This window comes from Dipodomys spectabilis, unplaced genomic scaffold (genome assembly GCF_019054845.1).
Source record: "Dipodomys spectabilis isolate Male_0828 unplaced genomic scaffold, ASM1905484v1 ptg000081l, whole genome shotgun sequence".
Classification (NCBI taxonomy): Eukaryota; Metazoa; Chordata; class Mammalia; order Rodentia; family Heteromyidae; genus Dipodomys; species Dipodomys spectabilis.
Genome location: NW_024870758.1, coordinates 8,517,430 through 8,589,518, shown reverse-complemented (window position 1 = coordinate 8,589,518; position 72,089 = coordinate 8,517,430). Strand labels below are relative to the sequence as shown.

General features: G+C 35.7%; 1 long non-coding RNA gene across 1 annotated transcript; it reads right to left on the bottom strand.

Annotated features, from left to right (window-relative positions):
* Positions 1 to 23,581: 23,581 nt before the first annotated feature.
* On the bottom strand, positions 23,582 to 52,452 carry LOC122110836. The gene is made up of 3 exons (XR_006147919.1): positions 52,347 to 52,452; positions 28,940 to 28,943; positions 23,582 to 23,592 (listed from the first exon to the last, which is right to left on the bottom strand). It is a non-coding gene; the product is annotated as an uncharacterized LOC122110836 (long non-coding RNA).
* Positions 52,453 to 72,089: the final 19,637 nt, after the last annotated feature.

Below are 72,089 nucleotides of genomic sequence, written 5' to 3'. Positions count from 1 at the left end.
ACGAGCACTTAGATTCAGCCAGCCTGAGGAACAAGGGACCATAGGGAAGAGTAAGAGGAGCTGATGTCACATCAGCCACTTTGTGTCTGCCCTTTCAAAATTAACCAGAGCCAGGAGGTCAATAGAGGTAAGAAGCCTGCCCATCTAATGTCCATACCTGTCTACCTTTTAACTGGACAGGAATTTATATTCTTGCCTTTGTTACCTGACTTCTCCTCTACCTAGTCACCAGATGTCAGAAGTAGCTAGGGATATATCTACCAACATTTTCAGCCCCAAGTCTTTCCTCTTGGCATTTATTTGCTCTTTAGTATTTTTTTTTTCAGTCTGTTAATGCCTCATGAGATTTCTCCAGACTTCATCCAGGAGACTTACCTCCTCCAGACGTCATCTAAGGATTCACACCCACCAAGTGACAGCTGCTGCCTACTGCCTTCTCCCAGAGGGGACCACATCTCAGCCTTTTACCCCTACTGTTGACACCCCTTGCAAGAAGGAAGTAGCCAGACAGAATATCTGCCCTTTTTCATAATTATCAAAAAGCTGGAATGTAAGGTCTGCACAGGGACACCTCCCTCCCTCTTGGCTAAGTTTCTTCCCAGAATCTGTTATCTAGGTAACTGGCAGACCTGGAAGCAGTCACCTTCCCCTCCTGCTAGGTCACATCCTGGGCCACCTCTGGTCACATGCCTCCTATCTGTCCTTAAGAAGGTCCCAGACTCTGAGGTCGTGTCTGGATCCAGTCTGGCCACACCTCTTCCTGTCCCTGGCCACACCTCTTCCTGTCCCTGGCCACACCTCTTCCTGTCCCTTGCCTAGATAAATTCTGGCCCAGGGGTGGGTTGTCCCCTTTTTCCTTTTTCAGCCATGCCTCTCTACCAGGCATGGCGGGGGAAGCAGTTGGGTAAATAAACTTCTTTTCCTGCCTGAAAAACAAAACAAAACAAAACAAAAACTTACGGTTAAATGGCTTATTTAACTATTCAAACAATATATTTATATTTTATTAATTAATAGAAAAAGAACAGCAAAATTAATTTGCAGTATTTTAAAGTGACAGATGATTACTTTTTAAATTAAAACATCACTACTAAGACCAACAGGACTGCTGAATACTGACTGTAATGTCATCCAGGTATACTGAGCTATTTATTGCCTAATTCCCTCACTATTTTCTTCATTGCAGCTTCCTCCATCAATTTCCTTATGCTTGGAAGAATTGGCATTTGATCTTACATTTTGCAAATTCTATTTCTTTTTTCCTAATTATAACAATTAATGGGAGGCTATTGATTGCTAATATAATTTTCATAATTGCAACTATAAATACTGAAAGGTACCCAAGGCAGTAAACCTTTAAGTAATTAAAGGACACTGATTAAGGCATCACATAAACTGACATGCCAAATTGAAAGAAAAACTTTAAAAAATGTTATAATGGAATGATATAATTAATGTATAAGACTTTACCTTACAAAATTCTTAGATTCAAGTTTAAGGCAAATAATGTATATGTAACTTTTGGTGGTATAAAACAAGTAGCTAGAGTGTGGCAATTTAGATCAGTACTGAGGGTTCAGGTGAGCCACACACACATAAGTCATTTTTACTTGAGGAATACATCCTAAAATATTTTTTTTTTCTGATTGAATTTCAGGCAAACCAGTTGTTCTTTGTTGCTTACTGGAGGGAGAAAAATAACACTCACTATGACTTTTCACTTATATTTTTTAATGAGCAGTTCCTCAGACTGACTATCAGGAGAATAAGGGCCTTTTATATTTTGCCTCTCAAGAACTTGTTTTATATTGAAGATGATCTGTTGTTTAGCTATATAATTTTCACTCACATTGGGAGATAAGCATGATTATGGAAACAAGAGAAAGAAAAATTTACTCTTACACTTAGCACCACATACCTCAAATATATAGGAATCTTCAAGTATTTACAACAGTCAAGTAAAGAATGATTATCAATAACGTAGCATGTTACAATTATGAACTGAAGCTTCCTAACATATATGTTGAAGTACTTATCTCAATGTGAATGCACTTTCACAGTATTTATATAGGTAATTAGTGTTAAATGAGTTCATAACTGTGGGTCTTTAATAAGAAATAACTGATATCCTAAGAAGAGAAGACATATCCGATCACTATTTGCCAAACACACACACACACACACACACACACACACACACACACACACACACACACAAAAGGCCAAGTAAAGATAGATGCATTGCCAAAGAGACCACTTGAAAGGCAGGAAGAAGACCCTCAACAGAAATCACATTTGCTACTATTTTGATCATAGACTTCTAGTTCCCAAACTGAATATATATGTATATATATATATACTATATATGTATATATACTATACATATGTATATGCAATCCACCCATTCTCTGATATTTTCTTATGTCACTCTGTGTTGACCAGTAATACACATAGCAAAGTTTGATTCATCTGTATTGTCCCAGATAATTGAGCTATTCTGTATTTTGCCATCTCTCTCTACTTACAACTGTGATACCAGTTATCTGAGAGTTTAGTGAGGCATAGTCAAATCATTCATTCTATTTTGCTTAGCATAGGAAAAGATTGGGGGCTTATCCCAGATTTTAAAGGACATAATTTCGCATCACCAAATCTCTTATCACCACTGGCTCTAATTAGTCTTCTTCCGTGATATAAGCCTAACTGAGACTGAATGTCAAACAAAACAGAACAAACTGTCTCTTCCTAAAAGTTAGTTATGATGGATATGTCTTCCCTTAGAAGTCAATGGGAAGTTGTGTTTTTCTATGTTGATTTTTTTAACCAATTTGCATATTTCATTTTCCTGGTGCCATGAAATATTCTACGATGTCACAAAGGTTAAAACAAAATGGCAGCTTGTGAATTTGAAACAGTGAAACACAGTTGTACCTTGAAAACAATTCTAACCATTTTCAATGTTAGAAATAATGTATGCAATGCCTAGTTCTTATATCCCTGAATGCTTTTAAAAACTTAATAAATGGCCTTAATTTAATGTAAAGGATGGAATAAAATAACTCCGATACCCATAAACCATTAAAAATTCCAATCATTTGATCATCAGATGAGTCTCTTTCTTTCATTAACTTACTTAGCACTCTTACTTGTCCTTTGAATTTGCAAAGTGCTTATTAGGCTTATTGGTTAACTCCTCTAATATGCCTGTGAAGTAGATGGTTGATGAACATTAGTGTGACACATTAGAGAATACTTTTGAGAGATTCCATCTATGAAGCAATAGGGCTAAAGGATACCTATGTGATTGTCCATCAAGTTTGAAGAGAAATATATTGGTATAATTTTCCTTGGGGGGGGGGGGAACAAGGATAAAACTAAAAAAAGGATAATCCACAAAAACCTAAAGAATGTTCTTCTTTAAAAATGAAATCCCTAAGATGTGTTTCCTTAGGGTCCTGAAAATCTATCCATTGAATTAGTGTATTAGATATATATTTCTTTGTCACTTCCCCATTTAAGATGGGATCATCTTAAAAGGCTATGACATAAATTGTTGTGGAACAGATCGATTAGTTTAAAAGCTTTTTCCTTTTAACAGATCAGATAGTCATTATATTTCACTCTTTTGTGTGTGATTTTCATTGGGCTATTTTAATCATTTATTCATTTGAAAAAATCTCACCAAAACCAGGAGGCTCTACAAATCTATTTATCAGGTCTAGCTTTCCTTACTAATAACTACATTTGAACTTCTGGGAATTAAAGACGACTCCTCACTCAGGAATCTATATCTTCGGAAACATTTTTTAAAAAGAGCTGTTCAATTCTCTTCATAGGTCAAGCTTACTATCTCATTTATAATTCCTTACCTCATTTGTGAACATCATCAGGGAATGTTTATGAGACATCAAAAAAGGATATATTTTTAAGTTGGGGTATGGAGAAACGTACTATACTAAAATGATGGAAAGAAGCAGAAATGATATTTTTTCAAATAATCATATTTTAGTTTCTTCTCTATCCCTGTGTTATGCTCCCTTCATTATTTTGTAACTCCATGACAATTTTATTTAGAAATGTATGTAAGAACATTGCATTCAGTGTATTTTCATTTATTTCAGGGCAAATATATTGTGTCATTACCTTTTTTACAATAAAAAACTGATGGAGCTTTAAGTTAAAATTGTTAAAAATTTAAATTTACTGATACGAATGATTCAATTATAGTGAACCCAAACATGGGGAATCTAGAATAGTGAAATACTATCATAAAGTGATGACTGGTGTTATGGTAAATATTTGAATGTTTTAAAGTATTCTTCCATTCAAAGTTTGACAATTATTGTTTGAGAAACTGGCATTATGTGTTATTATTTTTATTTGGCAACAAACGAGATAAAACCCAGAAGACTTGAGACTCTTTAAAATAATGAATGCATATATGACACAACCCAGATCCAGAACATGAAATATTTGATAATATAACCAAAAAATTCTCCTTATAATTTCCTCTTAGTGTTTTGTATTGTTGTTCTAATATTAAAGCCTATCCAGAAATATGTCTTGAACAATATATAATATCTGCTGCTTCACCTAAAATAATAAATGAAGGGGGCTGGGAAGATGGCTCAGTGGTAGAGTGCTTGCCTTGCATGCCTCAGGCCCTGGGTTCGATTCCTCAGCACCACATAAGCAAAAAAGAAAAAAGCCGAAAGTGGCAGTGTGGCTCAAGTGGTAGAGTGCTAGCCTTGAGCTGAAGAGCTGAGGGACAGCGCCCAGGCCCAGAGTTCAGGCCCCACGACCGGACCCAAAATAATAATAATAATAATAATAAATAAAGAAGTCATGATTGAAACAATATCAATTCAATATTGGAAAACACTTCTTATATTAATCTCAAAGGAAAGACAAAACATCTGTCATATTAAACATGCCATTAATGTTTTATGGTAATCCTTACCTATTTTTAAACACATGTGATTTTGAAATAAAAACAGAACCCAAAGTGGCCCCTATAGTTATTGCATTGGGTATAAAAATTACTCTTAAAATCCCCATCCAATGTTACAAATTTGAGTGCAAATTGAGTACCTATCCACATGTCCAGTTACCTTGAAACCCTGTCTAAACATTTCACTAATGATACAATGTGATTCTTTTTTTAAAACTATTTTATGGTAAAGATGCTGTACAGAGGGGTTACAGTTACATGAGTAAGGCAATGAGTACATTTCTTGTGGAGCATTGTTACCCCTGTTCTTGTTGTTCTCCCACTATGCCTTCCCTTCCCCATTTCCCTCACTTCTCTCTCCTCCCTGAAGTTGTAAAGTCATTTCCAAACGTCTTGTGGGTATCATTGTTATGGTGGTTCAACCTGTGTCCTTGTTTCAGAGGTTTGTTATTCCCTTCCTCTCCTTAAATTAGAAAAATACAAGATGCAGGGTACCAAAATCAAATATAGTGACCATAAGGGGAAAGATATACAAAGGAAACAAAAAAATCGCACAGTACATTAAAACAACAACAACAAAGCATATACCATTCTAATTTGTGAAATTGCGGATTTCAGGGATCAAATTTTCAGTGTATACCTGTGCCTACAAAATCAAATCAGATTCTCCTAATCAAACAGGATGCTCAAGTTCCATCAATACTGGTGCCCAGTTTCCTCTGTAGGTATCCCTGACTATTTTGATGTTGTTGTTGGTCCTGGGGGCTGAACTGTGGGCCTGGATGCTGTCCCTCATCTCTTCAACTCAAGGCTAGCGTCCTACCAATTGAGCCACAGGGAGCCTGCTCCCTGACTACTTATTTATGTGAAATTTTCTGATAATCATCATTACATCTACCACCCTTTCTTCACCATTTACATAGACACTTAAAATGCCTGCCATCCTCTCTCTATGTCCTACCTGCTTTTTGCTAGCCACTTTAAGACCTAGGTCTCCAAATTATTTTTTTAAATTGAATTCCAGTTTGAATTCATGTTAATTTAAAATGAAAAGTAGGCCTCTGTTTTGCATATGTGTAGGCCTCTGAAATAATTTCATTTCTATTTTTAAAGGGATCAATAAAATCAAATACAAGGTTTTCTGCCAATCAGTACATGGTAGGGTCAGATTGCAGATAATCATTTTTAATACATTACATTATTTATAACAACTAAGAAGTTGCTAATATTGTTATTTTTATTTCACAACTTTATTTTCTGTGACCTTGAAAGGTTAACTCACATGGTTAGTGTATAAAGGGTCAAATAATTGGCAAAAGGATCATTTGAAACAGCTGTGTGACCCCAGAGCCCAATTTTAAGCATTTTACCAAGGATTATCATTTGAGGAAGGAAGTTTTTTTTTTTTTTTTTATTTGAAAACATACTGTACAGAGGGGTTACAATTACATGGGCAGGAAAATGCATACATTTCTTACCAAGCATTGCAGCCTCCTCCTTTGTTTACCCTTCACCTCCCTTCCCAGCCTCCCCCCTCCCCCCCACCCAATCATACCCCCCCCCTCCCCCCCCACCGACATTGTAAAGCTGGTTTGGACATGACATTTTGTACTTCTCATTGTTGCAACAGGTCCACCTGAATCCTTAAACGACTTGTTTGTCCCCGTCTCCTCCACATGTTATACTGACATCAAATATAGTGAAAGCGGGGGTTACACTGTGGGGGAGGGACATACAAAGCAACAAAGAAATAATATTATAAATGCGTTAGAAACACCTGCATGAATGAAACAAAAACATTAAAATACATATTTGAGGGTTCGTTTTCCTAACATCACATTCTCTGACATTTTCCGCTTGACTCATACCTATACTAGATATTGCAAATAAGGGAAACCATGGGACCTATGTTTCTTTGGGCCTGGCTTACTTCACTTAATATAATTTTTTCCAAGCCTTTCCATTTCCTAACAAATGGGGCAATGTCATTCTTTCTGATGGAGGCATAGAATTCCATTGTGTATATATACCACATCTTCTTGATCCATTCATCTACTGAGGGGCATCTGGGTTGGTTCCATATCTTAGCTATGGTAAATAATGCTGCAATAAACATAGTTGTGCTGGTAGCTTTAGTGTGGCCTTGTTTGTGGTCATTTGGGTAAATGCCCAAAAGTGGGATTGCTGGGTCATTGGGGAGCTCTATATGGAGTCTTTTGAGGAACCTCCATACTGCTTTCCAAAGTGGTTGAACAAGTTTACATTCCCACCAACAATGAAGTAAGGTTCCTTTCTGTCCACATCCCCTCCAGCATCTGTTGTTGTTAGAGTTCTTGATTTTTGCTGTTCTAACTGGAGTGAGGTGATATCTCAATGTTGTTTTGATTTGCATTTCTTTTATGGCTAGGGATGTTGAACATTTCTTCATGTGTCTATTGGCCATCCTTCTTTCTTCTTCAGAGAAGCTTCTCTTTAGGTCTTTTGCCCACTTACTTATTGGGCAGTTGTTTCTTTGAGGATTTGTTGTTGGGGGGTTTAATTTTTTGAGTTCCAAGCATATTTTAGATATGAGACCCTTGTCCGTTGTATGGCTAGTAAAGATCTTCTCCCAATCCGTGGGCTTTCTATTGATCTTGCTAGCTATGTCATTTGCCCTGCAGAAGCTCTGCAACCTTATACAATCCCATTTGTCCAACCTTTCTTTGATTTGTTGTGTTTCCGGGTCTCTATTCAGAAAATTTCGGCCTGAGCCGAGGAGACCCAGGGTTTCTCCTATTCCATCCTGTAATGTTTTCAGAGTGTCTGCTTTGAGTTCAAGGTCTTTGATCCATTTGGAGTTGATTCTGGTGCAGGGTGATATATAAGGATCTAGCTTTAGTTTTCTACATGTAGTTAACCAGTTTTGCCAGCACCATTTACTGAAGAGGCTGTCTGTCTTCCATTCTATTGTTTTAGCTCCCTTATCGAAGATTAGATGGCTATAGGTCTGTAGGTTCATTTCTGGGTTTTCAATTCTATTCCATTGGTCCTGAGGTCTGTTCTTATGCCAATACCAAGCTGTTTTGATTACTATGGCTTTATAGTAGAGTTTGAAATTTGGTATTGATATTCCTCCAGCAGTGTTCTTTCCGTTGAGGAGCGTTTTTGCTATTCGGGGTCTTTTATTGTTCCATATGAATTTTTGGATTGTGAGGAAGGAAGTTTTTAATTAGAGTTATTTATGTTCTAAATGTAGTGATGTCCTCTAGATTCAATCCTAGAACAAGAAAAGAAGTGGTGGAAAACTTGAAAACTTTATTTGAATTGGTAGTTATTAAATGAAATGTTTAGTTAAATGAATATTACAGGAAAACTATACTTTGCAATATGTCTAAATCTAAATTTATTCCAAATTTTTAATAAAATTTTCCCTCATAATTTATTTTCTAATGTTTAAGAGGACTTCAATTTTCTGCTTTTAGAATCCTCAAAGTATAAATAACCTAGTGTTTATATTTGCATATATAAGGGAGACCAAGAGATAGAAATAATGCATTTTTTCTTCCTACCAATGTGTCAAGTTCATGTCACAATGTCTTATTATTTGATTTATCTGCTGATTTGTCTATAGTTTTTTATAGAGAGAGTATGTACAAAATTTGTTGAATTAATTTTAGTGTGTGGCTGATAATTTTGTGTTCAAGTTTGGAGTTGTAATGTATTTTCACATTTTTTTCTCTTTGCTCTGTTTTTCACCAAGGATATATAGTAAGATGAGTTTTTAGATTTATAGCTAGGGTCTGTGTTTTTATTAGGAAATAGAAAAGCTAAATCAGATGATTCCTGAAACTGGCACATGATACTACTATAAAAATGCACCATAAGCCTGTGATTTTTAGATATTGTAAAGAACAAAATAGATATAGATATCTATTGTAAAGAACAAAATCTATTATTGAGCAACTTACAAAAAAAATGCAGTTCTTGTTTTGAGTTGTCTTTTTTTTTTCTTGTGATTTTATCACTTAGGTATTTGGGGTACAGGTTATATTGCTGAGATTCACACAAGCTCAGAAATTTAAGTTGCAAATCCACTATAGAACAATGGAACTATTTGTTCTAAGTATAAAATTATAATCTTGAATTTCATATTTTTCTTTTCTTTTAAAATGCATTTCGTAATAATCCAAAGACTTTACAAAAGCACCCATAATTTGGTGGAATATTTTTAAATAATAAAAGATGTAATCATGAAATGAACTCACATTCTTCTTTTGGTTGCTAGCGTGTCCTTGTAAATCAAATAATCATGTGATGTGAGACATCAAGATATAATCCATATGATTTCATAGACAAAAACATCCTGCATAGTATCAGGCCCCAGGGTCAGCTCTAGCAGTGGCCTGCCTGTCTCACTTACCTAGCTGCATGGGTAAGAAGTGGAAAGGGATGCTGACAAGTTCTCCTCTGCTTCTAAGTGCTTCACTCCTCCTGAACTTGAAGGCAGTTTTTAAAATTAACCCCCAGTGTTAACCTGCCTTGTCTCATTCATAAGAATAACAAGTTAGTGACAGTTGAATTAGAATTCTTTGCCCTTGACACCTCCAAAGTACTGCTCAGCCCAGTGAGTTAATGGAATATTGCAATGTTGTATCCTGATTTCTGAACATTTTCATACACAGGAAGAGACTGACAAGACAGTTTCTGTCACGATCCAGGAAATATTTCTCTACCCATGCCTTGGAAATGGGAATAAATGTGCAAATCTATACAATTGTGCTTCTCTTGCCATCTATCTTGTCAAAATGAAAATCGACATGGGAATCAAGTTAAATGCACTTCAGCAGATTAGAGAGAAATAATGTCTGGTTTTCCTCTCAAGTCACACACAGCAACTATCACTTCCTGCTGTGCTAATTTGTCTTGGGCTGGTGGCTCTGAAGGTGAAACTTTGAAGGTCCTATGCATGAGGAGCCAGTACAACACAGGGTGAAATAAAAACAGAAAGGACAATGTGTAGATAAAATAATACATTGGAGAACAAACTGGAGACTTCTTATACTTTGCATTTTAATGAATGTTCAATGTTCAATAGTATCTAATGTTCTGTCATATAGTCTTTGAAATAATTAAATGAGATGCTATAAAATAATTTATAGAATATTTTATTCCAATGTAATAACAAAGAAAGTTGATTTAGTTTTTTTCTGAATCTTTCTGTATTTTTAAAATATTTTCTGATTCCAAGATAGCTGATGGTTCATTTGTGTGTGTGCGTGTGAGTGTGTGTGTGTTTTACAGGGCAATTGCATAGGATGCATGGGGAGGTATATATGAATTAAAGAAATAGGTATACCATTCCCACCCCGCCCCCCCCAAAAAAAAAGAAGAGTAAAAGAAAGGCTTGGCTCAAGTGGTTTATGCTGAAATTCTAGCTACTTAGTCAACTGAGGCCTGAGGCATCATTTTTGAAGCCAACGTGGTAGAAACATACAAAAGGTTCCATTTTCAATTAACCATCAAAAAGCCAGACTAGACTTGTGCCTCAGGAGACAGAGTACAGAGCTCTGAGCTAGCAAATCGAACAAAAAGTTGAGTCCCTGAGTTCAAACTGTGATTAAAAAAAAATAAAAAGAATGCAAGAGGTAGCTGGTGGTTAAAACTTGAAGCATTTGAGGAATGAATTTTTAGTAATGTCAAAATCCAAGTGAATTTTGGCTATATAAACCACTCATTCATTGCCCTACCTACATATTTGCTTTCTTCACTAACATTACTGAATTCCCTTTAGTTCATCCCAACCACCACACTAATTTACTCATTTCTATATAGGTTCTAGTTCTTTTTCAAGGAAATTGCATGCTGTCCTTATTTCTAGGTTTAGATGTACTTTTTTTTTCAAAGAAGACATATTCAAAGGAAAGGGCAGATCATTGTTAAGTCATGTTTTGCTTCCCTAGGATCACTTTTTGAAATCTACCAAGGTGACCTACATTGCAGACTCCAAATATTATAATCTTGCTGCCTCTGCCCTTGGGCTTTCCCAGCAAGTCAGGTTGTCTAGGAAAATCTCATTACTGTAGAACTCACTGTCCAAGCAACTATTAGCAAAGAGAAAGAAGGGAGAAAAGTAACCTAGGTGACAGTCTGCAAATTGACACAGATTAACTGTTCTTTGTCCAGAATCCTGGTGGAATACTGGAGAGTTGCAGAAAGTCATTTCAGACAAGCACTGAGAAGAGAACTGAATGATGATACATAGGCACTATGAGTTGCAACAAGTGCCATACAAGTGGAACAATATTGAGTGAAGTTAATTTGTATCCAAACTATATCCCAAGGAGCAATTTAAGGGATGTTCCTGCAGCTGACAATTTATTTAATTGAAAAGACTATTAAGCCATTTGATAGCAATGGGCAAAATGCTATGAGATTGTAGAGCACACTCACAAACACAGGTTTATCTTTTCTTCCTGCATTCAATTGGGGACACTAATTGAATTCATCTACAAAGCCCTGGTTTTTATTATGTACAGAGCTGGTCTCTTTCCAGGCATCAATTCCCATTTTAAAAGGAGCCTTAAAGTGGCTGGGCTTCAGCCAGATGTTTCTGAAAGTGATTAAAATGGTTGCTAATTCTAAGGTGAATATTTACCTCGCCGTTCTTACATTCTCTCTCTCCAAAATTCAAGACAAAATATGCTATGTATTATATATTTGATTATGTATTTCAGAGAAGTTTGAAATAAATCTTATCTCTGTTAAAACAATATAGAAGGGTGCAGGTATGATTTAAACATATAAACACATCAAGATTTAAGCAACTTATATTTACCAATGAAAAGATCCAACTGAATACTCCTATAACTATGACTCATTTGTAATGCCAGTACAGTAATATTTGTATCACCCTAGCATTGGGAAAAGGAAAAGTTTGATGAAGAATTTTCCCTAGAGGAATCCAACTGTAACATATCAATAGCAGAACCACAAATAGAACTTGTGAATGATAAAACATTTTATTAAGATATAATTTGGACCAAAATTTTCTGGTCTGATCACTTTTAATTTCTGTAACTATAAAGGATTTACAAAGAGCCCTGATATTTTTATTGGAGACTGCTGAAAATTCAGACATCAAAATACAGGTGTCTACTACAACTCTTTTTGACATTTGTATTTTTATCGGATTTGCTACTTAGAGTTGAGTCTTTAAATACTATTCCATAAATCTTATACAGAAGCCAAAAAACCAAGGAGTCAGGAATATCTCTTATGCATTCTCTCCCTACATAGCAAAGCACTAAAGTCATTACACTGTCTTCATATAGGAAGGCTGGAAATCAAGTTGACATCAAGTAAGAAATTTAGTGATCATGAACACCATGTTAGGAAATTATGATTTGCATATTCTAGGTGGGGGAATTGAAGGTCTGAGAAATCATCATACTCAATATAAAAAATGGGGAATGAAAGATAACAACGGTAGGATGAAGGAAACCTCTAAGAATTAGTGTTGGATTGGTTGTGTAAGGCTATCACAAAGCAGGTTCAATGCATCTGATTTATTTTGGACTTCTAAGTAAAATATGTTTGAATAATAGACAAAAAATAGACTATTAGATTACACATGGAGTGACCAACTGTCCCAGTTTGCCTGGAACTGAGGCTCTTGCCAGTAAGAAGGCATTTCAGTGCTAAAATGCCGGAAGTCTCAGACAAAAGAAGGATGAGGTGACCACTTTAGTGGGATAATTCCCACCAAGATATTTATGTTTTGAATACTGCATATTGAATAGATGGGAAATAGTGTTCACCAAGCTTTCTAATTTATGCGAAACATGACCTGGGTATATTGGTTCACATGAGTCAGTACTACAAGGATTTGCACAATTCTGCTCTGTCTTGACTTGGTGCAAAAGCGATTGCAAATGTGGACTGACTATTCTTACCCTTCCTATTTTGTCACAGATGCATAAACATTCACATTTAAATCATAAAGTTTTACTGCTTTCTCTTTTTTCGACTTCACTGATCAAAGATTTTCAAATGTTCTTGACCGCAAATGCACTGTAAGAAATAAATTTTATAAACTACTTAGTATATGGATTATATATAACTGTTTCAGAAGTTTCATTGAGAAAATTTGTTAACAGTAGTTGTAGGGTTTTCAGGAGCTACTGAGATCCACTATTGTAAGTTTGTATCTCTGTGGTATGTCCTTGAGACCTCTAGTATCCAATGGACTATGGGCATGGTTCTCTAAGGATAGCAGATGTAAACATTATTAGAGTCTGATGAACTTGATACTATCACAGAATTTTTTAGTATTTCACAGAAACTTTGATTTTAAGTTCATCAGTACTAACCTATAAATTTTCTTTTAATAAATAATGCAGACACAAGTTACCATTTTTTCATGCTGAAAAGCTTGGTATATTCTTGAAGCATTCCTCAAATTGTACGTTGTTATTCACTTAACCTTTTTTGTTTACTCATTTGTTTCACTACTAAATACCACAAATGAAAAATCTTAAGGCTCTAGGTTTTGCATAGCTACAATGCAATTGAAAACAATGCCAGATTTTGAACATAATCTATTTGATTCTTATTAAAATATTTTTATGTGATTTAGGGCAAAATTTGAGTTTGATTCTAGTAGAGAATGTGTGGTAAGAAATAACAACACAATTTTTTTGGCTAGAAAGAACACTCTGATATGGCATTTGTGTTTGTAAGTCTGTCTTAACAACTCAGGTAAGAGATAGGGAGTTAAGGTACTAAAGAGCAGGGGTGACATGGCTATATATATAAAATATAACAAGCAATAGGAAAAACAATCTTTCAGGGCTTAACAGGAAAGGCAGACAGGCAGATGGCTGTCCTGATGAAGCACAAGATGTTCAGTGCTAATGATATGAATAAGTTGCAATAATTGCAAAACAGGGATCCATTGAAGAACCCTGTGCTCTCCACCACAACTTGAGGAAGAACTAGATGGGGGGTGTTAACAAACATATGACACCTAATTTGAGGGAGATATCAAGCAACATGAGCTCACGATCTTGAAATTCCTTCAACAATATCAAGTATGTAACATTATTTGACATTACAGTTGATTAAAGTCAAAGAAAGCATAACTTCAGTAAGAAAAAAAAACTTAAGATCTAAGTGTATTCTTATAAAGGCAATGTGTAGCAGTGTTTTCTCTCAATTATATATAATTTCCTTCCTTAGTCTATGTATAAGAGAATCATTTGTGGAAAAGCCTCAGGACCTTCTCTAAGACATGCAGAGATTGATGGCTCTCCTCCCTCTGACATTCCTGTTCAATTAGGTAGAGGTCAGAGACACATCTGCTCCATATTTCAGCAATGAGTATTAAGGACTTGAATAAATTAAAGTTCCCTAATACCAGATCTTGGCACACACAAAGAAACCTCATGATTTTACATTTCACAAAAGATAATAATTTGTTGACTTTCTCCACTAATTCTATTTTAGTTCCTTTGTGACATTCTTCCATTGTTATTTATTGTCTCATTTTGTTAGTTTTAGCTGCCCTTCTCAACCTCCCTATATTTACCCTTTTTATATACAGCTTGACTCAGATCAAATGCAGTGGAGGGTCTCATTAAATGCTGAGCAGCCAGTTTTGACAAACTCTACTTTCACAGGAGTTACACAAGAGAAATACATAATATAATTTTTATGGTTGACTGCCTTGAGAAAATTTAGCACACCAGAAGCATAATTCATTTGAGGGGGGAAAAAATCTCTTTAGCTGAGTTATTACCTGAGTGCAACGCTGCTTCTCGAAATAAAGTTTGAAAGCTTCTGCGTACATAAGGAGTACAAATGGATTTGGGTCATCAATAATGTGACTAAGTTCAGAATCAGAGTGTTAAGGGATTTCCCCATAGCAAGGACTAATAGTCCCCATTGTGCTTGTGTCTCTAAAGTGACAGATTTTATGCCATATGCTTTATATATGCTATTTTGCTGTAACCCTAGCAGACCTTTCACATGGGCTTTATTATCCCCACTTATAGATGAGAAAGCAGAGGATCAGAAAGGTTAAAAACTTTTGTGAGGCCATATTGCTGATAAATGTTCAATCCAGGTCCATTAAATGTCATAGCCAAGGGTTATCCGGTGGCTTCCATGGACTTTCAACTTCTCATCCTGGAGGGTTTATTCATTGTCAGTGTCTAGAAATCATATATTTGTTGTTTTCCATGTTGTTTGTCAATACAAGCAGGAAAAGAAAAAAAAAACCTGTGAGAGGCAATCTCAACCAAAGCAAAGCAATCCAAAGGTTTTAGTCTCAGGTTCGCCATGCAGTGACTCTTCTACCAGAGCAAATAGTACATAATGAGAAAGACAGGAGCCAGAGTCCATTCTGCTGTTAATGCTTAAGTATGTGGCAGTGTTTTCTTCTTCTCTTGCCAAATCACTTATTTGCTGTTGTTTGTAAAATCTAATTGTATCACAGTACAGTGTGAAATGCTAAGTAAAATGTTTCTTTGCCATATCTGTCTATAGATAGAACTTTTATTTCCCTAAATCCAATATTTACATATATCCAATAAATTTAAAGACAGAATGAAAAAAAAAGTTATGGCTTCTTAAGAAAGTCATTTAAGGGGCTGAGAATGTGGCTTCATGGTAGAGTAATTGCCTAGGATGCATGAAACCCTGGGTTCAATTCCTCAGTACCACATAAGCAGAAAAGGAAACACTGAAAGTGGTGCTGTGGCTTAAGTAGTAGAGTGCTAGCCTCGAGCAAAATAAAGTTCAGGAACAGTGATCTGGCCCTGAGTTCCAGCCCTAGGACTGCCAGAAAATAAGTCATTTAATTAGTAAGTGCAAAACAAAGAACGCATACTTAGAATATATAATTGCTCCTTCCACTACTGATACCTGACAATAGTTCCTAATCTATGTGCTTTACTGTATATTAGGATACTGTGTTGAAAAAAAATGTTTTGTTCATTTGGTCACAGCAATTAATGCCAAGAATGTGCTCAGATAACAGGTGAAGATTAATTCTGGAAATTCAAATTGTCCAGGCTTTTTTTTTTGTCGGTCATGGGGCCTGAACTCGAGGTCTGGGTGCTGTCCCTCAACTCTTCAACTCAAGGCTAGTGCCTACCACTTGAGCCACAATGCCACTTCCAGCTTTTTCTGCTTATGTGGTACCCAGGGCCTCATTCATTCAAGGCAAGCACTCTACCACTGAGCCAACTTCCCAGCCCAAAGATTCTAGGCTTTTGAGTGGTCAGTGCTAATCACAATGATAAGGAAGATTTGGCAATCTTTTTGGTTAGTCATGACACCAAAAAGACAGAGGCTAATTAATAGTTGTGACAAAAGAGAAGGAATAATTCCAGACAGAAGGAATAAATTATAGTGACTAAAGTATACTAGAAATTGTTCTGGGGAACCATTTTGATTATTGAAGAACTAGTAAGCAACTAGGCTTGCTTCTCATTACTTTTAGCATTCTAAATCTCCTAGGCTAAATTCTAAATCTCTGTATGATAAGTTGTATCTCCTTCTATGCTGTTCTTTCATACCTGATCTCATTTGGTTTCTAAACATCTGAGTCTTTCTCTATTTCTCTATGAACATTTTCTGATACTCAGTCCATGTACCCAGCAGGCACAGAGGATGATGATGTAGGGGTCCATAGCTCTTATGGGTCATTAATGTAACAACATGGAAAAGAAGGACATCTTTATTGTTACCTCAATTTTCCTGAAAAGCTGCAATGTCATCATTTGATTCAAGTGTCCATTCTCTACATAGTGTTATTAAGTGGACATAAATGAAAATATGAGCAGGGTGCCAATGGCTCACTCCTGTAGTCCTAGCTACTCAGGAGACTGAGATCTGAGGAATTAGGTTCAAAACTAGCCCAGGCATGAGATTCTTAAATAAACCACGAGAAAATTGGAAGTAGCACTGTAGCTCAAGTGGTAGAGCTCGGGGACAGCTCCCAGCCCTAGAGTTCAAGCCCCACAACTGATTAAAAAAACAAAAAAAAGCAAATATGACTTTGAGTTTTCCCAACTGGAACTACAAAGTCGATAGTAATCTTCCCAAGCAGAAAAAATAATTCCAAAATGATTCAGTGCACCTACTTTTGCTGAGTTCTTTAAGTTATGGCTTCTTAAAAATAACCCCTGTTTTCACTGTATTTGATGTTGGTATAATTTGTGGAGGGGAAGGGAAAAATTTGTTTAAATAGGGATACTGGTGGACCCACCCCAACAATGAGCTGTACAAGACATTATGTCAAAAAACGAACTTTACAACTTTGGCGGGGAGCAGGGGCAGAGATGGGAGGGCAGAGATGGGAAGGGGAAACAAAGGAGGAAGCAACAATGATTGATAAGAAATGTACTCATTACCTTGCTCATGTAATTGTAACCCCTCTGTATGGTATTTTCTCAATAAAAAACTTATTAATAAAAAAATTCCACAAAACAGCTTTATAATAAACCACATCTAAATTTTCTCATTTCAAAACAGAAGTCTTGATACAATTGATATCACTTGGCTTTCTTACTATCTCAATTCAAAGCCAACCCAGGCAGGAAAGTCTGTCAAACTTTTATCTGTAATTACACAACAAAAAAGCCCTAAGTGGAGTTTTGACTCAAGCAGTTGACTACTAGCTTTGGGGGCAGGTGGGCAGGGCAGATAAAGGCTCAGGGACAGGGTTCAAGCTCTGAGTTCAAGCCCCAGAACAAACTAAAACAAGCAAACAAACAAACAAGCAAACAAAAACCCAAGTTTCTATGGGACCCTCTTTAAAGCAGCACTGGTCTGAGAAGAGTCTTCTTTTGCTGATCATGCTCACTGGATCCTGCTTTTTTTTTTTTGTTTGAATCCTTATTGCTGTGTACAACTCAGGATCAGGCAACAGGAATTGCTAACTGTCTCCCGCAACAAAAGAATCATCTCAAGATTGAAATGTCCATAAAACACATTAAAATGTCCGTGTCTTTGTTTCTATGCAGTAGAACACTTTTAGAATGAAGTTATTTCCTTTTATTCTACTCTGGCCTTCAAATTGTACATTGTTTCTTTTTGTAATACTCTCAACTCAAGTTTACAGACAAGCTTTATATCACTAAGGAACATTTTCAAACAAGTCAGGGACAGAGTTTCCTTCAAGCTTTGAATTCTTTTCTTCTACAAATAAAAAGGAAAACACAAATTACTTTGAGTTTTGTCATTCCTCTATGTTCAATTCCTCTCCTGGGATCAGTTTACCCTTCCAGTAAAGATTCCATGTAAGTAACAATCTAGGCTGCTGCTCTAGTAATGGTGATGAGGTATAATGAATGATTTTTGGCTTCATTGGAAGAACACAGGGACATCTTTGTACATGGGGTAACACATGTTCCATAGGCAAACTAGTAATAGAGAAAATATGAAAGTTAAATAGATTATAAAAAGCATTATCCAGGAGTACATTGAGTTCAAAATTCATACATGATCTGTAAATTAAGGCCAACTTTAAGTGGGAAGAAGCTCCTCTGAAACAACATTTTTGTTTTTGGGTGTGTTAATGCATTATTTCCCAAATGCACATAAGATAACAATAGGAAAAACAATACCAATAATAGGAGAAAGTGAAGTTCTATGTTTAAGTATAAGGATCCAATACACTGTAGGAGAGTCTACAAAGAAAACATCATTGAAACAATAAAGCCAAGGCCAGCATGTAGCTCTATGGGAGTGATATACAGAAAGTATTACTAAGTGGAATGTGAAGGATAAGGCCACTTTCTTTCATCTCCAGGCTCCAAATCATGGCTGATAATCACACAAATTGGTAAAAAGTAGAATGGGAGAATAATTCTGGTCCCAAAGCAAGCCATATCTAAGAGCATGGACTTAACTGTTGAGAGAGCAGGGATTAATAGCAATGAACTAGTAGGTAAGATCACATTTCTAACATTGTACACTCAGGATATGTAATGTGTATGTTCATCTATCTTTATGAATTCTTGAGTTAAAAATCTGGGCTACAGCTTAGATTTCACACTCACAAAAATGTTTCACGTTTAAAAGTTGATACTCCTGGATAAATAAAACCTAAGAATGTAAAGGAGGCTGAGAAGATAAATTTGCAGCCAGTCTGGGCAGAAGAGTGTTTGAGACACTATCTATAATTAACCAGCCAAAAGCTGGATGGGAAGCATGGCTCAAGTAATGGAATCCAAGTCATGAACAAGATTGCTGAATAAAAGCTTGAGGCTCTTGCATGCATATATACAAACACACATACACACAGAGGCATTTGTATGTGCATACACACATACACAAATGAAACAACTCTCAGAATGTATAGAAAAGTTGGAAAACAATAGAAAAGATGTCCTTAGTAAGACTAGAATCAAGTAATAATATTTTAATATTAGAAAGTTCTCAAGTGAACTTCCAAAAAATGTTCAAGAATATTACATAGATAGGGACCAGAGATAGTAAGAAGGTCCAGTAATGATTATTAAAGGGATGAGATCCATGGAGGAATGAAACAGAGACAACTGCAGGTGCATCTGAAAATGTTCATATCCTGTGTCAAATGTTAGAACATCTTTGAAAATAGCACATAAACAGTCTGAGCAGTCAGTCTATGGATATGCCTACTGCTGTACTATGTATATTGCTGCTTAGAAACTATGATATCTCCATAAATACCTGCCAGCTTCTGTTTACCTCTCTCCCTGGGTTTCTGAACTGTAGTTTTGGTGAATTTGTGCTTAGCAGGTTAGAGGCCATGGATTCAATCTCAAACACAACAAAAATATAATATAATATACATATATATAAATTATAAATAAAATTTAAAAAAATACAGGAGATAATTGAATTGGCTTTTATGATATAAGGTTATTGATCCTGAAAATTGAACAATTCTTATCTTGTGTCCAAAATAATGATCAGGTATAGAAATCAGTCCATTAAATGGTCATTAGGAAACAAATCCTGCTCAATCCATTAGGGGAATTCTTTTTGAAAAGTATTTACCCATAAATCTATAGCCAGCAATATTCAATTAAGTTACTAACCTTTGTCTCAAGTAGCAACAAAGGGATTACAACAAATAATTTAAGATAGGGTGAACTAATTCAGCAGCATTCCTCACTAAATACTGTGTTGTAATTGAACTATACAACTTGGGTTGAGGGAAAAGGGAAGGAAAAAACCTAGGAGAAAATGAGGTAGCGGTAATACTTTTCAAAAAATGTACTCAATACCTGACTTATATAATAGTAACATCTCTTACATTACCTTTATAAAAATAATATTAATTTTAAAGGAGAAAGCTCCCAAAGAAGACATTTGAAAAAGGATACCTAATTATTTCCCCATTTATTTACTAGATTTTAGTGGTATCAAAAATAATTTTGTTGGATTTATCAAACCATGGGAACTTCTTTTGTATATAAGCGTCAGAACTAAGTTGAGCAGGATGACTTAGGTCATTGCATGTTGGCAATATAAACCTGAATAGTTCCTTCCACACTAAAAAACAGTGGATAGGTTAAACTCATAAAATGAATGGCTTAGTTGTCCAAATTTTATCTCATAAAGATAAGAATCTTGAGCTATATGTACACAGCAATAATTATAAAGTGAAGACTGGGAAAAAAGAGACAACAGAAGATCATTGGAGAAGTTCAGAATTGCTAGTCTGTCCCTAGATTAACAAAAACAAACAAAACAAAACTATGGCAGAGCAACGTGATACAAGCCTGGAATTCTAGCACTCAGCCTAAGACAGGAGATTAGAGAGTAGAATTACATAGTGATACCTTCTCAGGACCAGGTAGTGTAATTTTCTCTCAATAAAACAAACCAAACAACAAAAAAGAGATAGAGTTGGAAGCTGGGGCCAATTTTGTCATTATGTTTTGAGAAGTTTCCTATTAAAATGCAATTTATATATAATACTAATTTATGTTTTAAATGCTCTATTCATTAGAGAAGATTCATAGAATCAAAATGGCTAATGATTCCCAACTCAAAATTTGAAAAAGTAAGCATCATTCTGCTGGATTAACAAAGAAATGATGAAGGATTACAAAAGCTAAAGTCTGGAGAAGTTTCAAAGGTCATCTAATGCAAAACTTTGTAGACCTTGCTAAATTAGAATTTAGATTTAAAATAAATACTTTGGTTTTGTTTGTAATTACATGTTCTATAGGATACTATGAATTCTTTTTAAGTTGAGGATTTACAAATTCACAAATGATTCTGGCATTCTGTCTGCCTAGAATATTGTTTCAAGAGTGCTAAAATTAGAAGTTAGTTAACAGATTATTCCAACAGTCCATGTATAAAATGATAATATGAATAACCTAGATGATATTAATTTAAAAATTTAGAAGAGAGCAGCTGGGCACCGGTGGCTTACTCCTGTAATCCTAGCTACTTAGCAGGCTGAGATCTGAGGATCTCAGTTCAAAGCCAGTCTGGACAAGAAAGACCGTGAGACTCTTATCTTGAATAAACCTCTCAGAAAACTGGAAGTGGCGCTGTGGCTCAAGTGGTAGAGTGCTTGCCTTGAGCTGAAGAGCTGAGAGGGCAGTGCGCAGGCCCAGAGTTCAAGCCCCATGACCGACAAAAACAAAAAAACAAAAAAATCAGAGAAGAGCAAATTTTTGAGTGTTTGTTGTAACATGGTATGAAGAGAGTTATTGTGCAAAATCTCGGTTCTTCCATATGTAACACAGGAAGAAATTTACTTAATTATATGACAATATATTCTATATACAATGAAATAAATAGTAGACTTACGGTTTGCTTTTATTTTATTTATTTTATTTATTTATTTTTGGTTAGTCCTAGGGTTTGAACTCTGGGCCTGGGTTGTCCCTTAGCCTCTTTGGGCTCAAGGCTAGTGCTCTAACACTTGAACTGCAGTGCCACTTCTGTCTGGCTTTTACTGTGCAGTTTATTGGAGACAAGAGTCTCAGGAACCTTCCTGCCTGGGTGGGCTTTGAGCTGTAATCTTCAGATTTTTGCCTCCTGAATATTTAGGATAGTTTTTTTAAACAAAACAAAACAAAACTATAAATATAAATAATATTTGCAAGTGTCTGATATCAAGAATAGCACTGGAAGAAAAATGATGCAGCAAAGTTTAGTGTAGTGTTCTTTCCACAATAGGAAAGACATCACATTAGAAGAGTTGTATTATTTTTCACAATAGTGATAAGCTAGTTATGATATAAATTAAGGGAATTTTAAGGTGCACCTTGCAAGTTGGAAAATGTTGAGCTGGGACAACTTTATGGTATAAAAGCTTTGGATTTATGGTCATAGAAATAATAGCTTGCTCTGATGAACAAATGCTTACTCTTGAGGAATTTATTATTATGGATGCTTCAGAGTTTTATCTTCTACCAGAATGTGACTACTTTTCTGTTGACTTCTTAATATGTACCACCCAATATGAAACTGCATTCAGAATTACATAACATGCCAATGGGTACTGTTTTGAATCCCTCTGGTATTGAATATTCTTAATTTGAAAGTGAGAAGTTAGTAGTTATAGAAGTTTTGAAAAACATATATAGCCTGTCTTCTTAACAACTTATTTACTTTTAAAAATTATGAGTTTCCATAGAATTAAATTGTTTTGTTTTACTATGAGATAATAATAACACTATCTATTTTTTCAAAATAATAGCAAGCATATTGTGAAAATATTGTATACTTTCATAACATTCAAGTTGATAACCACCTGATAAAGAAGGGGTAATTACTTCAAATTAGATACCAAATATTATTAATAGCTTTAATTAATAGTGCTAATAATAATACACACGAGATAATATTTACTGTATCAATACAATTAATTATATTTTCTGTAGCTCATTTTTTAAATTTAATTTTATTGTCAAGATGATGTACAGAGGGGCTACAGTAACATATGTATGGTAGTGAATATATAACTTGTCAAACTTGTTACCCCCCCTCATTTTTCTCACACTTTCCTCCACCTCAATCCCCCTCACAAATTGTACAGTACATTTCAAACATATTGTCTTGTGATTATCACTATTGCATTGACTCGCCCTTTGTCCTTTGTCTCACCATTTTGTTGTTCCTCTTCCCTTCCCTAATTCAGATAAATGTATATACAGTCCACAGGGTACCAAAATCAAATACAACAAGGGATAAACCATAGGAGGAAAACACAAAAGGAAAAATAAATCATATTGTACAGTAAAAAAAAAACAACAAAGGAAAACCTCTTGTTTCATTTATTGGAGTTCATTTCGCTGAGTATCATCTTCTATGGTCACATATACATAGCTATTGACCCATTCTGCTCATCTGTATCCTAGACATTTACTAATTATTAGAAATGATGGAATCTATATTTCTTTGTGTCTTGCTTATTTCACTTAATATGATTTTTGCCAGTCTTTCCATATCCTTATGAATGAGGAAATGTCATTCTTTCTGATGGAAGCATAGAATTCCACTATGTACAAATGCCACATTTTCTCGATTCATTCATCTACTGAGGGACATCTGGGTTGGTTACAGGAATATACTGTGATTGTAAATCTTGTTATTTCTTGGAGTACCACTGATAGGATTCATATAAAATATACTGTGCCTGTAGACTTGTTAACATTTATATCACCAGTGAAAGGAATTCACCATTATTAGCAGAAAACACCATGAAACCACACTAACAGACCCAGCTAAGTATAAGCCTGAATGATCAGGTTGCCACACAATCCCTCTTACCAGAAATGGTGAGCATTATCCTTTAGGGAGGGGTACCACTGTGTCAGCTCTTACTATCATTTTAACACCATTGGAATCATTGTTCAAGTAGGAGATTTACACTAAGAGTTTAACTGTTGTCCTACTTTACTGATTTACTTTTTTCTCAGATTTCAGATTACAGAGACATTTTAAGAACTTAAAATATCAGAGATATGCAACAAGAATTTACATATTGGCTTTAACTGTTGTTTAAACAGTTTACAGGTTTATGTGTATTTGGGGCCCCCCAAATTGTTAGACACCAGACATTTAAAATAGCATCTGTATATAGCTATTGAGCTACTCTGCCCATCTGCTAAGATTATCCTAGACATCTACTAATTATTGCAAATAAAGGAAATCATGGGGCCTATGCTTCTTTGGGTCTGGTTTACTTCACTTAATATGATTTTTCCCAAGTCTTTCCGTTTCCTTACAAATGAGGTGGTGTCATTATTTCTGATGGAAACATAGAATTCATATATATACACACAATACATACATACATACATACATGCATACATACATACATACATGCATGCATGCATGCATATCATACTTTTTTGATCCATTCATCTACTAAAGGGCATCTAGGTTGGTTCTATGTCTTAGATATGGTGAATAATACTGCAATAAGCATAGTCGTGCTGGTAGCTTTAGTGTGGCCTTCTTTGTGATCTTTTGGGTAAATGCCCTGTGGGGTCACAGGGGAGCTCTATGTGTAGTCCTTTGAGGAACCTCTATTCTGCTTTCCAGAGTGGTTGAACAAGTTTACACTCCCACCAACAGTGCAGTAATGTTCCCTTTTGGCCACATCCCTTTCAGCGTCTGTTGTTATTAGATTTCTTGATTATAACCATTTTAACTGACCATATAATTTGTTAAATAGGGATACAGGTGGACCCATTGCAACAATGAGATGTACAAGTCGTTATGTCAAAACGAACTTTACAACTTTGGTAGGGGGTGGGGAGGAGGGTTGGATGGAGGGTGAGTGGTGGAGGGGATGAGAAGGGGAAACAAAGGAGGAGGCTACAATGCTCGATAAGAAATGTACTCATTATCTTGCCCATGTAATTGTAACCCCTCTGTACAGTATTTTCACAATAAAAAAAAAGATGTTGCTAAGCAAAATGAACTCCAAGACACAAGAGGTTTTTGTTTGTTGTTGTTTTTAATGTTTTAATTCGGGAATTGAAGGGTAACAACAGAATGGTGAGACAAAGAATCAGTGCAACAGGGACATACACAAGACAGTAAGTTGGAAATGACCTGTATAACTTGAGAGTGGGGAGAGTGGGGGAATGGAAAGTAGGAGAAAAATGAGGGAAGGGGTACCAAGCTTGACAAGAAATGTACTTATTACCTTACTATGTAACTGTAACCCCTCTGTACATCATTTTGACAACAAAAAAAATAAAAATAAAATAAAATAGCGTCTGGTACATATTAAATGGACTATAATTTTAGTATTTGGATATTCTGTAGAACATTAGAATTATCTCCACTGTCAAATTTAATTTGATGTATCTACTAAATGGACGTTGCAATTGTGGGAAAGTATAGAGTCCAGTTTGGGACGTTAGGTTTAAAAGTCTGATGGAGCCGGGTGTCAGTGGCACACGCCTGTAATCCTAGCTGCTCAGGAGGCTGAGATCTGAGGATCGTGGTTCAAAGCCAGCTGGGCAGGAAACACCGTGAGACTCTTTATGTCCAATAAACCACCAAAAAACCGGAAGTGGCGCTGCGGTTCAAGCGGTAGAGTGCTCGCCTTGAGCTGAAAAGTGCAGGGACAGCGCCCAAGCCCAGAGTTCAAGCACCAAAACCGACAAAAACAAAACAAAAAAAGTCTGATGGAACCTCAGGTGTAGATACCAAGAATGGAGTTACAGTACAGTGAGGTTCCAGAAATTAAAAAAAAAATGGTGTGGAGATATAAATAGTGTTGTTTAGAAGATGGTATTTCAAAAAAATCTGTGAAATAGAATAACATGCACAGTCTGAGAGGTCCAGGTTCTGACTTGGAAATCTTATCATATATTCATGCTGTAAACTCACCTTCACACCACATTATTTTTTTTCCTTCTTAGGACACCTGCACTGTTGCTCCATTTTCTAAACAAGTTGTGGTTTATTGTTTTCTCTGTGGATAACCTTCTTTCTTTTCCACTGATCTCTGCTCTAGATTTTATGATTTTTTTTCTGCTTACTTGATATTTAATTCATTCTTTTTCAGCTAGTTTCATAAATTGGAATCTTAGATCATTGATTTTTACATCTTTCTTATTTTGGAAAGTAAGGACTCAAAGATATAAATTTTCCTTGGTTTTAATTTAGCATTGTATGATTCCTTATTTTTTTCTTATTATATTGATTTTATTTCGTCTTTTATGTAGCTCTCCTGAAGTTTGCTCTGTACATTTACAACTGATCAAACTTCAAGTAGAAATGTGTCACTTTTGTACATGGTATAAAGATCTTAGAATGGTCAAGTTGCTCTATCCAGTCCTTTGTATCATTGCTATCATTTTCTTTATATTATCAAATGCACACATCACTACTATCAAAAACATAAGCATATGAAACAAAATATGTCATTATGGTTAATGCTACTTTTAAAATTCTTATCTATTATGTAAATTAAAAAGAAGAGAAAATAATTCTTTTAACTAATCTATGGTATTCTTTTTTGTATGTAAATGGAAGTTGCAGGGTTATGCCATATTTTAAAAGAAATTTCTGTAATGAAGCTAAGGAGATGCATTGTTATTTTTGGCATCATAATCAGATGAAATAATGACCTATAAGTCCCTTGCATGTTATATTGACAAAGATAAGCATTGATCAAAGAAAATACTTCAAACTTTCTGATGGATTTTGATAAAGTACTATGGAAAAGGTGTGTGTGGGGGGGGTGGAAATAAACTTTTAAAATTAAAACTCTTACTGGACTAGCATGGACAAACATGTATATTTAGGCAACTGAAATGCTAGCTAAATTCTTTTTTTGTTCTTGTTGTGGTTGGTTGGTGGTGGCCACAAGGCTCAAACTCAGGGCCTAGGCACTGTCCCTGATCTCTTTTGCTCAAGGCTAGTACTTTACCATTTGAACCACAGCACCATTTCTGGTTTGTGAGTGTTTTTTAAGTCTCACAGGGACTTTGAGCCTGGGCTGGCTTTGCAACCTGATCCTCAGATCTCAGCCTCCCGAGTAGCTAAGTTTAAAAATGAGAGCCACCAGGGCCTGGCTTAAATTCTTGAGCTAAGTACATTTTGAATCTCTTGGAACCTACCAAGAATTAGTATCTAAAGACACACAGGTAGTACATTTGATTGATTTGATTGTTTATTTGAATGCTCATTTAGAGTCTCGTGTGATCAATCCACTCTTTTTCTTTATGACTTGTGCTCTACTACTTCAGCAAATAAAAATGCCTACTATATTTTTCTGTTATTTTAAATATCACGATATGCCCGGCGTCAGTGGCTCACGCCTGTAATCCTAGCTACTCAGGAGGCTGAAATCTGGGAATAGTAGGTTGAAAGCCCACCTGGGCAGGAAAGCCCAAGAGACTCTTATCTCCAATTAACTGGATGTGGCACGGTGGCTCAAGTGGAGCAACACTTGCCTTGAGCTGAAGAGCTCAGAAACAGCTCCCAGGCCCAGAGTTCAAGCCCCACAACTGACAATAAACAAACAAATAAATAAATAAATAAAAATTTCATGCATACATTAGCTGTATTAGCCATGCAGAAATATCACGATAGAAATTTTAAAAAGTTGATTTACTTTTTAGCTATTATTTGTTTATGATGAATCCAAGGTCTGTTTCTGAAAAAAAGGTAATCTTGCTTTTTATCTGAAGTTGAATGTAACATCACTTGAGATTTTTCCAACCATGGGCAAGACAAAACATAACCAAAAAGTGAATGTTCTTCACAAATTAAAATTACTAAATTAGATAAGCTTTAAATTAGCTTGACTGATGGATTTGTTTTGGAAATGAAATAGTTTTTTATTTATTTTTTGTCTTTTTGGCAATGGTATACACTGTTCTCAGGACCTAACACTTGGTAGGCAGGCAGGATACCATTTGAGGCAAGATCCCATTCCCTTTTGCTGTCATTATTTTTCATATAGAGTCTTATGACTTTTATTGAGCCTCCTGTATATCTGGGGTCACAAGATTAATCATAACCTACTTGTTAATTAAGTTGAGGCACTGTAAAATTTTGCCTGAGCTTTCTTTGAACTATAACATTCATGATCTCTGCCTCCCAAGTTGTCAGGCTTAAAGAATTAAGTCACTGTGCCCAGGCCTATTTTCTTTTATTTCAACTCTGTTTTGTATGTTCAAATATCACATAATTCATAATCAAAACTTAGAATATATAAAAAATCAAGATATCATAAATCAGTTGACATTTTTCTGGGTTTCTATTATGAATCAAATGTTTTCAAACTTTCTCCAAAGTTACATGTTGAAAATCTAATCTCCAATATGATTATTTGGTAAAAGAGACTACATGATTATAACTGAAATCTAAGAAGCTAAAAGGAGAGGAAAGTTGGAAAAATGCAGTGATAAAATTCAATACATATCCTACAAAATTAAGAAAATTGAGCTGCTAGATTCAGGTGGGAGGAGAATGATGGAAATATTGATCAATATGCCTTGCATTTATGAACTGCTTTGTTGAATAGTAATTCCTTTGTACAATTAAAAAAATATACAAGGGTGGCAGCTGATTCAAAGTGCTGCTTTCTTTGTAGGAAGCGACGGGGAAAGTACTCTTTCACCCTGTATGAGAAAAATTTTTGGTGTTTCATCTAAGACAGTGGAGAAAAGAGAGAGAAATATGGAGAGATAGAGACCAAGAGAGAAACAGAGACTGTGGGAAGACAGAAATAATCAAGAAATCCAGAAGACTTCAGGAAATCCTTATTCCTTCCTCAGTTTTCAGTGGTTTCTATGAGGGTTGCATTGACAATTCTCCTATGTTCTAACCTGTACTAACCTGTAAGTGACTCCTTATCTATTGATAATACTGGAAGGAATAACATTAGTTGAAGTAACTCCCAACCAGTCATTGAAATTACTTCAAACTTTCTGCTGGATTTTGATAAAGTACAGTGGAAAAGGTGGCGGGGGGGGGGGGGGGGGGTTGGAAATAAACTTTTAAAATTAAAACTCTTACTGGGCTAGCATGGGCAAACATGTATAGTTAGGCAACTGAAATGCTAGCTAAATTCTTTTTTTGTTCTTGTTGTGGTTGGTGGTGGTCACAAGGCTTGAACTCAGGGCCTAGGCACTGTCTCTGAGCTCTTTTGCTCAAGGCTAGCACTTTACCATTTGAACCATAGCACCATTTCTGGTTTGTGAGTGGTTTTTAAGTCTCACAGGGACTTTGAGCCTGGGCTGGCTTTGCAACCTGATCCTCAGATCTCAGCCTCTTGAATAGCTAGGTTTAAAAATGAGAGCCACCCGTGCTTTGCTTAAATTCTTGAGCTAAGTACATTTTGAATCTCTTGGAATCCACCTAAAATTAGTATCTAAAGACACACAGGTCGTACATTTGATTGATTTGATTGTTTATTTGAATGCTCATTTAGGGTCCCGTGTGATCAATTCACTCTTTTTCTTCAGGGCTTGTGCTCTACCACTGGAGCCACACCTCTGGTGTGGTATTTGTCTGTTACCTAGAGAAAAAACAAACAAACCAACAAACAAAAACCTCTCATAGAGTTTTCCACTTATGGTGACTTTGAGCGCCAATCCTCAGATCTCAGCCTCTTGTGTAAGTAGAATTCCAAGCATGAATCAACATCACCCTCACTGAGACTACAGTTTATGTTGACAGTTGGGAGTTTGCAGTAATGATTTTTAAATGATATATTATTGAATGTCTATAATGAAATCTTTTGACTAAATAGCAAAGAAAATGACAAGCACCTAGATATCAGTTTCTAACTGATTTAGGAAACAATGAGGACTTTTGGAAGAATTACTTGACTCAAAGTTAAGGGCCAGGTAAATAAAGTAAGAAAATAGAGGAAATGGGGAGGGATAGGGAAGGAGGAAGAAAGGGAGAAAAAAAATGAAGGCAGAAAGGGTGAAAGGAAAGAGAGAATGAAGCCATAATTTTACAATAAAATCTGTGAAAATATTGTATACAATTGTAGAAAAATATGATGTGAATTCCAATAAAAATCTAGGAACATAAAAAGGGTAAAATATAAAATAAATAATCACTCTGGTAAGATTCTGTAGAGATATATTTGATGCTTGATTGTAGTGTGAACTTTACTAAAGTTGTCTGTCACCTATATTGAACATCACTATTGTAATTACATAATAAGAAAATTTGAAACAATACTTTTCTCCTTTTGTTCACTCTGACTTATTTTACTTTGTCACTCAGAATATATTGCTCATTTTACAGATATTTTTAAATAGATCTCACTAAACTCTGAATTCTATAGATTCTAAGAAGATGAGAAAAATATTCATGAAATTATGTATAACTTCTCTTAGTTGTAATTTGCCAAGAGTTAATATATCACAGCGATAAAATGTTACAGCTTTTAGTTCAAGCAAAAACTATAAAAAACAGAAGATATCAGAGTACACGTTATCATACTGTGCATGAAATTGCCTATTTAGAAAGAGAAATAGTAAAGGGATAATTGTTATGATGCTAAAAACTCTGAATAGATATTGCCATATTGTCAGCAAAGCCAAAATTTCCGGTTGGCTTATCAATAAGATTGTAATTTCCTTTGAGCCTACCCTGTATTTCAAATGCTATTTGACTATGTATAATCTTTTCTCTCAATCCAGTACTCTTAAGCTGTAGCTCTCTGGGAGTACTGAGTCTCTATACAGCTAGTCTTAAGGGTTATTGCCCAACCTTTGGTCAGGGGACCTAAGAATACATTGATCATCAGAACAGGAAAGGAAAAAGAGGAAAGAGCTGAAAGTTCTATGTAAGAGTTGATAAAGAAATTGGTCTGGCAAATGGAAAAAAAATCTATCTTATAATAGGGCTAGTAGATACAGAAGAGGCTTAGCTGTATTGAATACACACTTTAGAAATACAGATATCTGCAGTTTCTGTGAGCTGTCCCTACCAAACACTGGCAGATCTAAAAAGGGGGATTCCCCTTAATCTCACAAACCAGAGTAAAATTCGACAGTCATGATACTATATAAACAGTCTTAGGAGAAAACTTCATATATTAATTGGGAAATGGAATATGTAAACACTGAAAGAAAGTTTTAGGTGTTGTGGATTTAATTTGAAAGTTTGTCTTTAGCTAAGGTTCCTCTCTGACTTTTAGGAACTCTACCATGGAATGCACACAACTGATCTTTCATGCTTGAACACAGGTTTTTTGGGGGGGGTTGTTTGTTTGTTTGTTTTCTCTTTTTTTCTGGAAACCCAAGATACTTAATTAGTCATAACTTTGCTCATTTATAAGGTTAACACTAAGGGTTGTATGCTGAGGAGCAATGGTGGAGATACCCAATGACTACCTCAAGCTAGCTGTATACCTATGTAAACATGGGGCATTGTGTTTATTCATTTATAAAAAGGACAAAGGAAATAGGATGTAAATTCCATAAACATAGCTCCACTTTTAAGTGTTAAAAAAAATCTCCAAACTAACCTTCATAAATGAATTAGAAATACTTAACTTTCTTGGGAAGAAAACACCTACAAAATGGTGGGCCCTAGTTTCACAGTACTAAATATGCATGGGTGTTCAAGGTTCCAGCTACTTTTGCTCTATGTTCTGCTTGGAAAAATGAGAAGCTGGCACCTACATCATCACCACAAGGGTGCTAAGCATTGCAGCTTCTTTTCCCTATTCCCAGATGAGTTTTCAATTTTCCACTCTTCTAACTATGAAGAACAAGTACAGGGCAAGATGTAGAGCTGCTTACTGAAGATAAATGGACTTCAGTTCTATCGGCATGTCAAATATTGCCTGCCTATTCACTGGAGTCAGGCTTGTCCAGGAATATATTCAGTGATTTACCAGTATCTGGCCCAGTGCCTGCTATGTACTTCAGGGCAGTCTTTCCTCCTCTTTCCTTCGGTCCTGGCATGTAGTAGGCTCAGCATAGGTCCAGTCCTCAGAGTTACACTATTCTGGCTTTATTGTCTCCCATCATCTTTTCTTTACTCTTGCTGCATGGCACACATCCTCTGAAAGATTGTCGTGACTTTTTGACTTCGATTAATGTGAATCTCCATTTTTGCTAGTTTGTCTGTAAATTTACATTCCTAGGTTCTGTAAATTTACATTCCTAGGTTCTTTTCCCTTCAGTTAATAAAGGGAAATCAATTTAAAGGCTACATACTACAACTTTTTTTTCTGTTCCTTTCTTATTATTTTTTATTTTATTAAAAAATGTTTATTGTGAAAATACCATACAGAGGGGTTACAATTACATGAGCATGATAATGAGTACATTTCTTATCAAGCATTGTTTCCTCCTTTGTTTCCCCTTCCTATCCCTTCCCATCTCCCACCCCCCCTGCCAAAGTTGTAAAGTTTGTTTTTTGACATAACAATTTGTATATCTCATTGTTGCAATGGGTCCACCTGTATCCTTATTTAAACAATTTGTTTTCCCCTGTTCCCTCCACAAATTATACCAACATCAAATACAGTGAAAGCAAGGGTTATACCATGGGGGAGGGACATACAAAGCAACAAAAAAATCATCTTATAAATATTTTAGAAACAATCGCAAGAAAAAAAAACCTTTTGAATCCTTATCTTTGGGTTCATTTTACCTAACATCAACTTATCTGACCTTTTCTGCTTGTCTCAGACATATACTAGTTATTGCAAATGAGGGAAACCATGGGACCTATGTTTCTTTGGGCCTGGCTTACTTCACTTAATATTATTGTTTCCAAGTCTTAACATTTCCTAACAAATGTGGCAATGTCATTTTTCTGATGGAGGTATAGAATTCCATTGTGTATATATACCACATTTTCTTTTTTTTTATTTTTTTTTGGGGGGGGTCCGGTAGTGGGGCCTGAACTCTGGGCCTGGGCCCTGTCCCTCAGCTCTTCAGCTCAAAGCTAAAACTCTACCACTTGAGCCACAGAGCCACTTCCGCCTTTTTTCTTTTTTGTTTATGTGGTGCTGAGGAATCGAACCCAGGGCTCAGGCATGCAAGGCAAGCACTCTACCACTGAGCCACCTTCCCAGCCCCATATACCACATTTTTTTGATCCATTCATCTACTGAGGGTGTCTGGGTTGGTTCCATATCCTTTTTATGTGGTGAGATTTCTAGTAGGGAAAAGTTTTTATATTCAAGTACTAACTCTTATCTACTGCTCTCAGTAGATCTTTGGATTATTGTTTATATTAATTAATAAGCACTAATAATAAGGATCATACTTAGAGTAACAGGAAGCACTTCGATATGTCCAACATGGACAAAAATAATTTACTGGGTGGATATTGTATTATCACAGAAAACCTCAGCAGAAAAATTACAAATAGAAATAGAATTAATTAAGGGCAAAAACAATTCTGTCATTCCTTCTTCTTTCTTATTTCTTCTCCATATTGCACTACTCACTTCCACAGACGCCTCTTTATAGTATAGCTTTGAGTATAGATAGCTACCTCACCTTTGTCTCTCATGGCCTCTTATTTCTTCTGTCAGTTCACACTGAGTATGTGTCAACTCTGAATTCTACTAAGGAAAATGCATTTTTGTTCTGTTCATTTTTGGTTCAATTAATAGTAACTCTAGATTAGCCATCCGCCTTATCAGTTACTATACATGTTATGGTTTGAATCTGGTTTGTCCCTGAAGGACTTCATTTTCATAGTGATGTGGTGTTAAGACTGTGGACACTGGGAAGGTAAGACAGAGGAAAAAGGCTTTTAGGTACATTGGAAGCCTGCTCACAAAAGGTATGACAGTATTCCTCACAAGCCTTAGTTTCTTTTACGTAAACACTCATTACTGCACAAGCATCCAAGATTGCAGAGCCAATGTCAGTTTCATTTTTGCTTTGCACTTCTAAAACAGTGGGCTGAAATCACATCATTTCTTCATATGTATCCTACTTCAGGTAATTTGTCAGTGATGAAAGCTGATAGATGTAGTGTACTGGGAGGTTTCAGAGAAGCACCCTAGGTGCACAAATACCTTTGCAAGTATTTTTATTACATGGTCCACAGCATTTAGAGTCAGACACTAATGAGTATTTTGTTTCAGGGATTGTAGTAAATTTATGTGTCTGTTAATCTGTTTTTGCATGTAGCTCTTTTCCAAAACAACAACAACAACAAAAATCCCCAAAAAGTAAAGTGCCTGATGGGTTCAATTAAGTCCTTGCTGATGATAGATCCTCTCCTGAAACAGAAACTCATTTCAAAGCAAAATTTCCTTTTCTTTGTTTTCTAAACGTGTATGTTCATTTCTTGTTCCAATTTTCAAGATTATTTTCATTTGATTTAAAAGTATAAGAATACATTTTTAGTAAATCTATGACTGTAATTTTAGTTCTCAAACTGCAGAAAGCATGTGAATCACAAGGAGATATCTGGCATACAAAGCTTTGAATCTCACTACACATAGTCTCTCAGGTCTGGACAAGACCCAGAATTTGCATTTCTAACAAATTCTGTTCTTAGCGATGCTAATGTGATGGGCACTGACCTTACACTTTAAGAACCACAATCTAATTCATCCTTGTTATAATTGCAAGGAGAATTAGCAAAGGTCTTAAATTTTACCACCAAAGGTCCAGCCACAGGAAACATCTTTTCCTTGTTTTCCAATCTATATTATGTTAATATTCTGAAATCCTTGGACTATTCAAATGGAAAGGACCTTTGAGAGTATCAGGATCTTTCTTAAATATAATCAAATGCTAATGAGCTTAGTCACTTCCATCTACAAACTCTAATATTACTATTGCATCATCAATACCTTTATTTTACTTACAGAGAAAGGAAAATATATCACTACCCCAAGTGGAAAAAGATACATCTTTTGGTTTTTAAGTGAAAAGTCGCCATAACATTAATTAAAATTGTTAATCATAAAAATAATGAATATGGTGAGAAATAAAATAGTTACAAAAATTCACTAAGAATAAAAATGTTTATGATATATTTTTAATAAAGTGAATAGGTGATGATGGCTCACACCTATGATCATAGGAGGCTGAAAACTAGGAATTGCAGTTTAAAGCCAGCCCAGGCTAAAATTGATGGGAAACTTTTATCCCTAATTATCCAGGTGATAGAACACCGGCCTTGAGTGAAGAACCTAAAGAAGTGTGCAAGACCCTGAGTTCAATGTTAATAATGATAATGACAGTAATAATAATAATAAAAAGATTATCACTTTAAGTCAATTAGACTGAACTAGGAAAGAAGAGGGGAGAAAGCTGGAATGGATGACATTAATCAAGATACATTGTACACATAAATTAATAAGTTGAATTTTTGTAACTTTTAAAAATAATAAAAAGAAACAACCAGGACCTGGGTATTAGTAGCCCACACCTATTTCCTATCTACTCAGGATGCTCAGGTCTGGGGATTGTGGTTCAAAGTTAGCCTGGAAGGAAAGTCCATGAGACTTATTTCTGATTAATCACCAAAGAGTGGGAACTGGAGCTGTGGCTCAAGTGGAAGAGCTCTCCGCCTAAGGAAAATAAAAAGGAACAGAGAATAGAGTACAGGTTCTTAATTCAAAGCCTAGAACAGGTGTGTATGTGTGTGTGTGTGTGTGTGTGTGTGTGCGCATGTGAGTGCATGTGTACACCCCCCATATATATATATATATATATATATATATATATGTATATACATATATACGTATATATGTATATATATAGTCATATATGTATATATATACATATATTTGTATATATATGTATATATATGTATATATATATACATATATGTATATATATGTATATATATATACATATATGTATATATATGTATATATATATACATATATATGTGTGTATATATATATATATATATATATATATACTCAGTCCTGGGGCTTGAACTCTGGGCCTAGGTGCTGTCCCTCAGCTCTTCAGCTCAAGACTAGTACTCTACCACTTAAGCTAAAGCGCCACTTCAGTTTTCTGTTAGTTAATTGGAAATAAGAGTCTCTCAGACATTTCTGCCTGGGCTGGCTTTGAACTGTGGTTCTCAGATCTCAGCCTCCTAGGTAGCTAGGATTACAGGCATGAGGCACCAGCACTCACCCATGCAATTATTTTTTTTCAATTATTTTTAACAAAAGACAGGCAAAAGTGATTCAATTTTTATTCTATATTTTGGTTGTGATATTTGCTTCTACTTAGCATCCCAAAGTTTTCCAGCCAGAAAGAGAAAAAGTAAATTTAGTTCTTAACTTGAAAGAGTTGGATCTCAATGCTTATTTCTAATAATGTAATTTAAGTTCCATGGAGGCATTGGTTTATTCTCCTCCATTTTGCCATCTTTTTTCATGAGAAATTATAGAAATTACATTATTTATATTTTTATGTAATATTCAAAAAATGCCCTGATTGAATTATCTGGTAAATATAGATGGTTCCTTCTGCAAATAATGTTTACTTTAATTGGAAAAATGAATAGTTAATTTTCTCTCAAGGTTAATTAATAATTAATCTTTTCTCAAGTCTATGTTCCATATTAATCACAGTAAAAACTAGTCAATATGCACTCTACAGTATGTACAAAATCTTTTCAAATATCTTTATGAGGTTCTAATTATTATCTAAATTATTGTCTAAATTAATGAGGTAGGAGGGTTAATATATACAAAGGGATAGAAATGATCTTCCAAAGTACAAATAGCTATCAATGTATGAGTCAAAGTATTAATATGGTGAATAACTTTGTGCCTTCAAACTTCCAATCAGGGGATAAAACCAAGAGATGATATCAAGGTAAACTGATTTCTGCATGGATGTTTGGCTGCTTCTATCATGTCTTGACCATCTATGTAGCTCTCTCCTCACATTCTCCTCACCAACCTTATTTTCCTCCCATCCCTACTTTCATTCTACCCATTAATACTTCTCTATTCTTTGGATAAGCACTAGTTTACATCAATCCTGTTGATTTATAGGTAGAAAAGAATCTTTCCTTTCACGGAAGTAACCAATACTTAAAACAATAATCTCTAAATGTTAACACAATGTAGCATAATTAATTTTAGTGTACTCAATCAGCATACATCAATTTGACTAGCTTACATTAAAATTCACTTGAAAACTTTTCCCTGAATCCTTTCATAAAACCCGAATAATAGCAATAATAATTAGGGCTGTGTGTGTGTGTGTGTGTGTGTGTGTGTGTGTGTGTGTGTGTGTGTGCGTCACTCATAGGGCTTAAAATTTGGGCCTGAACACTGTCCTTGAGCTTTTTCTCTCAAGGATAGGGTTCTACCACTTTGAGCCATAAGGTCACTTTTATTTTTCTGGTGCCTAATTGGAAATAAGAGTCTCACAGATTTTTCTTCTGGGGCTAGCGTTGAACTGCAATCAGCAGATCTCAGCTTCCTACATAGCTAAGATTATAGGTGTGAGTGCTTGGTGCCCATAGATTTTTTTTGGGGGGGGTTTAAATGTAAACAGGAGTCATACAGGCTAGATCTCACTAAGTGAGATCTAGCTCCCTGGTAGGAAATCTGCTTATCCCTTGTCTCTATCTCAGTTATGAAAAGCCCTCTAATGGAGACAATTTCCATTCTCCACTAGCTAATAACTGTAGATTGTAGATTATAGGTAAAGCACATCGAAATATTCAGTACAATAAAATGAATTCATGTTCAAAAATTGTTAAGGAGCTTCTAAGCTCAGATTGCATGTTTAAACTGATAATGTTGTAGGAATGCTCCCTGAAGCAGTTCCACTAAGCTGACTAAGCTCTCTGACAAGTGATTGGAAAAAAATGAGGACCAGAGTTAGTCGAGACCAGTGATATTTTTTTTCTCCTTAAATTCATAGGAAATTTGTGAAAATCAAATTTCATTTATTTTTTTAGTTTTTAATTTAAAATTTTATTGTAAAGGTAATGTACAGATGGGTTACAGTTATATAAATCAGATAATGAGTACATTTCTTTTTGAACAGTGTTACTCCTCCCTCATTTCTCCCACTTCCCCCGAACTCTTCTTTACTCCTCAAGTTAAACAGTTCATTCTAATTTCACTGTTGAATTGATTCATCCTTTGTCCCACTGTTTCTGTAATTCCTCATCCCTTCCCCAATTCAGATAAACTTATATACAAGACAAAGGGTATAGAAATAAAAAAAAAAACAGCATGGAAAATAAAGGGTGAAAAGAAACAAAAAAACTGACCACAATACACTAAAAAAACCTTCTTGTTTCAAGTTATTGGAGTTTATTTCAATATGCATCATTTTATTTGGTCATATGCACATAGCTATGTTAATACATGTAAAATGCTTAGAACAATGCACAACACCTACTTTTCAGTGTTAGTTTATATTTATACTATGTCTAATTCTGTGAAAGTGACTTACAAGCCATTTACTTGTTCTAGCTTTTCATTTACCTCACTTATAAGAATTTCCTCAGTATTTTACTAGTTACTTCAGTACTATGAGTTAAATGTTGTAATTAGTTTTAAGGATACCAACTAATAGTAATTGTAGCTCAGAAAGGTTAAGTTTGACTTTGAGTATCAGCCCAAAGTCATATAGCTTTGTAGCAAATCAGAGTTTAAGAATTCTATGCTGCTTCATTTTCAGAAGTTTGAAATTTCGTGGGTCCTTCACAAAGCTAACTTGGAGAGCCTTTTACAAATAAAGACTGTGGGATAGCTTCGTAACACAGATAATTAAGGAACAGGATTGAAGAGCATCTAAAAATTAAGAAATGAAGGAAACACTGTCAGAATATGTGTCTGACATGCTGATTTTGGAATTACCATAAATGTTGCAGTAACTTAGATACTTCTCAATGTACAAATTGATAAAGAAAAGTTGGTATACATACACAATGAATTTTTTACTCATCCATTAGAAAAAAAATGATATTTTACCATTTGTGAAGAAATGGAAAGACCTGAAAAAAGTCTGCTAAGAGAATAAGTCAGATCCAGAAAGACAAACGATTCATGATTTCCCTTATATGCGGAAGCTAGATTTAGCTTATAAACTTATGCATAAATACATTGGGTGGTACGCGAGTTTATAAAAACTTATTATGTGAGATGTGGTAGATTCAATGGAGTCCTCAAATAATATAATTTTTTAGAAAGCCAAAATCAAAGTTCAGCAAAATCAAACACCAGGAAGATACACTAGAATAGAATGGGGTGGCGTTAAGGAGAAAGGGTTGGACAAATGAAAAGGAGAAGAGTTGGAGAGTGTTGTTAAGAATCAAATATGCTAAACTGCTTTGTTATATGGTAACTCCTTTGTACAACTATTTAATGATAATTAAAAATATTAAGTTAAAGTATTAAAAATTTCCAAAAATAATCCTTTCTATTAAGGGCTTTAAAATATATTGTTGTAATCTTTCCAAATTTTTGTTGAATATAAGAATAATAAACGTAGGGATCTGATTAAAAAACATTCTTTTTGTGAACATAGACATCAGGACAAATGCCTAGGACAATTTATCTGTAGATCAAACAATAAATAACAAATGGTGAGTTTTTGCAGTCTGGGGGATGATTCTCATAGACTGACAGGGTTTGCATTAGGACCAAAACAAAATTAGAGACCTGAGATACTTTTCAGGTTCTGGGCAACATCAGGTAAGCACCTGATGAAGGGCTAGACAATGAAACAGGAAAAAACAGGACTGGGCAGAGGCAGGTCAAGAACCAGAACTCTCAGTAAAGAAACTTCTCACTTCTTCAGCATGACAGGGCATCTATCAAATATAATATCACTAGATCACATCCAAAGTAACACCAACAATCAATTTCACATTCAGTTTTTGAAAGCTATCCACTAACTTCAAATGGAGGTCTTTGATAATTGGCCACAGGTAGACTAGAAAATAAAAATAAGGAAAGCATAGAACAGAAAAGAAAAGACATAATGAAAGCCTTTCTCTCTTCCCTGTGTTTGTTACCTCGGACTACACTGCACAACTCATAAAAATCAGAAAAGGTCTAATAGAGTGTCAAGTATAAATTGCCTCTAATTTATTTCATTATCTATTTGTTTTCAATTTTCTAATTAAAGATATTTTTCATGAAGAAGGACAATTTGACAACTTATAAAAGAATAGTGAGATTTTATTTTGGCCTTTCATGGAATTGGTAACATTTTTCTTGTAAAATTGGTTTTAAGAGTCAATATTGCAAGATTTTAATAATGATAATTGTCTCTGATGATTTTTGTACTTTCTCCATTATATAAATCAGCTAAATTTTAATTTATCCTAGAGATTTGAGCCTTGGTAGGTCTACAGAAACAGTTTCTAACATTCTTAGTTTTGTGAAATGTTTCTCAACAAAACCACCAAGGTAGATAATGATAGCTTGTCCTAGGAAAGTTCCAATTTACACTTTACCATTGGACTAGCCATGGTAGACAGCTAAAGGATTAGTACTTTCAATTTCTTGCTTTGAGGGCAAGGTTGCCATAGTTTCTGAGCTCCCTAGATACACATCTACTTGAAAAGAAAGGAAAATCCACAGAAAGCTTATCCAAGGAAACAGGGTTGTATGACAAAACAATGGAGCTTTATGAAAAGTGAAATCCTGCAAATCTACCACATCTTCTTTCCAATGCTCTCCCTCTGCCAAACCTGGCAATTACCTGAGAAAACACATTGAAGATTCCACAGCATTAGGAAGGAGTTATATCTAAACTGATTAAACTAACATAGAAAATGTGTAGCTTAACAAGGCATATTTCATATGTCCTGCTAAAATGAATAAAGTTAAATTTGGCCCAAGAAAATTTTCAAGGAAGCACAATAAAGTGATACATACAATTGACTGTCTCTGTTCATAACTCATTACCTTTATGTCTGGAACTCCAAGGACGATTTTGTTCACTGGAATGCTTTAAGGGTGATCTTAAAACTCAATGTGAACTGTGCTTTAAATGCACTGAAGAAAATATATTGTAATCTGCAATCAAATTTTGACAAATAATTTGGTGAGAGATGGTTTCCTGAACTATAAGCCAGAGAGTTGGGGGCTTTAATTCTAAGAATTAATTCTGCCCACTGCTAATATTCAAATATGGCCTACATGAATGATCAAACTCTATGTGCTATCAACTGAATTAACAACTTTCTCTCTGTGTGTGTGTGTGTGTGTGTGAACTCTGGGCCTGAGCTCTTCAGCTCAAGGCAAATGCTCTACCACTTAACCTTCAGTGCCACTTCCAGTTTACAGATGTGAGCCATCAGGGTCCAGATTAATTAACATCTTTAACTAATGTTTATGATTATTACTCCTTTGGAATTAATGTTGCTATGGATTGAATAAATTGTATACAGGTAGATAAACTAATTTCAGATATCATCTCCAACATATATATCTTCTGAAAACTCTAGCAATCATAACTACTTGAGTATTAAGCTATTCCAAAACAGAGACAATACAAAAAATACTAATTTTATAAGCTCTTTGCAAAATTAACAATACACCTGAGGAGCCTACTAGAGTATCTGTTATGTTGTAAACTGTTATGTGAAAAGAAAATTATTTTTCTTCATTGGCTTATTGTAACTAGTTTGTATCAGTGATGTACTAAAGTAATGGCCCACTGAAAAATAAGGTCTTTTCACCAGATTATATTTTTCCAGCAAAGTTTTGATGGATATAATTTCAATAAAATTATACCTTAATTTTTGATAATAAAATGTATTAATCTACTTTATCAAATTCAAGTCATTCTTCTATAAAAAGAAGGAACATTTAAAAAACAACAACAAAGGAAAACTTCTTGTGTACACGTCTTGGAGTTCATTTCACTTAGCATCATGTTATATGGTCATATGTACATATGCTATTGAGCTATTCTGCTATCTGCTAAGATTATACTAGATATATATCAATTATTACAAAGAAGGTAAACAATGGGACCTATATTTCTTTGGGTCTGGATTACTTGACTTAATACGATTTTTTCCAACTCTTTCCATTTGGCATATCCCTTGTTGTCACTGTATTTGATTTTGGTACCCTAGTATTGTTTATTTGAATTAGGGAGGGGACAGGAAACAACAGAATGGTGAGACAAAGAACCAATGCAACAGCGATATATACACAAGACAAAATGTTGAAAATGATCTATGCAACTTGGGGGTGAGGGGTGAGGGAGAGGGAAAACAGGAGAAAATGAGGGAAGGGGTGACAAGTTTGACAAGAAATGGACTTATTACATTGCTTATGTAACTGTAACCACTCTGCACATTACCTTGATAATAAAAAATATTTAAACAAAATAAAAAAGAAGGAACATTATTCCCAAAGGTTTTCATTTAACTTTAGTTTAATGGATGCTGTTTCCTATTTTCCTCTACTGTGCACAGAGACTTAAAAAACGTTCATAGTGGTGGGGACATATTGAGTCAGTCAGAAAAAAAGACAAAGTAATTTGATGAAAATATTGAAATGATATTGAAAGGAGATTTATCTGTGGAATTAAAAAGTTGTATCTTGGCCGGGCGCCGGTGGCTCACGCATGTAATCCTAGCTACTCAGGAGGCTGAGATCTGAGAATCGCGGTTCAAAGCCAGCCCGGGCAGAAAAAGACCATGAGACTCCTATCCCCAATAAACCACTAGAAAACCGGAAGTGGCGCTGTAGCTCAAGTGGTAGAGTGCTCGCCTTGAGCTGAAGAGCTGAGGGACAGCGCCCAGGCCCAGAGTTCAAGCCCCATGCCCGACAAAAAAATAAAAATAAAAAAATAAAAAGTTGTATCTAAAACATCTGAATTGAGGTATAAAAGGATAACTTTTTCTTGTATTTTTCTCTGTGGAATAGGATATTTTATATAGCCTATTTTGTTAATTTTTATGTATGTTATAACTTACTAATAAAAAAATGAAGTCTTCATTCTTTGTTTAAATTTTTTGTGCATTTCCTTATTCTCTTACCTGAAAAATGATGGCATTTGAAATTTCATTGACCTGACAGGAATGTGAAAAGTGAGAAGAAATGTTCTGTGGCTAAACTTAAGAATAAACTCATAATTTTGTCTGGTAAAAATGAAAGGTTGTGCAGATTTCCAGAACATTTGAATTGAAATGATTTTAAGAGAAATGAAAGCAATTCAGATGCTTGCATCTGAAAGTTGGTTTGTTATTAGTTCTAATTGATGAGAATCATTTTCCCATACAAATTTGTGATGATGAATAATTAGTTATTTGATTTAATATTTTAAAAAATATTCTTTAAAATTGTTATATATTCAAGTAAGAAAATCGCATTCTTTCCAGACTTTCCAGACCATATTTTTCTTTGTTAATAGTATTCATTATTCTTCTGAAAATTATTGATGAGTTTTATGACATTATCTCCTGTAGAAGAACTGAGGACTAAAATTGGGTTCCAAAAACTTGATTTTATTTCCAGTTTAAAACAAATTACTTGCATGACCCTAAGAAAGTCATTTTATCTCTCTAGCTTATTTTTTTAACTACTAAATGAGAAAAATGGACTTGATGCCCTCATAGGATTCATAGATGGTCAAAATGAAATGGACCATAGGCTACATAGAGAGAAATTTGTTTTATGGAAGAAAAAACAGAGCTCTAGAGAGACTTACTGACTTGTTCAAAGCTCCAACAAATTAAGGGAAAGGTGAAAATGAAACTCAGATATTTAGACTGCATTCTAATGCTTATTTCCTTATACTGAAAATTTGTACCCATATTTATATCCAAAGAACTATGATTTACATATATTCATGAGGAATATATTAAATAAATATATAAATGTGCTTATATGTATATGCCTGTATATACATATACACATATATATACACACACATACCTTTTACTATGTGTGATGTGCATATATATATATATATATATATATATATATATATATCCTTATTTATACAGGCACACACATACACATCTATTTGTCTAGGTTGTCAGTAGCATATAAAATGAGTTTTATATATTTTGAAATTTTCTGTTTGAATTGCTAGGAAATTTGACATTTCCTCGAAATATCACATCAATAAAATCTAATACAAAATAAGTCAATATTCCTTTGTGGATGCTTGACAATGAATTTGTAGTAAATGAATTTACTTTAAATAATGCTTAAAATAAATTCCTCTAACAAGTCCTTTCCAAATACATAAACTCATCATGTTGATGTTTCCAGTAGGAAATGAGAACATAACTTTCCAATAGCATAGAAGATGTTTCTGGGATGACATAGTAGCTGACTACCAAGATCCTCATCGGGTCTTATTAAGTTGTTGAATTTATCACAACTTTGGGAATGTGATTTGTCAAACCCCTGTAAATTTTATCAAGAAACTCTCAAGATGTGTCCAGTCTAAGGGATTTCACAGGAAAAGATATATATGAAACTGGAAAGTTAATATATTAATTATAAATAAGATATAATTTCTAACACCTAGAATGTTAAACTTTGGCCAGTTAAATATCTGTTTAAACACCTTGAACAATCAGTTTGCAATTGTAAGTTTACTTTTCTGAGTTGAAATCAGACTAAGGGCAAGTAACTTTATTTTCTTAATTCTTATATAATTGTAAAGATGCTGTATAGAGAGGTTACAGTTACATGAGTAATGAGTACATTTCTTACGGAGCAGGATTACCCCCTCCTTAGTCTTTCTCCTACTATCTCTTCCCTCCCTTATGTCCCCATTCCTCCCCCTGCCCAAAGTTATGAAGTTCATTTCCAACATAGTATCTTGTGAGTATCATTGCTGCAATGGGTCATCCTGTGTCCTTGTTTCCGCGGTTTGTTATTCCCCTTTCCTTCCCCAAATTAGATAAATATATATACAAGATGCAAGGAACGCAAATCAAATGCAGTGACAACAATGATATACCATAGAAGGAAGAATATACAAAAGAAAAAAAAAATAGTACATTTTAAAAACAACAACAAAGAAAACCTATTGTGTCCATATCTTGGGGTTCATTTTGCTTAGCATCATCTTATATGGTCATCTGTGCATAGATTTTGAATAAATAACTTTCTACTGTACATACTTAGGAGGTCAAGAATGGTTGTCAATAATTTCTTTTTAGCTCTGTTAAAAGAGTTTGACCCTTTCTCTTCTGCCATTTCAATCACTGACCTTGTTTTCTTTATTAAATTCATTATATATGCAAACATACAAGTGCACACATATGTACACATATTGCTGTATATATAAGCTTAAGGTGAAGACTTTCATTAGTGATTATTGGCACAAACAGAAATGGTACACTTTATATTTAGCAACAATAAGGGGCCACAATAAACCATTCCCAAAGTCCTAGAACACTAGTAGTTAAGGCTCTGATTCTGCTAACCATTATTCATATAGTCGCTGAATTCTGAGGTAGCTAGAAACCAGAAGAAGTGGCACTAGTGAAAAGATTAGGGCAGCAATTACAAACCAAGCCATATGCCTTTCAGTGATTTTAAAGAAATCATTTTAGCAATCTCGGTGAGCACTAGTTGGAAGATTTTTTTAGACTTACTCCTTTCTCATTCGGTAAATTATAACAAACAAACTTTCTTTTTTTTACTGTTTAAGGTGGATATGAGAACATGAGCTATTACAGGAGCTTATTATAGTGATGCTGTCAGGTTTCTAAAGTATACTACATGATGCCAGATTGCTATGAATTTTTGGCATTCTTAGATCTGCCTTTGTAAATCTTTTTTTTCTATCTCTTCCCATCAAGGCTGTAAATTCTCATTTTTATCCTCACATATTCCTGTAGCAACAATTCTCAAGTTTCTCACAGACCAAACCTGATTTAAATGTACCCTGAGTAGGAAAAATTAAAGAATATCTTAGAAATATATATTAGTGAAATAATGTTGAATAAATTCTGGGATATGACCTGAAGATATATTTTTTAAGAAAATGGATACAATTATTTTGTAGTTTTGGACATTTCACACTTGTTACTTTATGGTTACTCTTTAAAATTTTTGAATTATCATTTGTTTGGAATATTTGGAAGTTTCTCTGTGCTATTGCCAGTGTGATATTTCAAAGGGCATACAGTGCCCTTTGAAAACTTCACTCTCACAACCATTCTTCCTTTCTCTCCATCTTCCAAATAGCGTTTAACAAATTATTTAATCTCTCTCCTACATATGTGAGCATAATGTCCTTTGAATTGATCCTTTATATACCTCAGTATCACTTTCCTTTGCATAGTACAACTATTCTAGTATATTCATAGTAATCACTACTTCATATTATTTCATAGCTTGAAAATCAGTAATGGAAAAACTAGTCTTAGGACGCAGTTGCATTTTTTTATTGTGAAAATACCGTACAGAGGTATTACAATTACATGGGCAATATAATGAGTACATTTGTTATCAAGCATTGTTGCCTCCTCCTTTGTTTCCCCTTCCCCATCCCTTCCCATACCCTCCATCCTCCCACAAGATCCCCCCCACCCCACCAAAGTTGTAAAGTTCATTTTCTTTTTTTTTTTTTTTTTTTTTTTTTTTTGCGGATGCAATCAGCAAGAGGTTTATTCGGGCATGCCTCGGCTCCCAGGTGCACTCAACCACGAGATCCACAAGGTTCGGGTCAAGTGTCTGAGAACCGGTTACACGGGTACCCGGGGCGACAAAGTCTGTCGGAAGACTTGCGCGCCAAGTGCCTGAAAGCACCCTATTTTTATGGGCAGCAGAAGCGAGGTTACAGAAGCGAGATGCTTGGTTACAGGGTAATGATTGGTTATTTTTAAATTATGTTCAGGGTGGGGATTGGTCAGGTTAAGCTAGCCAGATGGGGTAGGTGGGGTTGGGGGAAGGCTGACGTGTCGGTACTTGCCCGGACAAAGTCTGTGCGGGTCGTTATGCACCGAAACTGTTCGTTCCCTAATTTTGACAAGTGATTTACTACATCCTGCCCTACCCCGCTATTAGGGTTAAGTTTTACAGGAAGGGACGGGTGGGTCGGCTATTCTCTAGGAATGTCTGGCTTTAAGGCATGTATCACAGTCACGCTGAGGTCTGCAGGCGGTGATTCAGTGTTTAATAGCTTGCCTGTGTCCTGCTTGCTTTCTTAGGTATGCAGGAGAAGGGGTAGCAGTTTTTCTTAAAGGGCTCAATAGGGGGCTTCGGGTTAAGTGTCTGGGGTCTTTCATTCCCCCATTTTCTTATTGCCTGAATGAAATCCTTCATTCAACTGGAGATTCCTCCGTTAATTTAAGTTGATGATATTGTTGGATTAATACTAGGGCCTGTACGACCGATAGGCAGTCCTTTACAAACTGTATTAGGCGATTTATGATGCAGGGGCCCAAAGTAAGAATTAGCATTAATAGTATTAGTGGTCCCATTAGGGAGGATAACAGGGTAGCGAACCATGGGGACTTGTCCATGATCCTTTGTACCAGCTGTACTTGTAAGCTCCAATTTTAAGACATACTCATACCATTTGCTACATACTTAAACTTTCTGAGGTTTGTCTTTTTTAAAGACAATTTTTACTTTTTAAATCCTTTTTTATCCAAAGTGGGTATCAATTTTTTTCCCAATTTTTTTTTTTAAGGCTTTTTTACTACCTTCTTTACAATCCCTTTTCCAAGGCTTTTTTTACCACCCTCTTTCTTTACAATCCCTGAGCATCTTTGTAGCTGTAGTTTAAAACTGCACAATTTTCCTTTTGCTTGCGGAACCTTTATCTTAGAACAGCCTTAAGGCACCACTGTGATGTAGAAGCTTGCTAGATTTTAAGGCTAAGAGTATTACCTCCATTGATAACACACTCAGGTTATTACCATACCAGAGCCAAACTAGGCTGTGACCATAGAGTGGATTTCCAGTCACTATGCACTGAAGTGCCTAAGACAAGTAAGCCAATGATATCCTTGTCCCCAATATTCACTGTGGGAAGAGAGGGTTTTTGGATATCACCCAAAAGAATGTCCGACAAGATCGTAGATTTAGCAGCAGTCAACCAGGAAGCAGACTGAGGTGATGGAATCTTTAGGCAGGAGTTTTTCCAGGTGGCTGTCAGGCAGTCGTTGAACTTTAACCATTAGGGTATGCAGCAGCAGCAGCAGCAGGATCTCTCAGTGGCTCCAAGGGACTGTCACACCTCATGCTGGGCTGTAAATTCCTACACAGACTGGTTAAGGATACATTGCATAGGCTTGGCAGGCTTTGATCCTGCTGGTTTTTAAGATCTTTAAACAATAGCCCAGGACAATTTACCAAAATCACAACATTTTTACTAACCAGATATTTTTGTAAATAGACACAGAAGGCTCAGAAGGCTTAGTCTTGTAACCATCTCTGACAGATGCAGTCTCCACACCTTGCATATCAACAACTGTTAGCCCTATTTTTTATGCCTTTAAAAGAATTATTTTATCTATTTTGCCTCATTTTTCCAAAACTGACTCTGGACCCTTGATCTTAAAATGGGGGTAGAAGGGCGAAGATCCATCTTCTGTAACTTCTTCAAGCTGACTTCAGGGGCGTTGATCTTACCTAGCCAGGAACCTATAACCTTAGCCTATTTTACAAAGAGGCCATCAGGGTTAGATGTCATTAAGAGCAATATTTAACATTTGACAACTGCACAGACCTTTTCTCCGGCTACAGCAGTGTAGCTTGTTTAGCACTCTGGTTTGCAAAAGCATCTTCCTAGATGGCTTAGGAATGTGATCTCAACAATGCCTAAGATGCCTAAGTTACCTTTGCAGGCCTTTAGACAGATATCAATAGAAACACTCTCTCAGGTTTACAAACATTTTCCTGAGCAGATGAACTTCATGTAACTAGTGTCAGCTCAATTAGAGCTGCCAATCAGAGCTTTTTGGCACATAAAGGGGTTGAGATTTAAACTATCCCCCACATTTTATAACATTAGCTTTTTACTATCATAGAGGATTGGCAAGTTCCTGTCTCTTACAAGGTAGTCATGAACATTAGGCATGCTTCCAAACTATCTTCCTATGACCTCCCGGCTCTGACCAGTTTTGAAAGGCCACGCACAAATGACACTAGGATCTGACATTTCTGCCATCCAAGCAGTGGCTTACTGCCTCTGGATGCTTCTCCATTGCTTTTGTCCCAGGAGTGTCTTCTCCACATTGGGATAAATGCCTCATTGGCATTTCCCTTTAGCTGGTTGCTGGACTCGAACTCAGGGCCTGAGCACTGTCCCTCAGCTCTACAGCTCAAGGCTAGCACTCTGCCACTTTGAGTCCCAGACTCAGGGCTTGAATGCTGTCCCCTAACTCTTCAGTCCAGGGCTAGTACTCTGCCACTATGAGTCTTGAGCTTGGCGCTTGAGTACTGTCCCCTGACTCTTCAGTCCAGGGCTAGTACTCTGCTGGCTGAAGAGCGGTGACAGTCTCACAGGGACCTTTGTCTGCCCGGGCTGGCTTCGAACCAGTTTGCAGATCAATGCGTCTTATGAAAGGCCACTTTACTCCAATTAAAAGCAACAAGGTGGTCAACATAGAAGTAGCTTTTAAGCATGCTCTTACCTGAAACTTATTAAGAGTCAAAGTTACATCTGACAAACTTGTAAGAATACTCTGTGCTTTGCTCTGGGCTTGCTGGAAACTTAAAAAAACCTATAAGAGCAAACTAGAATAGCAATTCTTTTGATAATCTTAATTTTTCCTTTGTGTACATTGAGGCCAATGTCAAGAACAATTTTACATTTAAACTTTATATCCAAAAATCCATTTTTTAATTAATTTTTTTTAAAGCCTCTTATTAATCACCTTTAATATTTCATACTTTAGTTTTCATTTGCGTTTTGAAAAGATCCCTTGAAATCTTGAGGCCAAGTGTCACTCATTGCCTCTTGGTTGCTTGTTTTAAAGCAGACACACATTAAGATTTTTAAACTCAAATGACAATTTTTCCTTAATGCCAAAAATTACAGTCACCATTATTATACCACGAGGCTAGACTTAACACCTTTATAACTTTTAAAAACATCCTAATTGTAGAACATAATTGAAAGTAAGCCACATTATACAAATAACCTTTTGGCCCTCTTTTTAAGGCCTTTTTAATTTTAATGTTAACACATCCAAGGGGAAGTTTTAGCAATACTAATCAGGTCATCACATCACTTATTTTAACCATCATGTTTTCAGTGTCTGACTGCAGAGAAAAGAGAGAACAAAGATGGGCCGTTCGGCCCCTTCTATGGAATGGGCACACCCAATCTGACTCTTTAGGGTTAGATGAACTGCGTTTGTGCCAGCTTACCCTCTTTCACCCTGCGTGGACTCTTCCCAGGGCCTGTCCCACCATGCATGGCCAGCTGAACTGTACTTCTGCTTGTTTACCCCTTACCCCTAAAGATAGGTCTTCTGTTGGCTTCTAAGTTTTTCCCCGTCTCTTCTCTTGGTTCTCGAATGAAATACAGTTTTAGACAGACAGAACAGGTAACATCTTTGACAGTGTTAAACTAACCTTTACATTTAAATTTTTAATATTTATCTCCAAATTTTAGCCAAGGGAATTAGATCTCAAACTGCCAATGCATTTTTGTTAAGCCAGATAATTTGATTACAGTATAAACAGTCATGCATTTTAAAACATTAGTCTTTTAAAATACCAGATTTTCTAATTTGCAAGTTAAAGAATCTTTACAAAGCCATTTAAAACAATGTGAAGATTTTTAAAATCTTTGGTAATGTCCAAACCTCATAACCTTTTGAATTTTAACTTTAAACTCACCCAATTGTTACAGCATGCTGACAATTCTTATCTTTGAACATGTTCACAGACACACACAAAGCACTCACACAGATCTTAAAGCGCGCAAAAATCAAAATCAGTCGTACGTACACCTTTTAAAGTTCTTAAACAAAAATTTAAGACAGTATTTCTTTGTTGGGCTTTATTTTCCCAGAGCTTGCTTATCTAGCAAGGCGATTCACTAATTAGTCTTTTGAATCCCTTCTGTAGGAGGAGGGCTGGGGGAGGGGGTCACCTAAAACTAAACTGTCCAGATTTTTACATTGTCAGGACTAGTTGAAAAAGTCCAAACCAGACACACAGTCTTTTACACCCTCCCTGCTAGCAGCCTGCACAAGGAGAAAATGCAGCCTAAGGCTTGAAGGGAACCAAACTAGCCCAGTAACCTTCCATGCCTCACAGGGAGGGTGGGCGTAGCGGGTCTGTGACCCAGCCCAGCTGGAACTTTTATTCCCCCAGAGATGTTTAAATAAATAACAAAAACACAGATAAACACAAAAACCAAGGATCCACATTTAAAACTGGTACCAATTCTAAAACAGAACTAGACAAGAACTGAAGGCTGAGTTGGGGACTAATGAGCCCCAGTTTATCCCTACTGGAACTCTGTGCTGTTCTCACTCAGCAAGCTGAATCCAGAGTCTGCTGATTGAGCCTGCCACACTCACCCAGAACTTCCCTACCCCAGAAAACATAAAACACACACACTAAAGTTAACAATACAACCAAGTGGCCACAGAGACAAAATGAAGTCTCAGTGAATGGGGCAACTTCTCACCACCATTTACTTACCAGGGGACTCAAACCCCCTATTTACCTCCGGAGGATTTTTTTTTTTTTTTTTTCTTTTTTTTTTCCTGCAGACATTGACCCAGGGGCCTTCCAAGGCGGAGGAGAATTCCCAGTCATCTGGGGCAAGGGAAAAAAAATCCCTAGCGGCCGTCCCCTCAGACTGGCAGGTTCTCCCCCACGCTCAGACCCCCTGAGCCAAGGCCCAAGGCTGAGATCTAACTGGGGCCACTCACAGGTGGTCAGTGGCAATTTCATAATTGACAAACAAGCAAGTTCCTAAAACCTGACAATCTAGGCTCGGGCTGTCCTTCCAGTGCTGTAAAGTAAGGCTAAGGGGGGTCGCGACAGGTTGCCCCATGCTAAAAATTTTAACAAACACAGAAACAGTACAGACAACAACACAGACAACACTTAGCTTCGCGGCGCGCTTTTGCTAACAAACTGAAAGCAAAACCTGATGGAGACTTTATTGAGAGTCCGGATCTCTCGCCTCCCTGATGAACCACGCGTCCAAAAGGACCGGGTTCCAGATGGGCCACTTTTTCAGGCCCTCGGATGAGCCACTGTTTCAGGCTCCGGATGAGCCACTGTTTCAGGCTCCGGATGAGCCACTGTTTCAGGCTCCGGATGAGCCACTGTTTCAGGCTCCGGATGAGCCACTGTTTCAGGCTCCGGACGAGCCACTGTTTCAGGCTCCGGACACCCCCAAGACGTCTCCTGGGGGTTGCGGTCGGGAGTACGAGCTCGTCAGCTCCTCCACGGGCCCGCCAGATACGGACGAGTACGGCCGAACTCACCAGATTCGCAAGCGCACACACAGATTGACTTAAACAGTACACAGACAATACCTGGACAACACATAGACGCTGGCCAGCTTACCTCCCGAAAATGGGTCGGTGGTCCCTGGGTGGGGGTCTCTATCCCGGACGAGCCCCCAGATGAAAGACCCCCGAAGACTTGGGGTGTCCTTCAATCAGAAGAGACCCTTCCCCAAGGAACAACGAGACCACTTGTGCGGATGCAATCAGCAAGAGGTTTATTCGGGCATGCCTCGGCTCCCAGGTGCACTCAACCACGAGATCCACAAGGTTCGGGTCAAGTGTCTGAGAACCGGTTACACGGGTACCCGGGGCGACAAAGTCTGTCGGAAGACTTGCGCGCCGTAAAGTTCATTTTCGACATAACGACTTGTACATCTCATTGTTGCAATAGGTCCACATGTATCCCTAGTTAAACGATTTGTTTTTTTCCCTTCCCCTCCACAAATTATACCAACATCAAATACAGTGAAAGCAGGGGTTATACCGTGGGGAAGGGACATAAAAAGCGACAAAGAAATCATCTTATAAATATATTAGAGACAATCGCATGAAAGAAAAACACATTTGAATACTTATCTTAGAGTTCATTTCCCTAACATCAACTTATCTGACCATTTCTTCTTGACTCAGACATATACTAGTTATTGCAAATAAGGGAAACCATGGGACTTATGATTCTTTGGGCCTGGCTTACTTCACTTAATATAATTTTTTCCAAGTCTTTCCATTTCCTAACAAATGGGGCAATGTCATTCTTTCTGATGGCGGCATAAAATCCATTGTGTATATATACCACATTTTCTTGATCCATTCATCTAGCAGTTGCATTTTGATGGGCTAGAATTATATTGATTTATAGGAATATTTAAAAAGTTTTTTTAAGTAATCACAATTTAAAAAATCATCATTATATTTTGAGGGGAGTCAGTTGTGGGGCTTAAACTCAGGGCCTGAGTGCTGTCCCTGAGCCCTTTTGCTCAAGGATAGTGCTCTACCACTTCCACAAATCCATGTCTGTTTTTTTTAATATTTATTATTTTTGTTGTATTTATTTATTTTTAAAATGTTGTACAGAGGGGTTACAGTTACATGAGTAGGTTAACACCATCAGTACATTTCATAGCAAGCATTGTTACCTTCTCCTTTGTTTTCCCCCTACCATCACTTCCCTCCCCACCTCCCCAAATCCTCCCACCCTCTCACCCCGACATTGTAAAGTTCGTTTTCAAAATAGTGTCCTGTACATATTGTCATCACAATGGGTCAACATGCAAACCCATTTAAGTGTTCCGCTATATCCTTTTCTCTCCCCAAATTACAAAAATGTATGTACAAGATGCAGAACACCGGCATCAAATTCAGTGAAAACAAGGGTTATACCGTGGGGGAAGAACATACAAAAGAAACCAAAAAAATCACATGCTGCATTATAAGTACATTAAAAACACTAGCAAGAAAGGAAAAAAAAAACACTTCTGTCCCTGTCTTGGGGTACATTTTGCTTAATATTATCTCATGTGGTCATAGGTGCATAGCCTTTGACCTTCTCTGCTTGTCCTAGACATGTACTAGTCATTGCAAACAAGTGAATCCATGGGACCTGTGTTTCTTTGGGCTTGGCTAACTTGACTTAATATAATTTTTTCCAAGTCGTTCCATTTCCTAACAAATGAAGCAATGTCAATCTTTCTGACAGAGCCATAGAATTCCATTATACATATGTATATATACATATATACATATATTTTATATATATATATATCACATTTTCTTGATCTATTCATCTACTGAGGGGCATTGAGGTTGGTTCCAAATTTTAGCTATGGTAAATAATGCTGCAATAAACATGGTTGTGCTGGTAGCTTTGAGATGACCTTGTTTGTGATCATTTGGGTAAATGCCCAAAAGTGGAATTGGTGGGTCATAAGGGAGCTCTATGTGGAGTCTTTTGAGGAACCTCCATACTGCTTCCAGAGTGGTTAAACAAGTTTTCACTTCCACCAACTATGAAGTTGGGTTCCCTTTTGGCCACATCCCCTCTAGCATCTGATGTTACTAGATTTCTTTATTATAGCCATTTTAACTGTGGTGAGGTGGAATCTCAAAGTTGTCTTGATTTGCATTTTTTTTTTAATTTTATTTTATTTTATTTGAGAACATACTGTACAGAGGGGTTACAATTACATGGGCAGGATAATGCATACATTTCTTACCAAGCATTGCAGCCTCCTCCTTTGTTTACCCTTCACCTCCCTTCCCAGCCTCCCCCCTCCCTCCCAACCAATCATACCCCCCCTCCCCCCCCCCACCGACATTGTAAAGCTGGTTTTGACATGACATTTTGTACTTCTCATTGTTGCAACAGGTCCACCTGAATCCTTAAACGACTTGTTTGTCCCCATCTCCTCCACATGTTATACTGACATCAAATATAGTGAAAGCGGGGGTTACACTGTGGGGGAGGGACATACAAAGCAACAAAGAAATAATCTTATAAATGCTTTAGAAACACATGCATGAAAGAAACAAAAACATTAAAATACATATTTGAGGTTTTGTTTTCCTAACATCACATTATCTGACTTTTTCCGCTTGACTCATACCTACACTAGATATTGCAAATAAGGGAAACCAGCAAATCAAAACAACATTGAGATATCACCTCACTCCAGTTAGAACAGCAAAAATCAAGAACTCTAACAACAACAGATGCTGGAGGGGATGTGGACAGAAAGGAACCTTACTTCATTGTTGGTGGGAATGTAAACTTGTTCAACCACTTTGGAAAGCAGTATGGAGGTTCCTCAAAAGACTCCACATAGAGCTCCCCAACGACCCAGCAATCCCACTTTTGGGCATTTACCCAAATGATCACAAACAAGGCCACACTAAAGCTACCAGCACAACTATGTTTATTGCAGCATTATTTACCATAGCTAAGACATGGAACCAACCCAGATGCCCCTCAGTAGATGAATGGATCAAGAAGATGTGGTATATATACACAATGGAATTCTATGCCTCCATCAGAAAGAATGACATTGCCCCATTTGTTAGGAAATGGAAAGGCTTGGAAAAAATTATATTAAGTGAAGTAAGCCAGGCCCAAAGAAACATAGGTCGCATTTTTTATGGATAGAGAAGTTGAGCATTTCTTCATGTGTCTATTTGACATTCTTATTTATTCTTCAGAGAAGTCTCTCTTTAAGACTTTAGCCCTCAATGCTCCTGGATTGGGAGGATTAACATTGTGAAAATGGCAATACTGATAAAGGTTATCTACAAATTCAATGCAATATCTATCAGTATTCCAACTTCATTATTCAATGAAATAGAAGAAGCAATCCAAAAATTCATATGGAACAATAAAAGACCCCGGATAACAAAAACAATCCTTAGCATAAATAACAGCGCTGGAGGAGTATCAATTCCAAGTTGCAAAATTTACTACAAGGCCATAGTAATCAAAACAGCTTGGTACTTGCTCAAGAGCAGACCTGAGGACCAATGGAATAAGACCCAGAAATGAACCCACACACCTGTAGCCACCTAATCTTTGACAAGGGATCTAAAGAAATAGAATGGAAGAAAGACAACCTTTTCAGTAAATGGTGCTGGAAAAATTGGTTAAACACTTGTAGAAAACTAAAGCTAGATCCATATATATCACACTGCACCAGAATCAAATCCAAATGGATCAAAGATCTGGAAATAAAAACATACTCCCTGAAAACATTACAGGAAGGAATAGGCGAAACTCCAGGGCTTCTTGGCACAGGCCAACATTTTCTTAATAGAGACCCAAAAACACAACACAAATCAAAGAAAGGTTGGACAAATGGGATTGCATGAAACTGCAGAGCTTCGGCAAAGCAAAGGACATAGCTAGCAAGATCAATAAAAAGCCCCTGGACTGGGAGAAGATCTTCACTACCCATACAACGGGCAAGGATCTCATATCTAAAACATACTTAGAACTCAAAAAACTAAATCCTCCTACAACAAATCCTCAAAGAAACATGTCTGGTTTTTGAAAGGTTAATAGGAGGTAAGAGTCTCACAGGGACTTTCTGGCTGAGTTGGCTTTGAATCGTGATTCTCAGATCTCAGTCTCCTGAGTAGCTAGGATTACAAGTGTGAGCCACTAGAACATGGATAAAATCAACAATTTCAAATATAAAAAATAGAATGTCTGACAAAATTGAAACTATGTATTAAACTACAATTTAAACTTTGAAAGAAAAATAGGAATTGCTTTTCTTAGGTGGTATTTTGAGTTGAACTGTATTCTTTTTAAAGTATGTTGTTTTCTTCAGTTTGAGTATCTCAGAATAGTTTTATTTGGAAATAGTGTATGTGTTTGTTTGTGTGTGTGTGTGTGTGTGTGTGTGTGTGTGTGTGTGTGTGTGTGTGTGTGAATCCATAAGACAAAACCATAAAATCTATGCTGAGAAGAGAGTATAGTCTACACTCCGGAATTATGGCACTACTATTTAAACCCTAGTATTTGATCAGTAAGATTAAAAAAATGAGCATAAATCTAGACTGTCAGATGGTTCTCTTAGATCAATGACAAAATGTCTCTGGAAAAGACTTGCGTTCAGGCTTTGTAAGACACTTGGACTGGAAAGCACTAAGCTAGAAAGCACACATATGTAATCTGAGGTCAGAAGTCCCTCAGATCATTAAAACGAATGTTTCTAAATAGAAATCACAACACTAGCATGACCAAAATTCCACGATATAGTTGTAATTTACCAAGTTTAATCTATAGCAGTGTTCAAGCATCAACACTTTTTATATAATAGAATTATCAGTCTCCAGACTAAATTACTTTTAAAATAATGAAAACAAATTAGAATATTGAACAAGGCACAGATGTCCCAGGCCTATAATCTACCTATTTTGAATATTGAGATTAGGCTCAGCATAAACAAGATAACTTTTCTCAGCCAATATCTGGGAATGGTTGTATGTCATCCAAACAGTGTAAAAGGCTGAGAGATTGAGAATATCTGGGATCCAGTCTAGGCTAGGCAGAAATGTTTGCAAGATTCCATCTCAAGGGAAAGCTTGGTAGGTAGTATATGCTTGTTTTCCCAGATACAACTGGAAGATGAAAATAGGAAGATTGTTATCTAGGCAGAAACCCAACAGTAAGTAAAAAAAAAATGTAAACTATGGCTCCGCTATAAAATCCATTAGCAAAATGAGGCCCTAAATTCAAACCTGAATTTTGGAAACAAAAACATGAAAGACATGAATATTTATTCAATCCAATTTATTTTATTTCATTTAACACTAATTTTGGACCACTTATTTTTGGCATTTTTCTGCTCATTGAAATTTTAAAAATGAACACCTTCATGTGACTGCTTTTTTTTTGACTGTGTATTCTAGTTATAAGTAAAGCAAAGCAAGCAAAATGTATTATGGTGAAATGTACCATGAGAAGAATAAAAGGAGAAAGGGTGGATTGATGTAAAGAAGTAAAGATGTGATTTCACTTTTACAATGGAAACAGAAAGGAAAAAGTCCACTTTGCTTAAATAGCAGATATTTGAAATACAAAGAGACAAAACAGTAAATCAGATGCAGTTTTGAAGGAAGAATGTTCCAGAAAGAGGAATTCAAACATGCAAATGTTCTGAAGAATCAAGTGTGAAAATAGGAAGAAAGCTTATACTGTTGGGCAACAATTTGGTTTTGTCTTTTCCAAAGCTGTTTAGTAGAGCATTGAACCCCAAAGTGTCTCTATTGGGAAGTGATAGAGGTAGATACGGTGGAGGTGATTAAATGATCAGAGATACAACCTTGATTACAATTTGGGATCCAGTCCTTTTCTGTTTCTTTATTTGATTTCTGTCCAAGTTATGTTCTGCCATATACACCCTTATGATATGTAACATCTCCCAAAGTCTACAAACAATAGGAATAATCAGTTATGGACTAGAACTTGAGTCATATTGAGCCAAAATAAACATTTGCCCTTTAAGTTGATGATGTCAAGTGCTGGAAAAAACACATTGCCGCATTTGTTAGGAAAATTAAAGTCTTGGAAAAATTTATATTAAGTGAAGTAAGCCAGGCCCAAAGAAACATAGGCCCCATGGTTTCCCTTATTTGCAATAACTAGTATATGTCTGAGACAAGCAGAAAAGGACAAAAGCTATGTACATATGACCAGATAAGATGATGTTAAGTGAAATAAATCCCAAGGTAGGGACACAAGTTTTGTTTTTTTTTTTTGCTTTCTGAGTAGATGAATGGATCAAGAAAATGTGGTATATATACACAATGGAATTCTATGCCTCTATCAGAAAGAATGACACCGCCCCATTTGTTAGGAAATGGAAAGACTTGGAAAAAAATTATATTAAGTAAGCCAGGCTCAAAGAAACATAGATCCCATGGTTTCCCTTATTTGCAATAACTAGAATATAAGGACACAGTGGTTTTTTTCTTTTTTTGCTATTGTTTCTAACATATTTATAAGGTACCAGGTGATTTTTTGTTGCTTTATATGTCCCTCCCCCACAATACAACCCCTGTTTTCACTGTATTTGATGTTGGTATAATTTGGGAAGGGAAAGGAAAAAAAAAAACAAATTGTTTAAACAGGTTGACCCATTGCAACAATGACATGTACAGGATGCTAAATCTAAAAACTGACCTTACAAATTAGGCAGGGACGGGGAGGGGGGGGGTACATGGGGGTGGGGAGTGGGGGTGGGAGGGGAGGGAGTGTAGTTGTGGAGGTGGGAGGGAAGGGATGGTAGGGGAAAAACAAAGGAGGAGGCTAAAATGTTTGATAAGAAATGCACTCAATTGCTTATGTAATTACAACCCCTCTGTACAGGATTTCACAATAAAAAACTTATTTAAAAAGATATAGATATATACTTTTAACAAAGCAGTTAATAAATAAGGCACATCTTCATTAATGTCACTCCTTTAAACATCCTTACCCATCCTTTCCCTGCCCATCTCTTCCTTTGCACTTCATTTTGTAAGATATATATTGAATTGTTCACTGCCTTCTCCCCCTCTTCTCTTTTTATCTAACCCCCCTTTCCCTTAACTACACCCCTTTCAAATACCCACTTCCTGGTGTAAGTCTTTCAGTGTCACTCTTTTCACAGTCTCACCCATCCCTTCTCTAATCACCCTTCCTTCACTCCTCTTAGTCATTTTTTTTTGGTCGGTCATGGCGGCTGAATTCTGGGCCTAGGCTCTGTCCCTCAGCTCTTCAGTTCAAGACTAGCACCCTACCATTTGAGACACAGCACCACTTCTGGCTTTTTTCTGCTTATGTGGTGCTGAGAGATGGAACCCAGGGCCTCATGCATGCGAGGCAAGCACTCTACCACTGAGCCACCTTCCCAGCCCATTCCTTGGATTCTTGACTACATTCTCCCTCTCTTTTCCTCTCTATTTATCTATCTCTTTCCCCTTTACCTCACCCCACCCCTTTTGAGTACCTTCTTCCTCATATTAAGTGAGGTAAGTGAGACCAAAAAAATGCATGTTTTGTTTTACATGTGGAAGCTAGATTTAGTTATATGAATTTATAATTAAATACATTGGGTGTTATGCAAGTATTTACAAATGTATTATGTGAAATATGGTACATGCTAGGGAGAACCCAAATATTGTAATTGCTTACAAAGATAATCTCATTCTTTTTAATGGTTGAGTAATATATACATATATAGAGAAAGAGACAGACGGATAGATAGATAGATAGATACATAGATACATAGACAGACAGATAGATCCATTTCTTTGCTGGAAATAACTTTTCTTGGTGTCATACCTTGGCTATTGTGAATACTGCAGCAAATGATTGTGCTGATGACTGTACTGTATCCTGATTTATAATCTTTTGGATACATGCATAATAGTGGAATTTCTGGGTCATAAGTACTTCTATATTTAATTTTCGAGGAACTTCCATTCTGTTTTCCAGAGTGGTTGAACAAATTTACATTCTCACCAATGTACTAGGCTTCCCTTTTGGATACATCCTTACCAGCAAGTATTTTTATAATAATTCAAAGCTCACTAACCTTGATGAGAAAGACTGAGAGAAGGATGAGTTGTGGTAATGAAAGAGAAGGCCAAGATTTAATGCTAGAACATAGAAAAAATACAAACATATTATTAAAGATGCTAGAAAATAAAGAAAGACATAATTAAATAAGGAAGGAAAAAGAAGAAAGGGAGGAAGGAGGAAGGAAAGAACAATGATCAAATTAGAACTTCTTATACAAACATAATTATCAAAATATAAAATTGAATAAACTGTTAAAGTTGAGATGAAAGAGAGCTGAAAATGGAACGAAGGTAACACTAAGAAATCTAATCAGGAAGAATACCATAGAAGAAAAAGTAAATGAAATGTCCAAACTCAGTTAAATATATTTTTAAACTATAAAAGAAAAGAGGCATATATAGAATAAAGGTACAAGAAGCAGAGAATGCAGTTGAGAAAAGGTGATATTGGAGATGATATTAGAGAAAAGGTGATATTGGAGATGATATTAAATCAAATTCCCCAGAATCTTAAATATTTATGCAACTTCAGATTAACAATAGATGGTAAGAAGAATAAACAGTATTAAATACATGTCCTACTATAATGTGTATACATTGCAAAATACTAAGATTTGGAGGACTGCAGTTCAATATTAGCCAGAGTAGATATGTAGATATGTTTGCTAGACTCCATGCCCAGAACAACCAGCACAAAGCTGGGATGGAAGAGGGAGAAAAGAACTGAGCCAAGTGAGGCCCTGAACTCCAGCAGCAGTACCACTACCCCACAACAGAAACAAAACACAAAAACAAAATTTAAAAGTGCCAAATCCTTAAGTAAATAAATAACTAGATAGTAGAGACAAAATAAAGAGATATTGTGATTTTCTATCACAAGTCTTCCATTTTCTCTGCTTAATTCACCTGCAAATTGTTACACGCAATTAAAAACGTGAAACTTGCAGAATTAAGCTACTTAGTTGTCTTCATCCATGTGTTAAAACACTTCTCCTTAAAAGACAGCCTTATCATGAGTTACTTGCTAAAAAATAAATAAATAAATAAAATGAGGCCAAGTTTTGACATTTCCTGTCCGGTACCTTCATTTCATTTCTCTATTTCTTTTTTATTTTTTTTTGTCTTTGAAAAGAGAAAGGAGAGGAAAGAGACATTAAGACAATACCCCAGATTATTTCTTCTTTTATTTTAATTTTATTGTCAATGTGATATACAGAGGAGTTATAGTTACATGAATAAGGTAGTGAGTACATTCCTTGTAGAACTTGCTACCCCTCTCCGCGTTTTTTTCTCACACTGTACCTCTCCCCTAATACCCCCCCACACAAGTTGTACATTTCATTTCCAACATACTGTTTTGTAAGTATTGCTATTGTCTTGGTTCGCCCTTTGTCCCTTGTCTTACCATTTTGCTGTTCCCCTTCCCTTCCCTAATTCAGATTAATGTATTATACCCAGGGCACCAAAATCAAATACAATGACAATAGGTGATAAACCAAGGTGGGGGTAATACAAAAGAAAAAAAGTAATCACATAGTCCGTTAAAAACAACAACAACAAAAGAACACCTCTGTTTCCACACCTTTGAGTTTATTTCGCTTAGCATCATCTTATAGGGTCATATGTACATAGCTATTGCACTATTCTGCTCATCTGCTAGGACTATGCTAAACATATACTAATTATTACAAATGAGAGAAACCATGGGATCTATGTTTTTTGGGTCTAGCTCACTTCACTTAATATGAATTTTTTCAAGTCTTTCCATTTCATGGGGCAATCTTTCTTTCTGATGGAGGCATATAATTCATAAATATTATATATATTTTTTCTTGATCCATTCATCTACTGAGGGGAATCCAGGTAGGTTCTATGTCTGCTATGTTGAATAATGTGTGATAAAACATAGTTGTGCTGGCCTTGTTTGTCATCATTTGGGTAAATGTCCAGAAGTGGGAATGCTGGGTCCTAGGGGAGCTCTATATGTAGTCTTTGGAGGAAACTCCACATTGCTTTCTAGAGTGGCTGAACAAATTTACACTCTCACCAACAATACAGTAGTGTTTCCTTTTGGTCACATCCCATCCAGCATCTGTTAATATTAGATTTCTTGATAATGGCCATTCTAATTGGGGTGAAGTAGAATCTCAATCTCAAGGAGCCAAAAGATAGGATGAAAGAAAGACAGTCTTTTCAACAAATGGTGCTGGCAAAATTGGTTAATAACCTGTAGAAAACTAATTAAATCCTATATACTATCCTGTACTAAAATCAGTTCCAAATGGGTCAAAGACCTTGAGGTAAAAGCAGGTACCCTGAAAATATTGCAGAAAGGAATAGCAGGAATATTAGAGCTGTTTGGCACATGTTGAACTTTTCTTAACAAAGAGCCAGAAACACAACAAATCAAAGAAAAGTTGAACCAATAAGATTTTATGAAACTGCAGAGCTTCTGCATGGCAAAGGACATAACTAGCAAGATCAATAGAAAGCCCACAGACTGAGAGAAGATCTTCACCAGCCATACAAGAGATAAGGGCCTCATATCTAAAATATACTTAGAACTCAAAAAATAAATCCCCCCAAAACAAATCCTCAAAGAAATAACCACCTCATTAATAAGTGGGCTACAGACTTCTCTGAAGAGGAAATGAGAATGGCCAATAGACACATGAAGAAATGCTCAACATCTCTTGCTATAAAAGAAATGCAAATCAAAACAAGTTTGAGATCCCAGATTGCTTTTTTTTAATACTTAGATGCGTGATGCAACACACATTTTTATTTCAATAAATATGATTGTTATGTAAATTTATGACTATCACTTATTGATTGGTGATCTTGTCTATATTCTTCCCAAGATTTTATGTGTTCCAGTATATGGGATTGTGATAGGAAAATCATAAGCTAAAGCCTTTTCTCAAACTTCAGTATCTTTTACCATAGGGTAGAACCTGTTTTCTGTAATCAATCAAGCCACCCTTTACAACTCTGTAGTTTGCTTTAATAGACAATCGTTATTTATCACTACAGATAAATTTTTAGATCTAGAATTTATTCCAAAATATACTTACCATTTTTGCTTAATCTTGTGTGGTATAAATAAATGAAATTTCACAATTTGTCTTCTAATGTACAGAAGTTACAGTTTAGAAAATTATAAATCATATACACATAATAAAATGTATTACAGAGGAATTTTCCAAGAAATTTTTCTGGGGGTTAAGACATGAGAAAATATTGCAATAGGTAAAGTAAGAAGGCTCTCATAATAAACATTCACCATCTTCTCAACAAAACAGATGCAATTAATTTAAGAAATTAAGAATAGACTTACTTGGTAGAGGAGATTTTAAAGGCCAAAAATAAGTCAAGGATTTCAAAGTCAAAATACGCATTCTTTTTTTAAACAATTTTTAAGTGTCTATGATTATAATTTATCAAAAATGAATAATTTCATTGTACTTTCCTTTCCACTACTTTAATTCCAGCTATATTGCTTATGTTATGGAATTTAATGTTCTGTTTTAGAGTTCAGCCTGTACAAACTATTTATTGAGAGTAGTGAGGCTCGATGAGATTGCTTTGAAAAGGGGAAGAATGCATGAAGGCTAGTGATGGAGGAAGAAGAGTCTGATCAAGGTACACATTATACATATATGGGTGTGTAAAATCAACCTCTGTGCACAATTAAATGATGTTAACAGAATTGTGAAAATCAAGAGTTATCTATTACATGGTATGGGAGGTGGCTATCTTGGTGTAAAACCTATAAAACATGCTATTAGGAAGGACAATGAGGATGTTGTTGTAAGTCATGAGCTCAGAAGACTTCCATAAGTAGAATGTCTCTCACTGAATCATCAACTCTCAAATTTGAGACTTTCGAGTAGAACATCTTTGGTTAGATGCTAGAAAGCAGATAACTGAGAAATTGAACTAAGTATAGAATCAAGACCACATATAAATTGAAGCACTAAACACTATGGCATGTACTATTAGAATTACCTTATGAAATCCAAATTCAAAGATGATATTGTTAAGGACTTCCAGATAATGAGCACAGAATAAGTCCCCCTCAGAAGACCCTTTAATGAACAAGAGTCTGAGTTACCACAACCCGTGCCTATGTGGGAGGAAGAGGGAGCAATGAGTTACAAGTGGAAACACCTTCGAATCAGATCCTGCACCATCTTAATACATAGGCTCTTGTAGGCATGAAGGGGCCCTAAGGACTCATTAATAATGGCAGTTTCTTCAGGCTGGAAACACTACAAATAGGGAATGACTATGACTCATTGCCTCTTCTTTCACACTTATGTATTCACATTTATTCATTAAACCCATAAATATATATATATATATATATATAGTTAAAATTCTGCAATATCTTAAGATCTTTGCTGGTTTATGGGGAAATGAAAGTAAATAATATGATGTCTTCCTTGCAGCACTCAATCATAATATAACATTGCTGTACATGTATACTTAGGCAATACACCACGAGTTTCTTTGGCATAAAATAAACATTGAACTTCGCTGAGTGAGCATAGAATGGGAAACAATACTATTACCTGAAAGCTAGCACTAACCTTTTGAGTATATTTTGTACTCTGGAAAGTCATTCATTCAAGGTGTTTACTTTTCCTCACACAGAGCACTAAATGCATAATGCTAAGATTCCCATGTAGATAGTAACAATAATAACGAAGATACACTGTATATGTGAGATTTTAAAAAAAAATCTGTCCACATATATTTTCAAGGAGCCAATGAAAGTATGGCTATGAATATATTTTTAAAGCTATTTTAAATAAAAATACAAATGAAACACAGTAATATGTAATACTTCTTTAGTGGTAGTCAATTCAATGTTGTAGCCTATATTGCCATTTTTATATTAAATAGTGTGCACAAAATAACTGCTTTGGGAAATTTACATTCCTTCATATGCCTTCTTATTAACTCTTGTTTGATTTATTGTTGTGTTTTGTTGTTGTTGTTTTCTATTTCTTTTTTATTTTTTATTGTGAAAATACTGTACAGAGGGGTTACAATTACATGGGCAAGATAATGAGTACGTTTCTTATCGAGCATTGTAGCCTCCTCCTTTGTTTCCCCTTCCCATCCCTTTCCAGCCTCCCCTCGCACCCCCACCCAATTTTCCCCGCCCCCCCCCTCAAAGTTGTAAAGTTCGTTTTGGACATAACGACTTGTACATCTCATTGTTGCAACGGGTCCACCTGTATCCTTATTTAAACAACTTGTTTTTCCCCTTCCCCTCCATAAATTACACCGACATCAAATACAGTGAAAGCAGGGGTTATACTGTGGGGGAGGGACATACAAAGCAACAAAGAAATAATCTTATAAATGCGTTAGAAACAAATGCATGAAAGAAAAAAAACATTTAAATACATATCTTAGGGTTCATTTCCCTAACATCACCTTATCTGACCTTTTCTGCTTGACTCATACATATACTAGATATTGCAAATAAGGGAAATCATGGGATCTATGTTTCTTTGGGCCTGGCTTACTTCACTTAATATAATTTTTTCCAAGTCTTTCCATTTCCTAACAAATGGTGTTGTTTTAAATCAGGTTGACTTGTGGCTTCTCACCTCACGTTGTACCAAAGCAGCTGTCATCTCCTATACTCCGCTTGTCACATCTCTGTCTTACAAGGCCCAGCTGAATAAAGACCAGTTTAGGCCCTGAGTTCCCAAAAAATCCTGCTCTAACATCCCCCTTATAAAGCATTATTAAGAATCTCCACTGGATCGTCTCTCCCCATGGCAGTGTAACCAAATGTTCTGTAAGCCTTCCTGTTGAGCCAGCACAGAAAAGCACAGAGAAGTAAATCAGGCACATGTCCTCAATTTATCAGGAAATCAAATGTTCCCAGAAATCATCACAATACAATTTTCCTTTAGTTCTAGCAGCCAGAAGTGGGTCATTTTTCTGCCTCTGCAAGGAAAGCAAGGTAAATGAGGAGTCAATAAATATGGCCTGTAGATTTATGCATAGCTCCCCCCAAAAAGCAGTCTCCTTTTAGCTAGAGAAAAGTGCAAATCGATACTGAATAGGCATCTACACTGTGGATGTCTTTTCCAGTATAATCAAAAGAACTTCACCCAGGAGAAAATAGGATTCATTTTTCAGAACAAAATGCAAAAATTGAACACCATATTTGAGGAAAATATGAAACTTAAAATTAGATAGACATGTAACAGAAGCAAATATCTAAACCCTTCCTCTCTTAAGTGTGAATAGTATAATGAGAAAGCAAAAAAGGGCAAAGAAAATAAGATAAATATGTGCTACAGAATAAAATAATTCTTCATAAAAATTAATGCACAGAAAAATTATAGGAAATATTTGCATTTCCTTTGCTCTTTAGGCCATAGTGTTTGGAGAACCAGTATTTTATCCTTTGGCAATATGTGCATGTATCTGTGTGCACATGCTCTTACTAGGTTCAAGGGCTTTTCTTTGAATAGTACCCCTGCCTAAAAGACTAGGAATTTTAGCAGATTGTGTGGTGTGTGTGTGTGTGTGTGTGTGTGTGTGTGTGTGTGTGTGTGTGTTCATGTGGGTACACCGGTCCTGGGACATGAACTCATGTTCATGCAATTATAAAATCAGAATACAATGTGTTGCTCCCATTAAAGAGGTTTAATTATTCCTCTCTTGCATCAAAAACTGTATTAAGATTCTTCTTTTGTGGAGTCTACTTCTCATCCATGTTCGTTGTTTTGCATTATAAACTTATTTTAAATACATTCCTAACAAAACATTTATCCACTTTCTTTGAGCATAATTGATCCACCAACACACAATTGAAGAGTTTTGGCTCAGGAAATATACATTGAGTTAAATAAATTAACTAAGAGTTCCAAGGACATATTGAAGGTTTATTAGAATTCTCGAAATATCAACTACCATTTTTCAAATAAGAAAATACTGGCAGGAGAGAGGGTTTATGGTAACAAATAGACAACATGACTATTTATAAATAGGTTTTATATTTTATTAGCCACTGGTTCTATAAACAATACACATAGTTGTACTTGAAAAACATTGTTAAGTTTATTAACATGAAAAAATGTTTCAATGTCTTATCACACCCTTTATTTTACTGAAAAAAACTTTTATCTCCAATAAACTACTCAAAAAGAGCCAGAAGTTGTTCTGTGGCTCAAGTGGTAGAGCATAGCCTTGAGCACAAAGAGGCCTTGGGTTCAAGTCCCAGGACTGCAAAACAAATCAAATCAAATCAAAACAAAAAAAGATTCCATTTTCACATATGTACATCAGATGTCACCGTATTTGATTCCAGTGTCCTGCATCTTGTGTATACTTTTTTTATACTTTGGGGAGGGGAAGAGCAATAACAAAATGCTGAAACAAGGATACAGGTTGACCCATCATAAAACTGATACATTCAAGACACTAAGTTGAAAATGAGCTTTACACCTCAGGGGGTGGGGAGAGGGAGGAATTGGGGAGGTGGGGAGGGAAGGGATAGTAGGGGACAAACAAAGGAGGAGGTAAAAATGCTCAATAGGAAATCTACTCATTACCTTACTCATGTAACTGTGAACCCTCTGTAAGGTATCGTTACAATAAAAATTTTTAAAAAATAACCATCAAAATTTAGGGATGGAAGTGTGGCTCAAGTGGTACAATGCAAACTCAGCAAGTCATGAGGACTTAAGTTGAAACCCTAATGCTTCTATGAAAAATGGCCTAAAAACATGCTGCATTTCAGAATAATAATGTGCAATTCTTTAAAAAATAACTGTAAAGATAATATTAATTTTGGATAAATTTTTACTACCATATTGCTACAAACAGAGGTCACAGAACAGATTCTTGTCTTCCCACATGTCATAATTTTGAAGTACTTTCTTGATCATTGTTCTGAAGTTTTGTCTCATTTTTAATCAATGCTCACTTGCCTTTTTCCTCTCTGTATAATTATCCTCCTTGACAAGATGCAAACTCAAGTAGTTTGCCACTTCTAAAGGCATGATAAGAGTAGGTTGAGCGGTGTGAACTGTGAATAATTTAATTCTGCTCAGGGCAGGGAAATATTGGGTTGATTAACTGCTTTTCACATACCTTTCAACTACCTTAGTCAGGAGGTTCTTAGAAGTTGATCATAACTTGATTGTTACCAAGATTCATTCAACTGTGCAGATAAAAAGTAAGCTAGGGGCTGGGAAGGTGGCTCAGTGGTAGAGTTCTTGCCTTGCATGCATGAGGCCCTGGGTTCAATTCCTCAACACCACATAAGCACAAAAAGCTGGAAGTGGCACTGTGGCTCAAGTGGTAGAGGACTAGCCTTGAGCTGAAGAGGCCAGGGACAGCAACCAAGCCCAGAGTTCAGGCCCCATGACTAACAAAAAAAAAAAAAAGAAAAAAAAGGAGATTGTAATCACCACATTTATATCTGTATGATCATGAATCACTCACAACACTCAAGTTGTCAGAATAAAAGGCCAGAAATCAACATACAAGACATCCATTTGACTCTGGACTGGACAGTAATGATGTGTACACTGAAGGGACTATGAATAGGTACTTCCCCAGTTTCTCTCCTCCTAGTGTAAAGAGAATATTATTATGCATTCCTATCCTTTCTAAGAGGATCACATATGACATAATAAAGAAGAGTATGTGAAAACATGAGTTTGTTTCCTACTGAAATGATTAAATAAAGCAGGATGTGCTTACAACAAAGTTCATTTTCAACTATTAAACATTTAGCACACACACATAATCAGTATAGTTATCTGAAACCTTATTAAGGAAGAAAATGAATACTGAAAAGTATCATAATTAAACACTATTTTAAGTTACTCATGAAAAACTAGAATGGATGGCAGTGATATAGATGTTACAGTACTACTTGTATCTCCAATCACAATGCTCTAATCAGCTCTCAACAGAATGCATGAATAACCCAGTGCTGGATTTGAATTGTGACTAATAATTTAAAATTTTAAAGATAAGGCATTACTAAAAACTACTTGTATCCGTTTCTAAAACTCAGAATAATGATAGAAAATAAGGCATCCATTTGTATAAAAGTTTACAGGCATGGTTACTTTTCTTCACTTTTTCCATAATAATATCTAAGGTAAGGTACTATACAGATGTTCAACAAGACTATAAGTTAAGTGAGTTACAAAGGAAAGAACAGCCACCAGATCTGGGAAGGATTCTTTTGCTTTGGTGTTAGCTTATCTCTTTTGCACTGAAAGCCTTATTTTGAGTTGCAATAGTCAGTTATCTTTCTATTTCCTGAACTTATTGCCCTTAAAAACTTTTATATGTACAGGTGCATCTCAAATAATATAAGATCAAATTCATTTATGTTCTTTGACAGGATGACAGCAAATTTTTGTAGGTTTGGATTTTGAGAGGTATATTTTCAACCAGCTCTTTTTGCCATAGAGTCTATAAAGAAACATCATTGAGACTGTCAGCTTCTCTGACAAGATAACTTGAAGTAGAATTGTGTGAACTGGAGATTTTAGTTCACTCCTGGCTCAGTGAAGTCCCATAACCATCAATTCAATCGGCAAAGTGCTGAAGTCAATAGTAAGGGGAGACTGAGTCAGGATTTAGGAGAGAGGATTTTATTTCTTTTTCATTTTATTGTTGTTGATAAAATTTGAACTTTTTGTTTTCTAACTTAAATTTTTAATTGTTGTACCTCTAAACAGTCTGAGTTTTCTTTATAATAGTATTCTATTTTAAAATTAAAGTTTTAAAGATGTTCAGTGTTGATGTTTAACATAAGAAAACAAAACAGATTTCATTAAAAAATTATCATATAAGAATAACATCAATTAGTACATTTTCTGGACACTATCAATTAACAGGAAGAATAACATTCAATTTTCTATACAACATCAATTAACATCCCTAAAAAATATTTATTACAGCTAAAGATGTTATGCCCATACAGATAGATTTACATAACAAATATATATGTTAGTAATACAAAATTAGTCATAGGCTTTACAATCAGACAAATATGATATATATATGTACCTTATATATTGCAACCAGTTAACATGTATATTGTTAGTTTGTTGATGTTGTTTTATATGTATAATATCCTCAGACTCAAAATTTTAATAAAAGCAATTTGACAATATAGTTATAAGGCATTAAACATCAAGGCATTTTTAATAGATATTAAGTTTTGTATTAACAGAAAAATAGTCTTACTGATTTTATATCTCCTTGCTGTTTCAAGGGGATACATTAAAATCATTTCCTAAGAAAAAAGGAAGAAAATACACCATATGGATAGCTATGGTATTGATATTTATTATGAATATAACTTATATTTTAGCTTAATATGATGTAATAACTCAATACAGAGAATGACTTTGATCATATCCTGGAAGTAACATAAAGATACGGAAGAAAGCAACAAAAGACAAATTTTGAGAAAGGAAAACTGAAGTTTAATCCTAAAATTTATTTCAACTATCATGTAGGCCAAAGAGATAGATTTCTAGTAATCCTCTGTAGCTAAGATAACATGAGAGTGAGGTTTAAAGCATGGAAAATTAAAGAACAAGATCTTTTTTGCCCTGTTTTTATATGTACATTTGTATAATCATTTCTGTGGTCTTGCAAAAAATCCAACTACTTAAGTGAGTTTTACATGTCATGTTTAAATAATTAAAAATTTTAAAAAATGACTAATAAGAGAACAGTCAGGGACAAATTGCAACCTGACTTGATCATTCACCAAGAGAAGGTTTTGCAACAATTCTCATGTATCTCAGAATCAGTCATTTACTACAGGAAAATCAGGTGAATCTGACATTGATACACTCACCTATGCACCCCGTTATCCTTAGGAATATTGGGAAGATTACATATCTTTCTAGAGCATAGATAATTCTTGGACAAGTTAAGTATTTTGAGAAAGAAGAAATTCTAGAAACATAGATCTTCATGTTAACTATGTAAAACTGAGGTCTTCTATAGAGCTTAAAAAATTCCTTAAGGTTTAATTTATTCAATGAATCTACTACAAATTTAGACAGTGTTAAATTATTCCTTCCTAAAGAATCCATATTGCATGTAGCAATTCTTGAAAATATTTGTATCCATTGTCATTTTGGCATCAGGATTTGAATTCAAGGCTTCATTTTTCTATAACTTGAACTCAGATGCTCCAGATACTTTTGCTATGTTTTTGAGACAAGGTCTCACTTTTTGTCTGAGCTGGCCTAGAATTATGATCATCCTGTTTGTCAGTTTTTCAAATAGCTAGGATTACAGGAATTAGCTGAGGTTGAATATTAATTTTGTTTATAAATCAAAATTGATTGTTATATATTTTATACTGTTTGTGAGGAATAAAGAGAAAGTGAAGATGAACAGCATAGATACATATTTTAATGAGAGGACTCATCAGCCCCTTACAATATTTAACACAATATTGACAAAATGCTTGATGATGCCAGGTCTCTCTTCTAATTTACTATATTTGAGATAGTGGCAAGTCTACTTTAGCAGACATTTTGACTGTTTCAGACAGATGAAAATGAGTTACGAAATGATAAAACATGTGAGAAATTATATGTATCAATTTCCATTTACTTACAAGTAATAAATGTCTGACCCAATTTGAGAAAGTCAAATACAGGAGCTGAGGGGGCTTAATTTGATCCTCAAAAGCACAGTTATAAGCTGAGTTTCATGGTAG